Here is a 72,089-nt window from a genome sequence, read left to right as displayed (position 1 = left end):
GTTTCTTTGAGCTCTTATATGCATGATTGATTATAGCCTCGTATTTCTTCTCCGATATTTGGGTTTTGTTTGGCCAACTTGACCTATTTATTTTGCAATGGGAAGAGGTGCTTTATAGTGGGTTCGATCTTACGGTGCTTCATCCCAGTGATAGAAGGGGAACCGACACGTATGTATCGTTGCTACTAAGGATAAAACGATGGGGTCTATCTCTACATAGTTAGATCTTGTCTACATCATGTCATCGTTCTTATTGCATTACTCCGTTTTCCATGAACTTAATACACTAGATGCATGCTGGATAGCGGTCGATGTGTGGAGTAATAGTAGTAGATGCAGGCAGGAGTCGGTCTACTAATCTTGGACGTGATGCCTATATAATGATCATTGCCTGGATATCATCATGATTATTTGAAGTTCTATCAATTGCCCAACAGTAATTTGTTTACCCGCCGTTTTCAATTTTTCTCAAGAGAAGCCACTAGTGAAACCTATGGTCCCCGGGTCTCTTTCTCATATATTTGCCTTTGCGATCTACTTTTGCTTTGCATTTATTTTCAGATCTATTAAACCAAAAATACAAAAATACCTTGCTGCGTTTTATTTTATTTGCAATCTATTTATTCAATCTATTACAACTTTTTCCCGTCCGCACGCCGTCTCTGGCGCCGTTACCCAAAAGGGATTGACAACCCCTTTAACACGTCGGGTTGTGAGGTGTTGTTATTTGTTTGCAGGGGCTGTTTATGTTGTGTTGCTTGGTTCTCCTACTGGTTCGATAACCTTGGTTTCATATCTGAGGGAAATACCTACCGTCGATGTGCTGCATCATCCCTTCCTCTTTGGGGAAATACCGACGTAGCTTCAAGCGACATCAAAAGGGATTTCTGGCGCCGTTGCCGGGGAGCATCTTCAGCATATACCAGGTTCCTAATCACAAATCTCATCTCCTCGCAATTTACATTATTTTCCATTTGCCTCTCGTTTTCCTCTCCCCCACTACACAAAAATTTGCCGTTTTATTCGCCACTCTTTTTCCGTTCGCCGTTTTCTTGCTGGATCTGTTTTTGAGTGCAATCTTGTTGTGTAGTCATCATGACTCAAGAGAACACCAAGTTGTGTGATTTCTCAACTACCAACAACAATGATTTTATTGGCACTCAGATTGCTCCTCCCGCCACTAGTGCGGAGTCTTGTGATATTAATACTGCTTTGCTGAATCTTGTTATGAAAGATCAATTTTCCGGTACTCCTAATGAGGATTCTACGTCCCATCTTAATACCTTCATGGAATTATGCGATATGCAAAAGAAAAAAGATGTGGAGAATGATGTGGTGAAGATGAAATTATTCCCGTTTTCTTTGCGTGATTTTGCAAAAATTTGGTTCTCTTCTTTGCCTTGCAATAGTATCAATTCTTGGAATAAGTGCAAAGTTGCTTTTATCACTAAGTATTTTCATCCCGCAAAAATTATTTCCCTTAGAACCCTGAATTTCAAGCAACTTGAACATGAGCATGTTGCACAATCTTGGGAAAGGATGAAAATGATGCCAAGGAATTGCCCAACCCATGGGTTAAATCTTTGGATGATCATACAAATTTTTTATGCGGGGTTGAATTTTGTTTCTCGTAATCTTTTAGATTCCGCCGTGGGTGGTACTTTTATGGAAATTACTTTGGGTGAAGCCACCAAATTGCTTGATAATATCATGGCAAATTATTCGCAATGGCATACCGAAAGAGCTCCTACTAGTAAAAAAGTTAATTCGGTTGAAGAAATTTCTTCTTTGAGTGAAAAAGTTGATGCTCTTATGAAATTGGTTGCTAGTAAAAGTGCTCCTATTGATTTTAGTGATATGCCTTTGTCTACTTTGATTGAGCAAAATAGTGATGCCATAGATGTGAATTTTATCTCTCGAAATAATTTCAGTAACAATGCTTATAGAGGTAATTTTAATCCTATGCCTTTTCCTAGTAATTCCTCTAATAATTATGGTAATTCCTATGGAAATCAATCTTACAATAATAATAGGAACACCTTTGATCTTGAGAATAATATTAAAGAATTTATTAACATGCAAAAAGTTTTCAGCACTTCCATAGAAGAAAAGTTGAATAAGATTGATGATTTGTCTAGAAGTGTTCATAGAATTGCCCATGATGTGGAAAATCTCAAGATGAAAATTTTTGTGCCTAGGTTTGATGAATAAATTAAAGCTCTTTATGTTTATATGGATGAAAGTAAGAATAGAACCGCTATGCTTAGAGCTAAAAGAGAATTTTTAGAAAAAAACATTCTCTAGTGATTACTTTCGTAAAAGTGATGAAGATCTTAAAATGATTGGTGTTTCTTCTATTGATTCCTTGTTTAGCAAAGTTAAGATTCATGATAAAGGGACTAGAGAAGAGTCAACTTTAGCTAGAAGGTGTCCCGATAATTTGGAGGGTGAAAATCTCGTTGAGAAAATTGATAAAAGTGGGTTTGGAGAGGTCAAAACTTTAACTAGTGATGTGCCCACTCTTTTGGATTACAAAAACTTTAATTATGATAGTTGCTATTTGATTGATTGTATTTCTTTGTTGCAATCCATGATAAATTCACCTCATGCCTATGCACAAAATAAAGCTTTTACTAAACATATTGTTGATGCAATGATGAAAGCTTTTGAAGAAAAATTGGAATTAGAAGTATCAATTCCTAGAAAATTGCATGATGAACCTACTATCAAAGTCAAGATTAAAAATTATGAGTGTTTTGCTGCTTGTGACTTGGGTGCTAGTGTTTCCACGATTCCGCAATCTTTATGTGATGTGCTTGGTCTTACCAATATTGAATCATGTTCCTTGAATTTGCACTTGGCGGATTCTACTATTCAAAAGCCTATGGGAAGAATTAATGATGTTCTGATTCTTGCAAATAGGAACTGTCGGTGGGAACGACACCTATGGGATCACTGGGATCTCTTCTACGGTCGGCGGGCGCAGGGTTGTGCAAAGAGCGGGTCTGGCGGTCAGCACAAGAATCGTTTACCCAGGTTCGGGCCGCGAAGATGCGTAAAACCCTAGTCCTGCTTTGGTGTATATTTGAGTGTTCTTGAGGTTTGCCCTGCCTTGATTTTTCCGCTCCTCGTGAGGTAGCCTAGTGAGGCCGCTCCCGAGGGGTCTTGTGTCGTCCGCCTCGCGAGGCTTGGCCCTTCGCGAGGGTCTTGAATGCCTTGTTGATGAAGATGGGCCGTACAGGCCCGCTAGCACAGCCACGCCGTGGGACGCAGGCAGGCAAGTCTGGGGACCCCTGTTCCCAGAACGCCGACAGTAGCCCCCGGGCCCAAGGTGCGCTCGGGCTTGGCTTCGAGGCGAAGCCAAAGGTCAAGTGCGGAGCACCGCGGGCCCTGATACGTCTCCGTCGTATCTATAATTTTTGATTGTTCCATGCAAATATTATTCAACTTTCATATACTTTTGGCAACTTTTTATATTATTTTTGGGACTAACATATTGATCCAGTGCCCAGTGCCAGTTCTTGTTTGTTGCATGTTTTATGTTTCGCAGAAACCCAATATCAAACAGAGTCCAAACGGGATAAAAACGGATGGAGAATTATTTTGGAATATTTATGATTTTTGGGAAGTAAAATCAACGCGAGACGGTGACCGAGGGGGCCACGAGGCAAGGGGGCGCGCCCCGGGGGGGCAGGCGCACCCTGGACCCTCGTGGGCACCCCGTAAGGCGGTTGACGCTCTTCTTTTGCCGCAAGAAATCTAATTTTATGAGAAAAATCTGGGCGAAAGATTCAACCCAATCGGAGTTACGGATCTCCGGATATAAAAGAAACGGTGAAAGGGCAGCAGACGAGAACGCAGAAACAGAGAGAGTCAGAGAGACAGATCCAATCTCGGAAGGTCTCTCGCCCCTCCCATGCCATGGAGACCAAGGACCAGAGGGGAAACCCTTCTCCCATCTAGGGAGGAGGTCAAGGAAGAAGAAGAAGAACAAGGGAGGCTCTCTCTCCCTCGCTTCCGGTGGCGCCGGAGTGCCACCTGGGGCCATCATCATCACCGCAATCTTCACCAACAACTTCACCGCCATCATCACCAACTCTTCCCCCCTCTATGCAGCGGTGCAACCTCTCTCTTACCCGCTGTAATCTCTACTTAAACATGGTGCTCAACGCTATATATTATTTCCGAATGATGTATGGCTATAATATGATGTTTGAGTAGATCCGTTTTGTCCTATGGGTTATTTGATGATCGTGATTGGTTTGAGTTGCATGTTTTATTATTGGTGCTGTCCTATGGTGCTCTCCGTGTCACGCAAGCATGAGGGATCCCCGCTTTAGGGTGTTGCAATAGGTTCATGATTCGCTTATAGTGGGTTGCGTGAGTGACTGAAACACAAACCCGAGTAAGGGGGTTGTTGCGTATGGGATAACGAGGACTTGATGCTTTAATGCTATGGTTGGGTTTTACCTTAATGATCTTTAGTAGTTGCGGATGCTTGCTAGAGTTCCAATCATAAGTGCATATGATACAAGTAGAGAAAGTATGTTAGCTTATGCCTCTCCCTCAAATAAAACTGCAATAATGATTACCGGTCTAGTTATCGATTGCCTAGGGACAAATAACTTTCTCGTGACAAAAAGCTCTTTACTAAAACTAATTTAGTTGTGTCTTTAACTAAACAGCCCCTACTTTTTATTTGCGTGCTCTTTATTATCTTGCAACCTATCCCGAAAACACCTACAAAGTACTTCTAGTTTCATACTTGTTTCCGGTAAAGCGAATGTCAAGTGTGCGTAGAGTTGTATCGGTGGTCGATAGAACTTGAGGGAATATTTGTTCTACCTTTAGCTCCTCGTTGGGTTCGACACTCTTTCTTATCGAAAGAGGCTACAATTGATCCCCTATACTTGTGGGTTATCAAGAGGCCCCAAAGCCTGCGGCCTTGGTCGACGCGTGGCGCTTGATTGGACGTGGGCGTCTCCGCTTCCCCACGCTGTCTCGGCAACTGCTCGACTTGACAAGTCCCTGCGACATGCAAGGAAAACCATAGTTACCTGTGATCATGGGAGGCGCCGGTTGGCCTTCTTCCGCTATAAATGGGAGGGGGGCAGAGCCCCCGTCGCCCATCTCTTCCTTGTTCGCTTGCTTCTTTCCTCCTCTGCTCCTCTCCTAGCAGCAATGGCACCGATCCGAAGGTTCCCCGCTGACGAGAAAGGAAAGGCCCCCGCGATGATCCAAGGCCGCTTCCGTCGAAGAAGAGGTCGGTTCATCGTCGTGATGAAGCGGCGATGCAGGTGGTGAGGAGGCCTTGGTGCGAGCGGCCTCCTCCAGGGTATCCGCTACCCTTGTACGCCCAAGCCGTGGGCTTAGGAGGGCGGAGCGTCGACCGGTGCCACCCGTGGCGCGTCCGTGGTTGCTGTGTGATGGCGACACACGCTGTTGCCCCTGGAGTCCATGCCACGGATTCCTCGCGCGAGCTTGTGCTATGGGCGCCGATGCCCCCAAGCTCTTGGATCCGCTTCCCGCGGTTCTTCTCTGACGTGATGCCACCGAGGGGGCCCCTCGAGCTCTGGTTGCAGCATGCTGACTACGATGCTCCGGCGACCGGAGCGGAGGTCGAAGCGGTCCCCACCAGCAAGATCTTCATGACCCGTGGCTGGGCCGAGGTCGCACGGGTCTGCCATGCGAAGGGCGCCCTCGCGATCCACTTCGAGTATGACGGCGCCTCCACGCTTTTCTTCAAGGTCTTCGACGCGGAGGGCCGCCGCTTGGAGTGTTGCCCTGGAGGGGAGCGCCAGGATGACGCGCGCTCCGCTTGTGGCTACTCCAGCAGCAGTGACCCATGGGAGTCCAACGGTTCTCCTGAGCTCTACGAGACTCCGGAGACGAGCGACGACAACTACATGCCCCCGAGCTCTCGCCGGGCTCGGAGCAGGGCTGCGGCGTCCAGCCGCTGATCTGGATGGGGTTGGCGCCGGCCTCCCGCGGCCCACTGTTGATGATGGCGTCAGCCGCGAGAGGGTGTAGATAGGATTCCCCTAGTTTCTCATCTCCCGTTCCCTGCGAGGAACCAAGAAGTGCCCCGTGGGGGCGTGTAAGGGTCTGTGATGTCTTTTGTGTATATCTTCCTTATTATGAAAACCTGCGAACGCATGTCCTGTTAAGGCTCGGTCTCCCCTTTCCAACCTCGCGATAGCTTGTTGCTCTACGCTGACAGGTCCCGGTCCCCAGGCAGGCTGCAGCCGTCGCTGGTATGCCAGGTCGCGTGCCGTGGTCAAGGCCAGGAGGTGAGCGGCTCGAGGTCCAGTAAGAGCCCCTGAGGCGCGATGCTCAGGAGGTCCCCTTTAGTGCTCAAGAAGCTATGGTAAGGCAAGAAAGGATGGCGACGTGGCCGCAACAGGGTCGCGGCGAGCGTCAACCCTAGGCTCCAACAGTTAGCCAATCTGAGCGCGATACTTATCTTGGTGGTTTGGGGCCGATGCCTTGTGATGCGCCAGGCTGGTGCGCAAGATTCCGCAGCGTAGCTAGGTCGGGCCCGTACGAGTCTCCCTTCTCCCATGTTTTGCTTAGTGCTCTACGTCCTCAGGTCCCGGCCCTCGAGCGAGCTCAGCCGCCGCTGGTATGCCAGGTCGCGTGCCATGGTCAAGGCCAGGGGGTGAGGGCTGGAGAGCCAGTAAGAGCTCCTGAGTCGCGATGCTCAGGAGCCCCCCTTTTAACGCGCAAGCGGATTGCACGGGAGAAGAGGAAGTTCGCGGTGCCACCTGCTATCCTCCTCATGAGATCCCTGCGAACAAGCACAAGGAGAAGCATGGTTTGCCATTATGGTTGTTAGTCCGCCCGGTTGCTTCGCGAGGAGGCGACGGCACTGAGGGCCTGGTGAGGTGACGTGCGCGGGGCGTGCCGCGAGCCAGAGCTCGGCCGCTCAGATTTGTTCGACGTTGCTGGGACGGACCCATGCACAAGCGCCGTGCCGGCGTGAGCGACCCCCGTGGGAGGCGTGAGTCAGGCAGGTGATGGTGTAGATAGGTTAGACATGAAAGCAGCAGGCTTAAGTAAATGCATGGGAGATACATGCCACTGGGTCAGGCCCGAGCGGCTTGGGGATGATGCAGCCCGAGGGGCGCCCCCAACAGGGTAAGCTAAAGACATAAAAAGGGATACATGCCACAGGGACGGACCCACGCGGCCTGGGAATGATGCAGCCCGAGGGGCACTCCCAGCTGAATGAACTTGAAAAATGTCACCTGGTTCTATTGATGAAGGGTTGTCGGGGCAGCTGAAGGTACGCGGTGAAGGGATTGCTCCTCACGAGCCACCGGGGCCCTGAGCCTCGGGAGGCTTTGGGGGCTCAGGTGGTTCCCTGAGGACCATCTCCATCTCTGCCAGGACGGCGTGGTGCCTGGTCTCCTGAGCCGCTAGGACATGCCGCAGGTTGCACTGATAGGCTGACGATACGCTCGGCAGGCCGAAAGGCATGCGAACGTAGCTGTGTGGTGGACCCTCGCAACGGCCCACGCGCGAAGGCTAGAAAGGCTCCTGAGATGCGGCCCTGTTGGGCCCTAGGACGTCGATGCAGACGCGCAGCCCGTCATCCTCACCTGGATGTGGAGCTGCGCCTCGCGAGCGGTGGTCGCCGCACATGGCCCTTGCGTCTTGCGGTTCTTGAGTGGTCTTCGTGATGAATTCCTGAGCGGTGGGCGCTCCTCGCCCTGTGTCCTCCTGAGGGAAACGTGCTGTGAAGCACGCCTCCAAGTGGTGCCCAAGCGCCTCCCTCGTGATGTTGGCGAGGTCTGAGGCCCTCCAGAAGAGAGCCCCCGAGCCCTGCCCAAGGAGGGCGCTGGGCGCGCCTTCCTATGCGATGGAGGAAGGCGCCCTTGGAACGGGCGCTGATCCCGACGAGGTTCCAGCTGCGATGGCACCCTCCTGAGATCCGGCATGGCGCAGCTGCTTCTTCTTCTTGGGGATGGCCTCCGGAGGGTCCTCACCATTGCTGTCGGGGTCGTCGATTGCTGCAGCTTGAAAGGTACGCTCGAGGGAGCACACCGCGTCTCTTTCTTCGCATTGGACCATGACGATTCCGCCGCTTCCCGTCATCTTGAGAACGTTGTAGCCATGGTGGGTCACCACCATGAACTTGGCCAGGGCTGGATACCCAAGGATGGCGTTGTATGGCAAACAGATGTGCGCCACGTCGAAGTCGATGAGCTCCGTGCGGCAGTTCTTGCGTTCTCCGAAGGTGACAGGGAGGCGGACCTGCCCTATCGGTGTGGTGGAACCGTCGGTCACTCCTGAGAAAGGCTTGGTAGGCTGAAGCTGGTCATATGGCACTTGGAGGTTGTCGAACGTGTCGACGGACAGGACGTTGAGCCCTGCGCCACCGTCGATGAGGGTCTTGGTAACTTGCACGTTGCTGATGACTGGTGAACAAAGCATCAGGAGGGCGCCAGCGGTGGCTGTGCACTTGAGCTGATCTGCCGAGTTGAAGGTGATGGCGCACTGGGACCACCTGAGCGGGCGCGTGGCCTCAAGCTTGGGGAGGACTGCATTCACTTCTCTGGAAGCCCCCAGCCCCCTCGTCCTGATGGTGGTCGTCATTCCTTTTTGGTGGTGGCGGTAGCGGGGGAAGACCAGCGTTGCCCTGAGGACGATCCTCATGAGGCTGGTCCCTCCAGGCGCCCTCGTGAGGATGATCCTGCCAGCGGTCCTCACGAGGCCGGTCGCGCCACTCCTGGCGCGGGCCACGGTCGTCCAAGCGCCCGCCTCCACGTCCTCCTCCCCGGCCGTAGCCCCGGTCGCTGCGCTTGGGGCGTCGACCGAAGCGTCCTTCGCAAATGGCTCTGAGCTCTTGACAGTCGCCGGTGTTGTGGGTATTCAGGTTGTGGAAGGCGCAGAATGGTTGGCTGCTCTTGGATGACTCGGGTTGGTCTCTGCCTCGCTTGGTGTCCGGCTCCGTTGCGAGCACGGCTGCTCCCTTGCGCTTCATGTGCCTTGGCTTTCTTCTCCTCCGGGTCCGTAGCCGGTAGCTCGAGGAGGGAGAGGCGCCCTTCCTCAGCTCTTGCGCACTTGGTCGCCAGGTTGAACAGCTCCTGAGATGTGCGCAAGTCCTCGTGGATAGCGAGCTCTTCCTTCATCTCGACGTCGCGGACGCCATCAGAGAACGCGGAGATGATGGCCTCGTCCGTCACCTTGGGGATCTTGAGACGAATGTTGTTGAAGCACTGGATGGGTCTCCCCTGGTTGTTTCTTGACGCGGCGCAGGTCACCCGCGGCCGGCGGACGGTCGCGAGTGCCTTGGAAGTTGGCGACGAAACGGTCGCACATCTCGTCCCAGGAGGTGATCGAGCCTGGAGGCAAGTTCAGGAGCCACGAACGGGCGCCGTCTTTGAGTACCATAGGGAACCAGTTCGCCAAGAATTTCTCCTCGCCGTTGGCCGCCTCGATACTCAGCTCGTAGAGCTGCAGGAACTCTGCGGGGTCGGGGGTGCCGTTGTAGCGAGCAGGCAGATCCGGCTTGAACTTGCCCAGCCAGGCGACGCTATGCAGCTCGGGGGTGAAGGCGTGGCAGCCGGCCGTGGTCATCGGGGCCCGTCTTGGAGGTGGAGCTTGGTCTTGACGCCCATGTGCCGCCACATCAAGCGGCGCGGGGTCCTGGCGCGGCGGTGCGAGGAGCGGCGGGGCGTTCTCTTGCGGCGGAGGGACTTCTTGATAGCTTCTTTCTTCGCGCGCGGGCGCGGGATGCGGCGGGTCGCGTCGTGGGGCCGCGCACCTTGGCGCCAGGGCGCCGTCTTGGGGCAGAGGCGGTGGAGGCGCTCCGTGAGCTACGTCACCCGTAGCTGGCGGAGGGCGAGGCGGAGAGAGGGACGGCGCAGGTGAGCCCCCTGCGGCGCGGACGAGCTCGGCGATGCGGTCAAGCCAGTCCTCGTAGAGGTCGTCGACCGGTCGGTAGCGCAGGAGCTCGTGCGCTATGAGGAGCGCGGCCCGTGCATCCATGGGAGCGCGACGAACGTGGGATGAGGAGCCGGCCGGGGTCAGCGATGGAGTGGCGGTGCGGCCGTCCCGCCACATCGAGGGGTGCAGCGAGGACGCTTGCTGCTCTTTCCCTGCCGGGCCGGTGGCGGAGTTGGCGGCAGGAGACGGGGAACGACGAGGTGGCCCACCGATGGGAGCCGTCTGAGCGACGCGGGTGGCTAGGGCAGCCCGGCGCTCAGCACGAGCACGGCGAGCGTCCGCCATGGAGACGACGGAGCAACTGGACGCGAAATGACGGAAAGGAAGCTCCGGTGCACCCCTACCTGGCGCGCCAAATGTCAGATCACGAGTTCCGGCAAAACCCTCAAGGTTCGAACACTGGGGTGCGCGCGGATATTTCCTCCCTACCGATCTACGCCCTAGGTCGCTAAGATCTCGCGGACGAACTCGACGAACTCACAACACAAAGACACATGATTTATACTGGTTCGGGCCACCGTGGTGGTGTAATACCCTACTCTAGTGTGGTGGTGGTCGATTGCCTCTTGGGCTGATGATGAATTGTACAAGGGGAAGAACAGCCTCCTGAGGTTGAGGTGTTCTTGTGCTCTGCGAGCTTGTGGATGTGAGGATGGAAGGTGGAATCGATCCCCCTACTGTGGTGGCTAGTTCTACTTATATAGGCCCTGGTACTCTCCCCAAATATTGAACGGGAAGGGAGCCAACAACGGCCAATTTGAAAGGGGACAACTAGTACAGCTTATCCTGACAAAAGCGGTCTTCGCCTGCGAAAGGCTCTGGTGGTGACGCCGTCTTGGGCTCCATGGTGACCTCCGTCCTGCCATCCTGCTGGTCTTGGTCTCGTTGCATCGATGTGGAAAACTTTGCTTGATGCCTCGGTACTCCGCGCCTGCGCTTGCTTTCTTAGCACCAAAGAGGAAACAAGGACGCTGCGCGCGCTGGCGCCCGCCTGGCGCCCGCCTGATCTTGATCGTCATGGCTCACGTCACGAGAGCCTCGCGAGGTTTGCCCTGCCTTGATTTCTCTGCTCCTCGCGAGGCAGCCTAGTGAGGCCGCTCCCGAGGAGGTCTTGTGTCGTCCGCCTCGCGAGGCTTGGCCCCTCGTGAGGGTCTTGAATGCCTTGTTGAGGAAGATGGGCCGTACATGCCTGCTAGCACAGCCACGCCGTGGGCCGCAGGCAGGCAAGTCTGGGGACCCCCGTTCCCAGAACGCCGACAGTGACCCGCATGTGAGTTCCGTGGGGAGAACTGCTTCCGCCCCGTAAACGGGGGAGAAGGGTGTCTGGCCGGTGGCTCGATTTGGTGTCGTTCTGATTGACCAAAGAACTACCGGCAATTCATCAATCCAGCATCGTCCGCACCTGCGTAGCCTGTCAAAAGTCCTTGTCCGGAGGCCTTGCAACACTTCAGCATTTGCCCTCTCAGCCTGGCCGTTGCTCCGTGGATGTGCAACTGAGGCAAAACAGACCTTGCTGCCGAGGTCCTGGACGTACTGCATGAAGGCATGGCTCGTGAACTGTGTGCCGTTGTCGGTGATGACTCTATTTGGCACAACAAAACGGCAGACTAGCCCCTTGAAGAATTTGACGGCTGATTGTGCTGTCACCTTTCTCACTGCCTCCACCTCCGGCCACTTTGTGAACTTGTCGATTGCAACGTACAAGTACTCAAAGCCCCCGACAGCACGGGGAAAGGGGCCCGGTATGTCAAGCCCCCAGACCGAGAATGGCTAGGAAAGAGGGATTGTTTGGAGAGCTTGAGCTGGTTGATGAAGCTTCTTTGAATGAAACTGGCACGCTTCACACTTGGTTACTAGCGTCGTTGCATCTTGGAGGGCAGTGGGCCAGAAGAAACCTTGCCGGAATGCCTTGCCGGCAAGGGCCCTCGACCCTATGTGGGAGCCACATATGCCTCTGTGTATCTCCGCCAACAGCTCCAGTCCTTCCTCCATGGGAATGCACTTCAATTTCACACCGTTTGGTATTTTTCTGTATACAACATCGTCGACGAACTCATACATGGCAGATCGACGGGCTACTTTCTCCGCTTCTTCCTGCTCCTCAGGGAGTTCCCCTGTTTGGAGGAATTGGACGGTATGCTGTGCCCATGCCGGAGCCTGGGGCTCGACGACAAGGACCAAAGGCATTTCCTGTGCCATGGGAGCGGCTGTCTCTTCGGCTAGGGTTTGACGCCCTGCCGGAGTCTGTCGCCCCGTGGTAGGCTTGGCGTCTACGGCAACATCCTTGCCGGCGGCTCCTGGGAGCTCGGCGGGAAAGTACTTGCCGGGGCCTGATTTCCTGCGCTTGTTCTGCTCTATCGATGGTTCAACGGATGGTTGAGTTAACCGAAGCACAAAGGTACCTGGTTCCACATGTAGTTTGAGTGCAGCGCGCTTCGACACGTAATCGGTGGTGTCGTTCTCCACTCGGGGAACTTGCTCCGCTTGTATAGTCTTTGTTAAGTTGCTTGACGACGAGCTGTGAATCACCCCTGACGATGAGCTTCTTGATTCCGAGGTCTGCTGCGATCCTGAGACCGGCAAGCAACCCCTCATATTCAGCAGTGTTGTTTGTTGACATCTCCCTGGGAAAGTGCATCTGGACTACATACTTGAAGTGATCTCCAGTGGGTGCAACGAGTAGCACACCAGCACCGGCGCCTTGCAGCGAGAAAGCCCCATCAAGGTACATAATCCAGTTGTGACTTGTTTCCTTGCCGGGGAGAGTGGTCTCCTGGATCTCTTTGTCGGGTGTTGGGGTCCATTCGGCAAAGAACTCTTCCAAGACTCTACTCTGGATTGTCGAAGTACTTTCAAACTTCAAGCCAAAGCTTGACAGTTCCAAGGCCCATTCCACAATCCTCCCGGTTGCGTATGGGTTATGCAATATCCGTTGCAATGGGAGGCAGGTGACGACGGTGATTTCGTGAGCTTGGAAGTAATGACGCAGCTTCCTCAAGGCCATAAGGAGGCCGAAGAGCAATTTCTGCACGCCGGAGTACCTTGACCTAGCCCCCTACAATAGGGAGCTGACAAAGTAAACCAGGTGCTGCATCATCTTCTTCTTCTGCACCACTCCATTTGGTTCCATGGGCCCTGTCCCGCCGGTGTCAGACTCTGCCGGGGGCCTCGCCTGGCCGGCACCAAGCCCTGCCGGGGGAATCCCTGGCTCGGCATCTGCCCATCCTGCCGTTGTCGTTGCCTCTTCGTCGAACTCTCTCTACGCCACTAGCACGACACTAACCACTTGGTTTGTTGCCGCTAGATACAGCAACAACGGCTCTTGTGGTTTAGGCGCAACCAGTATTGGTGTAGAGGAGAGGTATTTCTTCAAATCCTGCAATGCTACTTCGGCCTCTAGGGTCCATTCCAACGGGCCCGCCTTCTTCAAGATTTTGAAAAAGGGAAGGGCACGCTCGGCAGACTTGGAAATGAACCTGCTCATGGCAGCAACGCAGCCAGTGAGCCGGCGCACATCTTTGATCCGCCTAGGTGCCTCAATTTGTTCAATGGCCTTGATCTTATCTGGATTCGCCTCGATCCCGCGCTTTGACACAAAGAACCCGAGAAGTTTGCCGGACGGAACACCGAAGACACACTTCTCAGGGTTCAACTTGAGGTTGATCTTGCGCAAATTTGCAAATGTCTCTTCCAAATCTTGCACGAGTGTTGCCTTGTCCTTGGTTTTGACCACTATGTCATCCATATAAGCTTCCATATTTCTATGTAGCTGGGGCTCAAAACCAATTTGGACTGCTCTTGCAAACGTTGAGCCAACACTCTTCAACCTGAAAGGCATTCGTAAAAAGCAATATGTACCACATGGGGTGATGAATGATGTCTTCTCTTCATATTCTCTCGTCATGAAGATCTGGTGGTATCCTGAGTAGGCGTCGAGGAGCGATAACAAGTCGCACCCGGCCGTGGAGTCAACAATCTGGTCAATGCGCAGCAACGGGAAAGGGTCCTTTGGACAAGCCTTATTGATATCCGTGTAATCAATACACAGCCTCCACTTCCCATTTGCCTTGCGCACCACCATTGGATTGGCCAACCACGTTGGATGGAGTACTCCCCTCACGAAGCCTGCCTCTTCTAACTTCCTGATCTCCTCCGTGATGAACTCCTGCCGCTCCAAAGCTTGCTTCCTGACCTTCTGCTTGACGGGTCGCGCATGAGGACAGACATCAAGATGGTGCTCAATCACCTCCCTGGGACACTAGTAAAAAAAGACACATCCGTGACATTTTGGGCCGAACGAATTTTTTTTCTGTCATACATATGACACTTCTATGACGATAATTGTGACAAAACCCGGTATCATCATAGATGTGGTGGGCTCCTACTTCTATGACAGAAAATGGGCTTTTCGTCCTGGGCAGGCCGGAGACGCAGCTGCATGACATTCTTTGGGCCGTCCATGACGGAAAAAATCGTGCTAGAAGCGAGGGCGAGGAAAATTTTGCGGAGTTCCCGGTTACGGTGGGAGGTCGGGGGCCGAGCGATGCGCGTTTCTCTCGTACACGTACGCGCGTGTGTGCGAGGCGTTGGCTCTAACTGAACCCGAGCGAGGCGTTGGGCTCTAACTAAACCCGAGCGATTGCACTGCAGGCTACGCGTTGCTGAACCCGAGCGATCGATCGATTGCTGTTAACTGAACCCTATCGAGCGATTCCTTCGCTACTGCTGCTAACTGAAGCCGATCGATTGGATGAAAAGTGAGCGTTGCGGGGGGGGGGGGGGGGTTGGATGAATAGTGAGCGGTGGCGTTGCCTCTGGATGAACAGGACCCCGTGGTGTGGAGGGCTGGATGAACAGTAGACAGTGGAGGGGTGCCCGTGGAGGGGTGGTTAAACAGGACCCCGTGGTGTGGAGGGCTGGATGAACAGTAGACGGTGGAGGGGTGCCCGTGGAGGGGTGGTTGAACAGGACCCCGTGGTGTGGAGGGCTGGATGAACAGTAGACGGTGGAGGGGTGCCTGTGGAGGGGTGGTTGAACAGTAGCCGGTGGAGTAGCGCGCGCTGGAGGCTGGATGAACAGGAGCCCGTGGAGGCTGGAGGAGGTCGACGGTAGCCCGTGGAGGCTGGAGGAGGTCGACGGTGGAGATGAACAGTATCCCGTGGAGTCCCGTTTTGCGGTACGCCACACATCTCCCGATGAACAGGACCCCCGTTTCGACCGTAGGAGGTCCGTTTCGTCCGTTTTGCTGTACACCACACCCCTCCCGATCAACAGGACCCCCGTTTCGACCGTAGGAGGTCCGTTTCGTCCGTTTTGCGGTACGCCACACCCCTCCCGATCAACAGGACCCCCGTTTCGACTGTAGGAGGTCCGTTTCGTCCGTTTTGCGGTACGCCACACCCCTCCCGATCAACAGGACCCCCGTTTCGACCGTAGGAGGTCCGTTTCCTCCGTTTTGCGGTACGCCACACCCCTCCCGATCAAAAGGACCCCGTTCCGAACGTAGGAGGTCCGTTTCCTCCGTTGTGCGGTACGCCAGGCCTCGTTTCCATCGCCTGTTCCGTCCAAGCCCTCCCGATGAACACGACCACGCATTCCGTTCCGACCCAGCCGGTTGGCTCCCACGCGTTCCGTTGCCTCCCGATGAACACGACGTATTCCGTTGCCTCCCCATGAACATGACGCATTCCGTTGCCTCCCCATGAACACGACGACGACGCTGTTTCTCCGTTCCGACCCAGCCATGTACACGAGCCCTGGCCGTACGTATGCACGAGTAGGCGTTCGAGACCCCGCCCGTATGTACACATACGTGGCCGTATTTTCTTTCTTGCACCCTGGCCGCTGTACCTACGTGTACATGCTACGTGCACGCCTCTACTATGACACGTACGCGCCTCTACTACGACACGTGCCCGCCTCTACATCCACCAGTATATATGTACGTACACGTCCGCGACCAGAATGACAACGCTACGTACGCTTCGACCAGGTGGGTCCCGACTGTCAGGCACTTCCTTGCCTGCGAAGATGTAGCTGCTGGGTCCCAGCAGTCAGGGGGTGAATCATTTTTTTTGCCCGGACGCACTTCCTTGCATGCGAAGATGTAGCTGGTGGGTCCCAGCAGTCAGGGGCAAACGTTTTTTTCACGAAATACGGTGGCCCATCCGGTGGGTCCCAGCTGTCAGGTGGAGGAATAATTATTTTGCACGTAATAAGGAAGCACTTCCTTGCTGCGGCCGTGGACCCAGCTGTCAGCCTCTCCACGTACAGTCCACGTCCGATGGAAGCTGTTCCTTGACCATGTTGACCACGCCGCGCCGAGAGCACCAGGGCGGTGGACGACGGCGAGGCCTGGGAAGGGGACGACGCGGTGACGGGGAAGACGCGGCAGTGGATGCCCACGCGTAGAGGAGTACGAGGGTTCACTGGTTCGCTGCGGTGTGAGGCTGCCGTCGCCGCAGAATAACAGGGGGTGTGGGTGAGTAGAGGGATGGCCTGGCCAGCGGTGGGAGTAGTAGGGGGCGGTGAGGCCTCCGCCGCATCGTAGCCGACCACGGGAGGCAGGAGCATGAGGCACGACCGGCGCTGGTTTGGGCGGCTGGAGCAAGAAGACCAGATGTTGAAGAAGCACTACGGCCGTTGGATGGACATCGTACGGTCACTGGAGCTAGAATCGTGCATATTGACTAAGTTGACAAAGCCCTCCGTCCCCGTCAACTTAGTAGGCCCACAAGTCAGCCTGCCACTATACTGGGTCCCAGCTAACAGGGGAAGTATTCATTTTTTGTGCGTAATAAGGAGGCACTTCCTTGCGTGCGAAGATATAGCTGGTGGGTCCGAGCTGTCAGCGACGGTAACGTTTTTTTTCGCGAAATACAGAGGCCCTTTCGGTGGGTCCCTGATGTCAGGTGGAGGAATCATTATTTTGTGCGTAATAAGGATGCATTTCCTAGCGTGCGACCGTGGACCCAGCTGTCGGCCTCTCCACGTACAGTCCACTTCAGATGCATGTCGGTCGTTGACCACGTTGACCAGGCCGCGCCAAGAGCACCAAGGCGGTGGACGACGGCGAGGCCTAGGAAGGGAACGACACGGAGGCAGGGAAGACTCGGCAGTTGTTTCCCACGCGGAGGGGAGTACGACTGTACGAGGGTTTACTGGTTCGTCTGCCGTCACCGGAGAATAACGGCAGGTGTGGGTGAGTAGAGGGATGGCTAGGCCAGCGATGGGAGTACGATGGGGCGGTGAGGCCTGCGCGGCAGCACAGCCGGCCGCGGGGAGGAGGGAGCAGGCAGTCCCGCCGGCGCTTGTTTGAGCGGCTGGAGCTGGAAGAGCAGAGATTGAAGAAGCACGACGGCCGTTCGATGGACATCCAACAGTCACTGCTTGTGCGTCAACCTTTTTTTAGGAAAGCCTCAAATCTGTGGAAAACAACATACATCTCATCTGCCATTATTTCTAATAATTTACAGCCCATTTGCTAATTCTTAAGGTTTTTTTTGGAGCCCATATTCTTTTTGTTAGCATTACAGCCCATATTGTGGCCACGGTTAAAAAATTATACGAAATTTTGCATATTTCGGTGCGGTCCAAACTGTTTTTAATCCCGAAATTTCGACTCACATTCAAACTGATTTTAAAAATAAATGTATATCAATATAAAATCCAACAAATTCTCCACGCATAAAAATTAATGTAATTTAAAATCTCGAAATGAAAAAAAGATATTTGAAACTAATTGCCGGTTTGATGTGTTTTAAAAATGTACAACCCATTTCTCATTACTGACAGGCCATTTTCTCGGCCAGCCGAATGAAGCTCTCCTCGTCTTGAAAGATTTGCATCCCAACAGGCCTGACAAAGCGACTTACTTGGCAAATCACAAAAAACTGGGCTGTGGCCGTGGACCCAGCTGTCGGCCTCTCCACGTACTGTACTCTTCCGATGGAAGTCGGTCGTTGACCACATTGACCACGCCGCGCCGAGAGCACCAAGGCGGTGGACGACGGCGAGGCCTAGGAAGGGAACGACGCGGAGTCGGGGAAGACGCGGCAGTGGATGCCCACGCGGAGAGGAGTACGAGGGTTCACTGGTTCGGCTGCGGCGTGAGGCTGCCGTCACCGCAGAATAACAGGGGGTGTGGGTGAGTAGAGGGATACCCTGGGCCAGCGGTGGGAGTAGTAGGGGGCGGTGAGGCCTCCGCGGCATCACAACCGGCCACGAGAGGCAGGAGCACGCGGCACGACCGGCGCTGCTTTGGGTGGCTGGAGCAAGAAGACCAGAGGTTGAAGAAGCACTTTGGCCGTTGGATGGGCATCGTACGGTCACTGGAGCTAGAATCGTTCATATTGACTAAGTTGACAAAGCCCTCCGTGCTCGTCAACTTAGTAGGCCCACAAGTCAGCCACCCACTATGGTGGGTCCCAGCTAGCAGAGGGTATTCTTTTTTGGTGCATAATAAGGAGGCACTTCCTTGCGTGCGAAGATATAGCTGGTGGGTCCGACCTGTCAGCGGGGGGAACGTTTTTTTCGCGAAATACAGAAGCCCTACCCACGTACAGTGCGTAATAAGGAGGAACTTTCCTTGCGTGCGACCATGGACCTCGTGGGTCCCAGCCATCAGGCTCTCCACGTACAGTCCTCTTCCGATGACTCTGGTATGTTGACCACGCCGCGCCGAGGGCACCGAGGCGGTGGACGACGACGAGGCCCCAAACTGGAACGACCCGGAGATGGGGAAGACGCGGCAGTGGAGTCGCAGACGGAGAGGAGTGGGAAACTTGACTGGTTCGGGTGCGGGGTGGGCCTACACTCGGCAGAGAATAACAAGAGGTGCGGAGTGGAGGGATGGCCTGGCCGTCGGCGGGGTAGCGTTTCGCTGAGGAGCGCAAAACAACGCCGCTGGACGCCGAAGGCTAGAGCAGGCGGTTCCGACAGCGCTGGGGGAAGAAAACAAGAGATTGAAGAAGAATGCCGGCCGTTGGATGTAAATCCAACGCCTTCTTAGGCTTCGACCTACTGGCCCACATGTCAGCCAGTCCATTTGTTTTTTTAGTCCATTTGGTGGGCTGGGTGAAACAATGATGTAGCATCTATGCAGCCCGTTTAAATCCCATTTGCATTTTTCTCGAAATCCGCGGACTTGCTGGGCTGGGTGAAAATATCATGTTGGGCTAGACGGAGAAATGTTATAAAAACATAAACACATGATTGCACGTCAGTAAAATCTTTGCAGGCTTATGTACGCAATCACTAGGAGTTAACTTGCCAAGTTATATATAAACAATTATTATTATTATTTTGTAAGAACTTTCAACTTACGAAATAAAATATCATTTTAATTTGATGAGTTAATAGCACGTGGGGTATTATTATTTTTTAGGCTAGACGTGGGACAATTGAGTTGGTTCTAGGGGAAAGTACTGGGAGAAAACTCAGTTTACATCGAAAAAGAAAGTGGGAGAAAATTCAGAGACCTGCTGGGTCCACCTGAGGAGGGGAATATGTTGGGAGGGAGGAGATTCAAAGCACGGCAGCCGAGTGAACTAGTTTTTTTTACAGACAAGTGAACTAGTTTACATACATAAGCAAATAGGCACTAAAAAAAGCAATCAGGTTAATGGGTTCTTAAAAGAAATATTTCGGACAAAACAGAGAATTACGACACATAGGCTAATGCATGAAACACTTAGATGATAAAGGTGCTTATAAACAGATAAAGTACAACATCTAGACCTTCCTGGCACGCTTGATCATGACGCTGCGGCTGTCCGTGTACTCGTCGGTTACGGGAAGCAGACACGCCCTCATGTCCAAGATCTGCCTGTACATGTCATAGCATGCGCATGCGTCCTTGGCCGCGTAGGTTATGTAGGCTAGATTCAGAGGTACCTCCCACGTGTTCAGGTCGTCTTCTTTCATGTTGGTGTATCAGGGGTCGACGATGGTCTCAGCGAGGTCAACCACGGAGTCCTTCTCCTGCCCGTTGCTGATGATCTTGTATTGCTTCTGGATGTCGACAAGCTTGTTGCACCAGATGGCCGAATCGTCGTGTTCTTCCTTCTCTCCACCGTAGCGAAGGTGCAGTCGGCGCTGCCTATGAAACGGGTGAATGCTCCAAAACCTGGTGCAGCCATAGGACTGAGGCGAGACAGACCTTCACCGAGTCCGTATCGTTGGTGTACATCACATTCAACTTGATGCAGCCATAGGACTGAACGGCGAACTCAAAGGGGAACTCCTTGGTGAAGTCCATATCCAGCAGGCTCACCCCTCGGATCGCCATTGGAGTATCTTCGAGTGAACGAGTGTGTAGGCGGCGGAAACAGTTCGTTTTTCAGCTCTTTGGGAACTGGATTCAACAGTAAGCTGAGTGTGTACAGGCGACAACAATTACTACCCCTCCCTCGTCCGCTGCACGCCCGACATAAGATGCACCCTCGGCCACACGTCGGTTCACGAGCGGGTCTGTATTGGTACTGTAATAACAGGAGTTAGTGGTCACTTTACTTAAATTTAATTAGCTTTAATAGAAATTTATACTTAAAACAAGCAATGCATTCGCTCGTTCTATCAGTGCCACAGGATCAACATGCACAACAATTAGAATTATTATTCTCAGGACGCTCACGATCAGCACATTTGTCGCACTTTCACAAAGATAATACTACCAAGTTTGAACTGTTTGTTATGGTTGTTGTCCTCTGCATCATCATGCCGTGTTTCCCAGCTTGCAAGATTCAGAACCAACAAATAAGATCCAAATAATAAGTACAAAAAAGATGCCTACACATCTCATTGATTCCCAGCTTGCAAGATTCAGAACCAACAAATAAGATCCAAATAATAAGTACAACAAAGATGCCTACACATCTCATTGATTCCCAGCTTGCAAGATTCAGAACCAACAAATAAGATTCAAATAATAAGTACAACAAAGATGCCTACACATCTCACTGATTCCCAGCTTGCAAGATTTAGAACCAACCCATTAGAGCCTTTTGATAAAGTGAATATCGGGATTAAATCCATCTTGGCTAGCCATGTCATACAATCGAAGAACTTGGCGAATGCTCTTGACCGTCACAACATCTGTAGTTCAGTATTCCTATTTGCACAACATAGATAATAAAGAGCATGATTACTATAATACTGGCACTAGTGCAAGTCAACCTGCAGCTCCACTCGATGATTCAATTCATGCCACTTTTTCTGCAGTTCGCCTGAAATGAAGCAAAGATTGCATCATTCAGCTACGGCTCATCTTGCAAAGGCTAATAAAATGTTGCACGAGATTACCGGCAGAATTTGACGGAGATTTTGGAAACTCCAATCACCATTTTGTGCAGTTCCACCAAAATTGAGAGATGTTGCCCATGTAACATTTTAGTTGAACTGCACAAGACACTCATTCAAAAAAAGTGTTTTGTGCAGTTCACCAAAAGGTCACAATAGCAACAAGGTGAAATGGATACCCCTATCTGCACAAAAAGATAGAAAGTAAAGAGTTGCTGGTCAATAAGAATATACGAAACATATACAAAATGAAAAGAAGCATCTTAATTATGTTCATGGCAATCATGCAAGGACAGTAGAAATGTTAAAACGTCAGCAATGCTTCATGTTACCAGAAGCATTACGATCAACAATGAGATTCCTCAAATATGGGATTACTTTAATGGTGGCATTGCTTGTTTACAAGACACAGTAAATCAACAGCAGCTAAAGAGTTGGTTTAAGGGCATGGGACCGTGGGGACACCAGGACACTCAGCAGCGTAAAGGAGAAACTTACTTATCATACTGGGGAAAACAGCAGGAGTGCCTTTTGTAACACAGTTTAATTGCATCTTATCACTGGAGGCATTAGATTAACAATAAAACTGGTTAGACATGTCCCTAAGGTAACAGTGTGATCGCTTCATTTTACATGCGCCCTTACATTAACAACAACAAAAGGTTGGTATAAGGACATGCGATAGTGGACGCATCAGCACAATGTACCTACAAGCTGGCATAAAGTGGTGATGCCGAGTTTGTTCATGCTATGTGAGGGCAGCAAACCTAATCCTGGAGACCTTGTACTATGTGAGGGCAGCAAATCTAATCCTGGAGACCTTTTACTATGTGAGGGCAGCAAATCTAATCCCGGAGACCTTTTACTATGTGAGGCCAGCAAATCTAATCCTGGAGACCTTTTACTATGTGAGGGCAGCAAATCTAATCCTGAGACCTTTTACTATGTGAGGGCAGCAAATCTAATCCTGGAGACCTTTTACTATGTGATGGCAGCAAATCTAATCCTGGACATACTCTATTGACTTGTCCACCAGCCGCCACTTTCTATCCTTTTTTCAACCAATAATAGATCTATTCCTTATCCAGTTTGTACTGCGTTTTCCCATTATTTCCCTTTTCAACCAAGAGACCGGTTGGGTATCCGGTCTCTACTACTTTCACCATATTATTTCCTCTTTGAATCAAGTCCTAGATTCATGCTACAACTTTCCCCCTTTCTTCGTTGTTTGAACAAAGCCCTAGATTCGAATGCATGAAGTAGCTTTACCTCTAATAATACTAAAAATTTAGGTGGCTTTGCAAGAGCTGATGGGAGTAGAAAAAGATGCACATGCAGACACGTGGAGAGCTGGGGCAGTAGAGCAAGGCCGCTTTCGAAGAACTTATACCTGAGGGTCGCCGGGATGTCGGCGGCGGCAGGTCAGATCTGCGGACAATACGGCAGGGAGGAAGAAGGGTCGGAGGACCTCCCGAGCCGGCGCTGTGTCGGAGAGAACGGAACAGGTAGAGGATCGGGCCCCTCCGGCAGCTGTGGGTTTCCTCGCTCGGCGGCGATGACCACGTGAACGATGCACCTTTTAGTCCTCTACACACACTGGCCGAAGGGATCCGGCTGGATCTGTGACCAGCGGTGAGCAGAGAGAAAATGTCGCTACCGCTGTCTTGTTTATATCTGGAGAGGATGAGAGAATGAAGAGAGCAACCCTAGTAAAGCAAGCGCTCAGGCCTTTGCGTCCATATATAGTGGAGTGATTATATTTTTTCTCTCCACAACAAGCGTTTCAATTTGTGTACGTGGCATTAAAGAAAAGAAACTCTCTATTTAAGGTGACTACTGTACGACTCCTACTTACTACTAGTAGTACTACAGTATTGTTCACTTGTGCTCCACGCCCCTCCATTCATTGAACAACCCCACGGGTGAATAAACATACAGTAAGTACTGTATTTATATAGAACGAACAAGCTCGAACTATTTTCGCGTAGTTAAAAGTTGAGGGCGGGGCTTTTCCCGGGCAGTACGCGCGGCAGTTTTCGGGTAGGTGGTTTGACAGAGAGGCAAGGAGGGTGAGCGAGTGGGGCTGTGCGATTTGATGGCGCGTTACTGCTGGAAAGACTTGTGATATGACCACTCACTATAGTCATGAATTACTGGCGCTCCGACCGGGGTGATGCCCCCCTTCCGTTCCGCGCTCTAATCTGGTGCATGACACGTCGACCCGGATGCTGGCTCTCCCACATGTCGGAGTAGTAAGAAGGAGCAAATAATGATGCGGTATATACTAGTACTATACCACTCCCTCCGTTCCTAAATATAAGTCTTTGGAGAGATTTCACTATGGACCACATACGGAGAAAAATGAGTGAATCTACACATAAAATGCATCTATATACATCCGTATGTGGTCCACAGTGAAATATCTACGAAGACTTATATTTAGGAACGGAGGGAGTACTACTCAGGTCGGAGGAGTGCGAACCACGGCAGCCCAGTGAACCAGCAGTGCGAACCACGGTAGCCCAGTGAACCAGCAGTAGAAAACAATGTGGTGATATGGCCATAAAAAACAATGTGCGACGATCCACACTGTAGCATGTACAGTAACACTCCTCTTTGTTTGGATCCCTGAGTTAGAGCTAGTTTGGGTTGAAATAGCCTCAAATTATTGAAACAAGAGGGGTTACTTTGAGCTAGTTTGCTCTAACCCAGCTAAAAAAACTAGCCCGGTGGAGAGGTTCTAATTGGGTTAGTTATCCTCGGGCCCACTAAAAGAGAACTAAAAAAATCTCCCCTGCCCGCACGAGATCGCTCCCCCCTCTCGCATGACTCCTCTCTATTCCCCATAGGGCCGCTCGCCCTCTCTCTCCTCCGGCCGCCCTCTCCTTCCGGCCTCCGCCGCCCTACTCCGGCCGCCCTCTCCCTCCGGCCTTCGAAGGTCGCCCCGCTCCCCCTTCACCAGTCGTTTTTCTCCCTCTGTCGTGCGCGGCGGCGGCGCATCTACCAGGGAGGTCACGAGAGGGGTGAGTTTGTTCGTTCCTTCTCTGTCTCACGGCCATATCATTGATCTTGCTTGCTCTAGCGCTAATTCTGATTTGGAAAAGTAGATCCTGATCAAACTTGGTATAGATTTGTGGTGCACGCATGGAATTGTTTGATGCTACTTGAGGAGGTAATAAATCTTTCTAGAGGCCCAAAGATTCAGGTCACCTTTCTAGGTATTTCAATTTCAGTCTAGCATTATTTCTAGAGGCCCAAAGATTCAGTTCACCTTTCTAGGTATTTCAATTTCAGGCTTGCATTATTTCTAGAGGCCCAAAGATTCAGTTCACCTTTCTAGGTATTTCAGTTTCAGGCTTGCATTATTTCTAGATGCCCAAAGATTCAGTTCACCTTTCTAGGTATTTCACTTTCAGGCTTGCATTATTTCTAGAGGCCCAAAGATTCAGTTCACCTTTCTAGGTATTTCAGTTTCAGGCTTGCATTATTTCTAGAGGTCCAAAGATTCAGTTCACCTTTCTAGGTATTTTAGTTACAGGCTTGCATTATTTCTAGAGGCCCAAAGATTAAGTTCCTAGTCGGCGGCAAGCGGCCCTGCTACCCATGCCGGTGTCAACCTCAACTCGCAAGGGCCAGCGTCGGAGGGGTTCCTGGGGCTTGGGCTCTATAGAGCCTTCCTCCAGAGCGACGATGGCGAGCTCCTCCCTCGGTGCATGAGGGGCTCTGGGCTCCCTCCCTATCGTGAATGACTTCCGTGATGAGTTAGCTCATTCTTTATTTCATGAAGTGTTTTTTTATTTTGTGAAGCTTGATTGACGACTTGTATGTTTAAGTGGGATATCTCATTTGTATGGACAAAGTAAAAATTATCATGTTTTGCATGCTTGATTTGTATAGATGGTTCGTTTATGTCAATTGTGAGCGGGAGGAGGCCACAGAAGAGCCGGCCACACCAAGAGGGTGCTTGGATCCAAGGGACTTATTTTAGTCTGACTAAAAATAGTCTCTTTAAGAGGCTAAAGTTCCAAGCACCCCTGACTAAAGAGGGGCTAAAACTAGTCTTGAGACTAAATTTTTTTAGTCAGGGGTACCCCTACTAAAATGTGGATTAGTCCTCTCTCTCCTCATTTAACTCCTCTCCTTTAACACAGGCGAGTTCTGGATTGGAGGGTTTGGAGGATAATAAATGCTCATTAACTTGATTTTAGTCTCTTTAGTATTTGGATCCAAGCATGGGTGAGGCTAGCAAGTTTTAGTCCCACTACTTTTAGTCATGGAACTAAAACGTATCCAAGCACCCTCCAAATCCGGCAGGAAATAGGGTCCAAAGTAGTCAAATGATTGAGATAGAGCATTTATTGTCAATCTAACCCTGCCATCCATACACCTCTTTGGTTTAGAGTTAGTTCAGGGTTAGAATCTAACTCTAACCTCTAACTGAGTTAGAGTTCTCCTCGTCTCGGTTCATCGCCATCATACTTTCCCCATTCCTGTGTTTTCAGTATCCTGCGAATCAAAGAGGCCCTTTTTTTGCGGGAAAAATCAAAGAGGCCCTTAGACTGGTTTCGGTCTGGTCATTTTTTATAAACGTGTTATGTCCAAAATTTAATGAACATGCTCTGGTTTCCACGAAAATAATCCGGTTTCATGTAGTAATTCATTTATTTATTCTTCTGCGGGGGGGGGGGGGGGGGGGGGTTTGCATGTAATTCGTGAGGTCTGAAATGTAAAGTACCCCGGCATATGCTCCAAGTCGTGCATGCACTACGACCCAGATGCTCTATGTCCCACATGTCGGCGAATGGGAGCACGTGGAAATAGCTTAGGAGTACATATAGGAGGATAAATGCGTGAAATAATATGTACTGTGAAGCGTAGCCGCGGTTCAAAAAGGAGACCTAAAGTGATGACAGCTATAGGTCGCACGCACCCAACTAGTGGTACTAGACATACGACTAATTTTTCCCTCAAAAAAAAGAGGCACGAGTGCTCAGTACTCCTATTTTATAAACACGAGTCCCATCTGACAACAGCGTCCGTGCTACAGCTAGCTCTCCTCCCTCGTTTCTCTCTTGTAATTCTAAACTCGGCCGACGCCCGGTGGGCGGGGTGGGTTTGCTCAACTGCGGCCCCACCTCACAGTGAAAACGTTACAACTGGAATAAAAATGCCATATACTCCCTCCGTTCACAAATATAAGCCTTTTTAGATACTATTTCAAATGGAATACAGCATACAGATGTATGTAGACATAGTTTAGAGTGTAGATTCACTCATTTTGCTCCGTATGTAGTAGTCACTTGCTGGAATCTTTAGAAAGACTTATATTTGGGAACGGAGGGAGTACTATACTAATAAAACATTAAGGCCACGAGGCGATGCAGTGCTGGTTACAGGAGGCAAGAAGAGATGCATCCATCGACGACGTCCACCTCCTCGACTCAGGGCGCCGGCCCACCGAACGACGGCTAAGTAGCAGCGGCTTTCGTGGCCAGGTCGACATGCTTCTGAACAATGGCGTCCAAAGATTCCAGCCGCTGGAAGAAGGCCAACGTCTTTCTGTCCTCGCTTGCCTTGTAGTGGCCTATGCAGACGATTTCCTCGTAGACGTGGATGTGCAGGTCGACGGTTTCTTGCATGGCGAGGCACTGCGCGGCCAGCGCGGCCTCGAGGTGCACATTCTTCGTCGCGACCTCCGGCACCTGCAGGGCCACCAGGGCTTGAAAGAGTTCGTCACCATGGAGGCCAATGAGGGTGGCAGGCAATGAGGAGCCTGAGCGCGCGGGCTGGAGCAATACGGCAAGGTCGTCCGCGCGCTTCTTGACGACGGTGAACTTGCGGCTGGAGTTGACCATCATGTCGTCCATGCGAGAGGCGAAGCCGGCGTCGGCGAGGGCTACGATGCCTGCGGTCGCCAGCACCGTCTGAAAATGCTGCGCGGTGCGGGGCCGCAGGCCGGTGCCTTGGATGATTTGGCACAGCCGACTGCCGCTCGCGTCCATCGCCTCCATAGGTGCTTGTGGCTTCTGGTCACTTGGTCTTGGATTGGAGTGAGCAGTGTTGCGCAGAGACTTGGGAGTAGATGGATTGGAGTGGTGGGGCACGTTTATTATATGAGAGTCCAAACTATGTTGCATTCACATCGTGCTGGCTCTATTCTGCTTCTCCAATTAATTCCCTCTGCATGTAATTGAGGATGCATCATTGACCGTTCAACGTCTCGGGAACCGCTACCCTCTCCCTCCTTGGCATTCAAGCACCTATGGACCCGTCGACGACGAGGTGCCTATGGTGACTTCGTAAATTTCAAGATGATAGTGTCGTGCGTGTGTGCGTTCATAGGGGTGAGTGTATGCGCGTGTATATGAGCGCTTGCGTCTGTACTGTGTTAAAAAAACGTAAATGCGTGTCAAAAAGAGACTAGTCAGTATACTCAATATTATGCACCTCGGAGAGGAAAACGATAGAACTAGTACGTATTTATTTACGGTGCAGATTCACTCATTTTGCTCCATATGTACTCCGTCTCGGTGTAGTCTAGTCACTTGTTGAAATCTCTAGAAGGGCAAATACTCTTTTCTGGTTTACAGGGATATACTAGCAAGTAGTTGTACGTACTAGTACAATAGTGGGCTCACATAGCAATTTTGTCTCATGCAAGAGCCTGGCTATATGCGTGCTCCAATGTTTGCAACTGCAACGTTCGGTTTGCGCTTGGCTCTTCGCCTCATCAAGAAGACGAACAATGATGTTACTACTACTGCTTCTACAGTGTCGAATCCACTGCTGCATGTCCGTCCACCGCGAGCGGGACAGATAGCTTGTTGTAGAAGTACTACTAAGCAAAAGCATGTCCTCGTTTGCGAGCAACCGCGTGCATGGGTGAGGGAGAAGGCGTGTAGTAAAATCAAGCTTCTCCTTGTTGTACGAGTTGACGCGACACGTCATAGCACTGGCCCCACATGCTTGCCTCTAAACTTGGCTGAAAGACCCGCAGTGTACAATATATTTGCTGCAACCTCTAACATTTACCCACCACAAATTAAAATATATGTGGTCGTATGCATCGTTCTGATGCAGAGGACGGGGAGTCCCCCCTTTTCGAAAAAAACAAATTAAAATATATATTCCTGTCTTGACCAGATGAGCGCGCAAACTACAATCACCAGGGTGTCAGGTAGGGCCAGAAGACTATTTTAATTTTTTATAAAAACTTTGAGACGGCCACATAGCATGGAGCCGACCCCAACGATATTAACCTTACAGGCACGGTAGAAGCTATCCTAGACTACTCTACACATGAAACTGCCACACGAGCGTCCGGGCTGCGCTTGGCTCTTCGCCTCTTCGGGAAGTCGAACAATGATGGAGTACTACTGCACTGGAGGAGTACTACAGTACGCTTCTGGCCATCTGACACCGATTGAACTGCTGCATGTCCACCGCGTGCGGGAGGGAGAGCGTGTAGCGAAAGCTTCTCTTAGTCTTGCCAGCCACCATGCTCATGGGCGAGGGAGGGACGCTCCTGCCTTTGCGTGTATGACAGGTGGGCCCGACAGGTGTGTGGCCAACCTGTCATACAGCCAAAGGCAGGTGCAGTTAAGTCCGCGAGGGAGAGGATAATCAAACATCTCGTTGATGTACGAGTTGACGTGACACATCAAAGCACCGCAGTCGATATATTTCAATAATTTGCGTTTACCGATGCATTAATTACAACGCATGCATGCATGCCGTGACTCTCCTTTTGATACTTGCATGTGTTGATTTAATGCACCTTGAAGTAGTATAAAATATGTGACGGTAAAGCTTTGTAATACCCCAGCCCAAGTCGAGAGATGGTTGTGCACGAGGAGGGCGAGATCATGCAGACCGAACAAGACCCGACGATGGAGCTCTCTAAGGTCTCGATGGACCTCACCGTGCTCCACTGCCCCTTGTGCCTCCGCCCCTTGACGCCTCCTGTGTATGAGGTTCGAATACACCTCGTCCATTCGGCTGATTGAGCAAGGTGCAGGTTTCTTGATTGATGTGCTGTTCGATTGATTTCTGCAGTGCAAGGGAGGGCACCTGGCCTGCGCGGACTGCCGCGTCGAGCACCCCGGGAACAAGCGGCAGTGCCAGAAGTGCGAGCGCGGCGGTGGCTTCGACGTGCGGAACATGGCGGTGGACTCCGTCCTTTCGTCGGTGAGGGTGGAGTGCCCGCACGAAGGCTGTGGGCTCTACGTCACTTACCACAAGCTCGCCGATCACCAGAGCGCGTGTCCGCTCGCGCCCTGCAAATGCCCCGTGCCCGTCAGCGGCTACGAAGGCCCGCCGCCGGCGCTCTACCACCACATCAGCACCGCGCATCCCATGCCCATGCACAGGATCCAGTACGGCAAGGTGCTCCAGCTGCAAGTGCCACTGTCGGAGCCATGGCTCTTGCTGTTCGCGGAGGAGGACCGCCGCGCGTTTTTCTTGGTCGGCGGCGTGCTCGACATCGGCGCGCCTATCGCCGCGTCGGTCGTCTGCATCAGAGCGGGAGCGTCCCCACTGCCGCACTACGTGGCCAAGCTGTGGGCGAACGGCCCGCCGGGGGAGCCCAAAGGCAAGACCGACGCCATCAAGGTGGAAATGGAGGTGACAAGCAGCAAGGATCCCGACGACGTCGACGTGCAGGAGCTGACCTTCTTGACAGTTCCGCCCAAGCTGCTGGCCGGGGCTAAGCTTGTGTCCCTCCACATTCAGATTGACAAGCTCACGTCCTAAATGTTTCTACAGTGCCTTCTGTTTATCTTAGTAATATGCTAATATAGGGATTACCTTGGTCTACTTTAGCTTAAGAAATGGTGGGTTTTGGTGGCGATGCAGCAATTACTTCGACATCAGATCAGTAATTTCCAACAATCGAACGAATATTTTGTGTCTGTTGGATATAAAGTTCCTTTGGGTAAGAAGTACTAGTCATCAAAATGGATAAAAGGAGATGTATGTAGACGTATTTTAGTTCTAGATACGTCCCTTTTATCCATTTTGATGACAAGTACTCCCTCCGTTCCACAATACATGCCTTCCATTTGTCAAAATATAGATGTATCTAGACATGTTTTAGTATATAGGTACATCCATGATAGAGCCAATCGGATGGTTGAGAACACTACAATTCGTAGCTATAGATGCGTGTGTGACTCCCAGATGCAGAGGCCGGGGGTCATCATCCTCCTTTTCGAGAAAAAACAGACGCGTGTGTGAGAGCTCGCCATGCGGCTATTCCTGTCGAACGCCCCATTAACCGTAAGATATGTATACGACGGTGCCAGTTATTGCACGTACACAGCAGTACTCCATCCTTTCCGATTTATAGGGCTTAATTCAAAAATCTCACCAACCAAGATGGTGAGTGGTGGAATATTTTTTGTAGTTTGCAAAAGCACCTAATTAATGCTCTTGTTTTTCTCAAAAAAATATGTTTATCAATGCATTAATTGTAACGCATGCATGCATAAAGTACATGCATTGGTCAATTTTCTCTTAATACTTGCATGCAATGATTTAATGCACCTTGGAATCTGAACATGTGTTGGGGAACAACCAAATTGAGCCTTATAAAATGGAAAAACTAAAATTTTGAGATAAGCCCTATAAAACCGGAAAGGAGGGAGTAGAAAAAGAAGTACTCCATCCGGGAATAGTGCCGCACTTCGAAACTAGAACCGTCAATAAATTTTGAGCTTGTGTCTCGTCACATTCCAAATTACTCCACGCTATATTGAATTGCAAACCTGTTCACACCGATCACAACCGAAACGGTTTCCCACTTAGGAGCGTATTAGTACCATGCTATATTGAATTGCAAACCTGTTCACACCGATCACAACCTAAACGGTTTCCCACTTAGGAGCGTATTAGTACTTGGTTATAAATACTAGTATGCCAAGATGACTGCACATTCCTCCTCAACTCCTCATCCACAAAAACAAACAAGTCATTCAGCATCCTTCCCTTGCGTCTGCCATGGCCAACGTGAGTTCTGGGTCGAGAGATTGCCACCAGGGAGAGGCGATCATGGAAGCGGAAGCACGAAAGATGTCCCGCCTCGCTGCGAGAGCAGCCGACATGTCCAGCCGCGCGGAAGTAGCAGCACAGAGGTCCCGCCGCGCCGCTGAAGCAGCACGGAGGTCCCGCTGCGCCGTCGATGCAGCAGACTGGTCCGGCCGCGCCGCGGAAGCAGCAGAGATGTCCCGCCGCGCCACGAATGCAGCAGAGATGTCCCGCCGCGCCGCGGCGGTCTGGGAAAATTTCTCGCGGGCAGGCGGCGACTGTTACAGGCGCATGCATGCAATCGTCCATAGCCAGATGGATCAGATCTCCGGCTGGGCGAGGTTGCAAGACGACATGAAAGCCTCGTTTGAACAGGCTACCGGCGTCATCCGGCAACTAAGGGAGGGCAATGAGAGGCTCCGGGCCGAGCGCGACCTGCTGAGGGAGAAGATAGTCCGAAGTGCAGACCAGCAGGAGGAGACCAGTGCCTTGTTGAAGAGGACCGGCGTCATCGTCAAGAAACTTATGGACGAGAATGACATGCTCCACAACGAGCGCCAAAGGCTGGTGGAGGAATCCATGGATGTTCTCAAGCAGCGTCTTGAGGACACGAAAGAGCTCATCGCCGCTCGCCGCGGAGACTAGTTCCCACGGCCTGCAGCAACACATCAAGACAGTAGAGATCAGCGAGCCAGATCCTTGTCTTCCTTCTTCTTTTGCCCTTGTCTATTTCGGGCGTAGCCGCATGTGGCTTTTTAATTATCTTTCTAATTATGTAAGACAATTAATCGTCCTTATCTTTCTGTGGAAGATCAATGTTGCAAGGCTGGAATGAAGAAAACTCTTGCTGTGGCGACCCTGGCGTTGCTGTTCTTCTAGTTGCTGCTGGGCTTCCTTCAGTTTCCTGGTTTCTTTTGATGTAATAATCGGTTTAGGGTGTGGATTGTGTCGTCAGATGTGAAATTTTGGGTTCTAGCGCGGATGTTTGGCCTTTGTTGGCCTCTTGGGATGTTGCGATTTCAATCTGGTAGCTTTTAGTCCTTCGTGTTAGGCTGGAGTTGTGCTGAACTTCTTGTGAATTGTGGTGGTTTTCAGTAATGAAAATCGGAAGGGGCAAGCCCTTCTTTGATGAAAAAAATATTAATCGTCCTTATATATTCATCAGTCTTGCTATAAGTCGCAGTAGATGCTATATAGGTCCGTCGAATCTTACATCAAGATCCGTGCTTTCAGATTTTCTTTTCTCTCTCTTAAATCTCAGTCGAGTGAGACATAGCCACGGCATTAAACAGAGGCTCGGGCGCCATTAATGGAGACCTTGGGAGAGAGGTGGACGGCAGATGGAGGTCAAAGGGCTCTCCTCCCGATAAGCACGCGTAGGGGTCTGATCGCATGCCTCTCGTACTCAAATAGCTACCCTGCATGGCGCCTCCTAGCTAATAAAAAATGGGGACGCGTGGCGGCACGTAAATGGTACTAGTAAGTAGAACGCCCACGGTTTCAATAATACTTGTGTTTCCGATTGTAACGTGACATCACTTGTACCAAAATGACTTTGTTGATTGTTAATGTGTGCGCCTTCGCAAATCGGACTGCAAATTTACCACAGCATGTTGGTGCCATGTCATGGCACCAAGACAAGTTTCATTATTTTCATGCGTTTTTTGGATTTACAGGAATTAAAAAACTAAGTTTCTCAATGTTTCCAACCCAGCCACGACGCCCAGAATTTTGAATTTCATTCCCATTTCTTGCATGGAACCTAGAAATTTACCCGAGGACACACATGTGATTTTTCAACGAACTTTGGTGCACTGGAACATGTGCTTGTATTTCAAATTTGAATTATGCACACAAAGGGGACATGTTCCCTCCCAGAACCACGAGCCTTCTTGAGAGAAGCTCCGATTTGCAGGAAGCTTATACCAAAATTTGTTCCTATTCGGCCAATTTTTTTTACCACGGCATGGTACTACCATGACATCACACCATGCCAAGTTTCATGATTTCAAAACCAAGTTTCTCAATGTTCTCGACCGAGCCACGATGCCCAGATGTTTGAATTTTATTCTCATTTTTTGCATGGGACCTACTCCCTCCTTCCATCTATATAGGGCCTAATGTGTTTTTCAAGACAGCCTTTGACTATTGACAAGATTAATAGCACATGAGATGTATACTATGAAAATTATATTATTGGAAGCTCCTTTGACATACAAATTTGAAGGTATGCTTTGTGTAAGTTGCATGTCATATATTATTGCTCTAACGTTTGGTCAAAGTTAGCCTCGAAAAACGCATTAGGACCTATATAGATGGAAGGAGGGAGTAGAAATTCACCCGAGGACACAAATGTGATTTTTCAACCAACTTTGGTGCACGGGAGCATGTGCTTGTAGTTCAAATTTGTATTATGCACATTAAATGACCAAAAACTCAATTAATGTGTAAATAAGGCCAAACGAAGCCGGAATAATTCCAAAATTTAACAGGGCACTCATGTAGTTCTATGTTGCCTTTGTAAATAAACTCAAGGGGGACAACGTATATCATTTCGCACTCAAAGGTGGCACGTTCCCTCTCAGAACCACAAGCCTTCTTGAGAGAAGCTTCGGTTTGCAAGAAGCTTATACCAAAATCTGTTCCTATTCGGCCAATTTTTTTACCACAACATGGTAGTACCATGACATGACATCCATGCCAATTTCATGATTTTCAGACGTGTTTTAGATTTACAAGAATTTTAAAACCAAGATTCTCAATGTTCTCGGCCGAGCCATGATGCCCAGATGTTTTCATTTTATTCTCATTTCTTGCATGGGACCTAGAAATTCACCCGAGGACACAAATGTGATTTTCAACCAACTTTGGTGCACGAGAGCATGTGCTTGTAGTTCAAATTTGACTTATGCACATTAAATGACCAGAAACTCAATTAACGTATAAAAAACGACAAACGAACCCAGAATAATTCCAAAATTTAACATGGCACTAATGTAGTTCTATGTTGCCTTTGTTAAGAAACTCAAGGGGGGGGGGGCAGCGTATATCGTTTCACACTCAAAGGTGGCACGTTCCCTCTTAGAACCACGAGCTTCCAAATCGGCCCAATTTTTTTACCACAACATGTTAGTGCCATGACATGACACCATGCCAAGTTTCATGATTTCCAGGCGAATTTTGGATTTACATGAATTTAAAATCAAAGTTTCTCGATGTTCTCGGCCGAGTCATGACGCCCAGATGTTTGAATTTCATTCTCATTTCTTCCATGGGACCTAGAAATTCGACCAAGGACACACATGTGATTTTTCAACCCACTTTGGTGCACCGGAGCATGTGCATGCAATTCATATTTAGATTATGCACATTAAAAGTCCAGAAACTCAATTAATGTATAAAAAGGCCAAATGAACCCGAAATAGTTCCAAAATTTAATAGGGCACTCATATAGTTCTATGTTGCCTCTGTAAATAAAATCAGGGGGGAGGCAGCGTATATCGTTTCGCACACAAAGGTGACACGTTCCCTCTCGGAACCACGAGGCTTGTTGAGAGAATCTCCGGTTTTGCAAGAGGCTTATACCAAAACTTGTCCCAATTCAGCCAAAAATTATACGTATGAAAATAGGGTTTAGATTATCCCAAACATCTCGCTACCTAGACCAATAATGTACTATGATTTGAATTCAACATAAAATGGATACAAATATTTGAATTGGAGAGCGTATGGTACATGTATTTCATAGTGAAATATGATTACTGATATATGTATGTTTTTTGTTATCAAGATAATATTTAAATTATTGTATAACTTGACAACAATCGTATTCAAATAAGGAAAATTGATTCAAATTTAGTCCATATGGTAGATGACAATATATATGTTCACATGGTGGAGTAAAATGTTCATATATGATGGAAGATCAAAATGTACGACTACATCAATTATAAACCGCAAGGTCACCTAACGATATATTCGAATTCAACATAACGTGGATTCAAAAATTGAAATTCGAGATCATGGCATCTGTAATCATATAAAAAGGGACATTACTCTTTCTTTGGTGGGAATTGATTTGTTTTTTGTTGTTGTTGAGGGAAGTGCGAATTGATTTGGTACTGTGCAGCATAATCTTGTTCTCCCGATTTTTTTACATTTTTCTTGTAGTTTTTTCAATGGCATCTATAGCAATATAGTAAAAGGGGACATGACTCTCTTGTGTCTTGTATGAATTGTTTTTTTACACGTTAAGTTTGTTCTGCCGAACAAGGAATCCGCACCTTGTTATCCCAAAATTTTCAAGCTCGAATATCTTTTGTCTCACCTGCTTTGAAACTCCCGCTTTTTCAACCCGCGCCGCGCCTTGTTATCCCAAAATTTGGACGCGCGCGAGAACTCCCTCCTCATCCGAAATCGCTCCCGCAACCCAGACACGCGAAATCCCCCTTCTACCCCTCAGCCGGAAATGAAGCTCCACGTCGCGGTGTCAAAACCGGTGGGGGTACGCAGGTAACTTACCCTACATTTCGGACAAGCGCGTCCCTAAGCTTGGCTCGCCCCTCCCCCCTCCCCCTTCGCCCCCCATTCGCACACCGAGGCCGCCAAAACCCGTGAAACCCCACGCTCCTCCGTAGGCCTCCCGACCGCCGCCCAGCCGGAGACTCTTCCCCGACTACGTCGTCCACCGCAATAGCTCGCCGTCCCTCATCCACCGCACCGGATGAGGATCCGTTGTCGATCTCGTCGTCCCGCCGGATCAGCCGCCCCGTCCTCCACCTCCAAGGAGCTGCCTCGACGTTCGCCTCGTCTATCGCGCCACCTCAATCCCCACAGCACCGTCTTGACCTGCCCCACCGGAACCGCAGCACCCTCACCAATTCCTCCGATGAAGCCGAGGCCAACTCGGCGCCACCAAGGAGGTTCTGCACTCACCGCTGCATTTTATCTTTCATTCATCTCACGGGGCTGCCGGTGCTTGATACCGAGCAGACATGGCGTGTCTCCATCGACGGCGCCGTCGCCGGCCACATCATCCGCGGCGTATCTCCCTCATGTCGTTGCTTCGTCGGTGGCGACTTCCACAACGGCACTAGCTGCAGCTGCTCCGGCTCTCGCTCGCGCTGCGGCTCTGTTCTTGCTATCGGTCGCGCTGCTGCACTGCTCCTGCTTTCGTTCGTGCTGCTGCTCTGCTCTTGCTCTCGCTTGCGCTGCTGCTGCTACACAACCTCCGGCAGCTACAGGAGTTGCTGCTTTAGCACTCGCTCGCGGTGCTACTGCACGACTTGCTCTTTGCTAGTGCGTTCCCTGCTCGAGCGTCTGCTGATTTAGATCACTGCTTCTCTGCTACTAGTGCTCGAACGCCCTAAACATCTATTGCAATGCTCTGCTACTAGTTCAATCAGTTTCGACAGTAAAATTCAGTTTCGACTGTGAAGTTCATTTTCTTCAGTTAAGTTCAGAGTGAACAGTACTTACAGCATCTGTCGGAGCGGCCGTGGCGCGGTTGATGCGTTTTACATCTAGCTCTTTTTGGTGATGTATTTTACATCATCTATTGCAGATGATATTAGGGTCCCACTTCAGATTAACGTTGTCTGTCTTGTCATGCTTCAGCCTCGTCGCCGTACACCTTAGCGGAGCTGCTCCAACGACGGAACCGTCCATCACAGTGGAGCAGTACCCTCAGCGCTGTTTCCAGAGGCCTCGGATCTTCTTCCCCGCCTCCGAAAATCACACCAGCATCATCACCATCCTCCACGTCCAACCCAATGATGCCGAGGTCCACAAGGCTATGCCAAAGAGGTTGTACACTCGTCGCATCACTTTGTTTCTCCATTCCTCTGTTCTTCCAATTCATGTGAGCCAAACAGCCAGGTTGACTGAAATCCTATGTTTCCAAATGCTCTGTTTTGCACGTGCATTCCTATCCTATTCCTGTGTTTTTCCTGTCCCTGCGTTTATAGAATCCTCCAATTCTAAGGAGCCCTGACAGATTTACTTCATTTTCAGATAGGCGTCAAAGAAAACTCTGTGTGTTATGTCCTGCTCCCTCCGTGCCGTCATCCACCCCACCTGAGGTGCACCATCGACAGAAGCGTTCACTGCAGCAGAGATCCCCCCTGCAGACTTCCTTTCGCCGCCTCAGATCATCTTCCCCGTTGCCGGCAGCCACGCCAACTGCATTACCATCATCGACTGAGCAGATGAACCTGAGGACTACACAGTTCCGGAAGAGTGGTCGCAGTCTTTCGTGTTTGCTTACGTTATACATCGGTTATTATTACCTGCTACTTTATCGTTCAATCTTGAGTTTTGAATTGCCCATGGGTCTCATATCGAGCCAGCAATGAATAGTATCTGTCTACTATCTGGTTCATCTGGGGTCTTCTATGTGGTTCATGTTGGGTGGGCAACAAACAATAGATGATCCATTGTCTATCTTTTTAAACTGAAGCTATAATCTACCTGCTATCATTAGTTTTGGATCCATCCACTCGTTTGCTACCATCAGTCTTGATTTTTTGAATGCACCCCTTAGGCCTTACAAAATCTAACTATTTTTTTATTATGCATGTCAGATATTGTACACAATCGTACTGAACATGTAGAGAAAAAGAGAAGACCATTGCGTGCGAATATAATGTCATGCAGACGCCGCTCCATGGTGGGCGAAGTGCCCCCCTCCTACATTTCCAGATTGTATTCCAGAGGAAGATAACTGTTTAGATGGAGATTCAGAAGGAGCTGACCACGCCTGTTTACCACCTGAGGTGTTTTCTCTAACCTGGCATGCTAATGTTGGTCATATCATGCATATGGCGCCTTGCATTGCTTACATTATACATCTTATATGTCATCAGCTTAGTTTAGATTTGCTTTGTGTGAATGCCACCTGTTTGGTTTCTATATCATACTCCCACCATTCTTAAATATTTGTCTTCTTAGAGATTTCAACAAGTGACTACATACGGAACAAAATGAGTGAATCTACACTCTAAAATATGTCTATATACATCCGTATGTGGTAGTCCATTTGAAATCTCTAAAAAGATAAATATTTAGGAACGGAGGGAGTATATGGGAATTATGCAATGCCATCTTCTTTAGCCAGGCATCATATGCGTGAATCATGCAATGCCATCCTGTTTAGCCAGTCAACGTATATGTGAATTGTATTGTGCCATATTTTTTTCCATAATGTATTCCATTTGTCAACAATGTTTATACATTCATCTACTCTTCCTGTGCATCAGCCATTTGAGTCGGTCATGGGAAAATCTGGTGTGAAAACAAGGTCTTCTGAGCAGTCAGTGCTACCTGTCGATGCAGATTTCTTGCTGGTTACAGATAGCTCCTCAGAGGAGGATTCAGAGAGAGATGACCAATCGTATCCCCCCGAGGTGCATGCTCTAACTTGGCTGGGTTATATTGCTCATATCATTCATATGGTGTCTTGCATTGACATGCCATCTACTTAGATTAGACATGCTTTGTGTGAATGCCTCCTATTTGCTTTCTATATCAGATATGTGAATTATGCAATGCCATGTTTTTCAGCCAGTTATCATATATGTGAATTATGCACCGCCATGGAGCCAGGCATCATATATGTGAATTATCTCATGCCATCTTTTTTTTCATTACGTATTCCATTTGTCGACAATCTGTGTATATTGAACTACTCTTGATGTGTACCAGCCATTTGAGCCGGTTATGGAAAAATCTGGAGTGAAAACAAGGTCTTCAGAGCAGGCAGTGGTACCTATTGAAGCATATATCTCGATGGTTACAGGGAGCTCCTCAGAGGAGGATTCAGAGACAGATGACCAGTCCTATATCCCACCTGAGGTGTATGCTCTAAGTTGCAATGTTTATATTTCTCATATGATGCATATGGTGTCTTGCATTGCTTAGTTTAGACATCATATGCAAAATATTGAATTCTATCTGCTTAGTTTAGAGATCATACATGCGAGTGCCAGCTGCTTAGTATATGAATCAATTATGTCAATTATATCATGCCATCTTGTATTCTTAGACAACATGTATGTGAATTATTTCATCCCAACCTATTTTAGAAAGACATCATATAGTTTTGTCATGTCATCCTGTTTAGGTACTCATCATATGTTGAATTATGCCATTATATCCTGTTAAGTTATCCATCATATATCTGAAACTGTGTCATGCTATCCTGTTTAGTTAGGCATCATATATGTGAAATTGTGTCATGCTGTCCTGTTTGGTTAGACAACATATATGTGAATTACCACATCTGTCTATCATACAATGTCTGTACGCTCAATTTCTTTTCTTGTTTATCAGCCATTTGAATTGGAGGGGTGATGGCAGTATCTAAGGGAGCAAAAACCCGTTCTTCACAAAAGACAGTGCTACCCGTCGATGCAGATAGAACCATGGTTGTACTGGCCCACAAACTAGCCCCACCACACATAATCGAGACTCTTCCAGATTGCACACTTACACCGTTGGGCAGAGAACCAGCTACAACCCATCTAACCGCAACCCCAGCGGATAGTAACCCACTTATAGTTGACAAAGCACCATGTCCACCACAGAGTATCCCCACACGAGCAGTTTGTAAAGCTACTGCAGTGCCCAAAGCACGAAGACCACCACAGCTAACCCAAACTCCACGTTTAAAGCAGAAGAGCAACTGTTCTCAGGTCAGATTCCGTAGCTATGGTCCATACTCCTTTGCTGTTGCATCACTGTATTTACTCATACCAACTACTTTCGAATTTGAAGGATCCAATAGAAACTCCAATGGCGCAACAGGTATGTTTTAAACCTATTTCTTTAACTGGATTGCTGTTCTAACTTCTTGATCTATGTTGATTTCAGTTTAAGTTGTATAAACAGTTATGTTCTCATGTGATGCACATTACAAGTGCTGCCAATGCTGTGTAGTTTCTCACACTTATATTCTGTCTATGCTACTTTGTCTTAAAAATATATGAGTTGAACTATGTCTCTATCTTGATTAGGGAACATAAACTAGAATGATATGGACAATACAGTGACCATAGTACATAGATATATGTTTGTTTCATGCTGTTATCCTGTCCACCTTACCACTGAACCGGTTTACCAAAATGAGTTTCGTATACTACAAGCTAAACCTGTGATGTGTCTGCTTGTTTCTCTTGTAGTATGCAAACAAAATATTGGAGAAGAGCAACCCACTATGCAATGGTAGAGAAAGTAATGCAGATAAGGTTCAAGATAATGAGACAACCCTGTTGGTCTCCAAGAAAGGTGATAAAAACGATCTTGTAGACAGTGAGAAAACCCCACAGTCCTGCGTTGATGTAGTGTTCGAGTTACTGGCCAGTACCGCTGGCACAAGCTCTTCGAACTCGCTGCCTGAATCACTTCGGCTTCTTCAGTCTCAGCTACAAGCTGAAAGGCATCAGTCAGCTGTGCTGCGGCAAGAAGCCGAAGGACTGAGGAAGTCCCTGCAGAATTCAGATGCGTACTTTCTTGTGCAATAGCAAGCGCTGGAGGATTTAAGCGCCAAACAAGAGAAAGTTAATAAGCTTGCTAAGCATCTTGCCAGCATTATGGGTACCCAGGATATTGTTTCTTGAACTCTTCCGAAGTGGTTTTAGTTCTAGACTTGTTTTGGTGCGGCGTTTATATGCTGCTTTGTTCCCTATATTTGCACTGGTGGCGAACTTTGATGCCCAGTGGATGTAATATGTGTAATAGCCGTGATAGCCTAGCATAAGTTGCTTGCTTATTTATTTCCTTGTTGTCTTGTTTATTTGTTTGCTTGTAGTCAGTGCAGTTCTTTTTCCGCGGTTTGCTAGTGGCTGCAATAACCTATTTTTTAAAACTAGGCCACAATAACCATGGGCTAATATTTACTATAGTGACACTGGGCCTCCTACGGGCCGTAGAAACAGTGGGCCTTCTATGGGCCGTAGAAACAGTAGGCCTTCTACGGGCCGTAGAAACAATTGGCCTTCTACGGGCCGTAGAAACAATGGGCCTTCTACGGGCCGTATCATCAATGGGCCTTATACAGGCCGTATGATCGATTGGCCAAACATGGGCCAATAACAGGCCGCATTATGGTCGTAAACGGGCTAGAGTTGGAATCGTCCGTTCATGGGCCGACCATAACGGGCCATCGTTAATAGGCCGTATTTGATGACGCTATGAAAACGGCCCAACATATTAACGGACCACAAATGGGCCGACTGTAACCACGGGCTGAATTTGGTCCACAAGCAGAAAATGACAGTAACAGGCCGTAAGTAAACGAATGCTGGAAATAAGCCCAAGAATAAATGGGCTCTGAGAAGGCCGAAAGATAACATGGGCTGGAAACGGCCCAACGGAATAACGGGTCGTTAATGCGTATAAAGTGATACACTGTTCATTACGGGCCAGTTTCACCACATGCCGTTAATGGGTGTAAAGTGATACACTGTTCATTACGGGCCAGTTTCACCACGGGCCGTTAATAGGCGAAGAGTTACATAGGGCCTCATATGGGCCGAAAGACGTCATGGGCCATACATGGGCTAGAAGTGAAAACGGGCTGGAATCATATTGGATGGCCCAGATGACGCTACTGGGCCTAATTCGGATAGGGCGTAACGGGCCTTGGGTTAGCGGGCTGTAAATGGGCTATATGCGAACAGGCCATTAACAGGCTTTCCATGGGCCGGCCCGCCACCTTTTGTCCAAGTCAAATGGGCCGGCCTTTTCACAGGAATGGGCCTCTGTTGGGCCGTGCCACGTGTCGACGTATCATAGGCACCTTCTGTCCAATGAGTGGATGACATCTGTCCCAACGATGAGCCGACACGTGTTTCCTCCAGCCAATGATGATTTTACACGTGGAAAATCCCCATTGGTTGGGGCTGTTAACGGGTTATCGGATCCAAAACCCGACCCGATAGCTTAACGGCGTTCCGTTACGGTGGATGCCACGTGTCGGTCACCCTTGACGAAAGCACTTCTGTGACGCACGATTTATCGTCATGGAAGTGCACACTTCCATGATGATAATTTTGGTAATGTCATGGAACACTTCTACAACAGCACATGTATGACTATCTTGATTCTGTCATAAAATCGTCATGGATGTACATGCATGACAAAAAACGCGACCTACTGTGACAAACACGTATCATCACGGAAGTGTATTTTTTTTGTAGTGGGAACGCCGAGGATGTTGGATGCTTGCCATGCAAACACATCAACATTCGCCCGTAGGAAGGTGACGAGTGCGCCTTCCTATTTGCTGTCAAGGGAGGAGCTTATGGTGAAAGCCCCTCCCGTGCCATCCTCCTTGACGGACACCTTCTTGGTCTCTGGTGGTGCAGCTCTGGATTTCTTGCGCTTGCCGGTGGAGCTTTCTGGCACGTCCTCGACGGGAGCACCACACTCCGAAGAGGTGCGCTTGCCGGAGCGGGTGCGAGAGGTCTTGTCGGTATTCTTTCCTCCCGGGGCTTCGGTGGCAGGAGCAAGTGCCTTAGCGGCAGTCGCTGCAATTGCCTCCTGGTAGGGTTGGTCAGCGCAGATCAGCGCATCCTTCTTGTCGGAGGGGACGGTGATGATGGTTATCGGCCCAGGCATCTTCAGCGTGTTGTAGGCATAATGTGACGCCGCCATGAACTTAGCTAGTGCCGAGCGGCCGAGGATCCCGTTGTAGGGCAAGGGGATCTCGGCTACATCAAAAACAATCCTCTTTGTCCTATAGTTCAACTCGCCTCCAAACGTCACGGGCAGCATGACCTTACCCTTCGGCTGGCTCCTTCCCGGGTTGACCCCTTGAAACATGCCTGTCTCTTTAAGGTCTCCATCAAGGATCTGCAGCCTTTTGATCACAACAGGCGAGATCAAGTTCAGACTGGCCCCACTGTCAACTAGCATTTTTGCCACCTTGAGGTTGTGTATTGTTGGTGAAACCAACAATGGCAAGCACCCGACTGCAGTTGTGCGATTAGGGTGGTCCTCGGCGTAAAAAATGATAGGCATGCAAGACCACTTCAGTGGCTTTTGAGCATCGAGCGATGGTTCCGCTGCTGTGATCTCACGCGCCCACTGCTTGATCTGGCGGTGAGAAGCGTGCAACGAGGCCCCACCATCGATGCACATGGCCTCCGTAGCTTTCTGGAACTCTTGCTCGCCGGACTCGTCGCCCTCGTCATGACCGTCGTCTTCCTGCTTCTTGTCGTGGCCCCGAGCGGGCCTCTCTTGCTAGTTATCCTTGCCGCGGCGACCCCCTTTGCCGCCATGCTTCTTGCGGGATCCCTCAGCACCATCCTGACCCTTCTCCTTTTCCCGCCTCTCATACTCAGCTTTTTGCTTCTCGGCAAGCATCTCAACTTGCCGGCAGTTCTGGAGGTCATGGCCCTTGGTGCGGTGGATCTTGCAGTACTGCTTGTCGGAGCCTCCTGGCTTGTCGGCAGCCGCCAAGGCCCGGCAAGCGGCGCACCCGACAATTTCCTTGCCGGGGTCATCTGCCTTGGCCTTCTTGGCAGCGCCGGTGTCCTCGGATCCCTCGACGGCAAGCACGGTCTTGCCCTTGCGCTTCCTGTTGTGGCGCCGGCCCTTCTTCGTCGGGGTGGCTGTGCCTTCGTCTGTGGAGTCGGTTTCCGCACCGGCGTCCTTGCCGGGGTACTTCCTCCCCTCTTTAGCTCGAGCGCACCTATCGGCCAGAACATAAAGTTCGGCCACATCTTTGACCTTGTTCATCGCCAGCTCTTCACGCATCTTGCGGTTGCGCACATTCTGGTGGAATGCGCTGATCACGGCGGCAGGATGAACATTAGGGATGTTGTACTGCACCCGGCTGAATCTCTGTATGTACTTGCGCAGGGTTTCACCTTCTTTCTGGGGGATGATATGCAAATCACTTGCCTGGCCATGAGCTTGGTGGCCCCCCGTAAAGGTGCCGACAAACTCATGGCACAAATCCGACCAAGAAGAAATAGAATCCACTGGCAAGTGCACCAACCATGACATGACATTGGGTTTAAGTGCCAACGGGAAGTAACTGGCAAGCACCTTGTCATCGCGAGCCCCAGCAGCTTGCATGGCGATGATGTAGATGCTGAGGAACTCCGATTGATGGGTCTTGCCGTTGTACTTCTCGCCGACGTCGGGCTTGAACATGAGGTGGGAGGGACACTGGAACTGTCGCAGCTCACGGGTAAAGGCTGGGCAACCCACCTCATAAGGTAGGCCGCCAGGGCCTCCTGGTGTTGGGTGGTCCATAGGGAGCCCCGCCCGCCTATCTGACTGGTGGCGTGCATCGCGCCGGCGCTCGATGGTGGTTCGAGCGTCTTCATGGGCTCGCTCCCGAAGAACTTGGCGCTGATCGCGGTCGGTCCGTGGGTCGGACGATGCTATGGAAATGTTATCACAAGCGTCATCACGACGGATCGACACCCGCGGTGGCTGGCATGGAGGAGGAGAGTGCACCCCGGTCCTTCCACCGCTGGCATGCGGTAGTTCGACGGAGCGCCGGCCTGAGGGCCCTGCTGGTCGTGGCTCATCTTTGTTGGCGACGCCGACGATGCTCCGGATGGTGGCTCTCCATTCGTCGAGTTTTTCCGTAGCAAGAGGAAAGTCGAGGAGCAACTGTGCGCGCGCCAAAGCTTCTGCTGGCATGGGTGGCGGCGAAAGATGTGTGGACCGTGACGCGCTACGACTTCTAACCACGTTAGAAGGAGCTCTATCACGGCCTGGTGGCTGTGCGCCATTCTCGCCAGCGTCTCGGCGTGCATGCTGGCCTTCTACGTCCCGCGAATGAAGCGCATGACTCTTCCCACGGCAGCGCCCAGGGTCACCAGCGTGGTGACGCTGCTCGTCGCGCACAACCTGGGAGGAGTGCGTCGTGGGCGCCAGCGTAGGCGTCTTGGAAGTCGCCGCACCGCCCGTAGGTGGCACGACACCGCCCCTGGAGGGCCCCGCGCCGCCTGCGGGGGGGGGGGGGGGGCTCCGTCCTTGGATTTGGCGGCGTGCGGCCCGTCGTCTCGCGCACGAATGACGCCGCTCACCAGGCTTTGACTGCCAGAGTGATGCGGGTGTTCGCGGGCCACGCCTCGGCTCCCGTCCATGACCACCCCACCACTCGCCCGCACTGGTACGGGCCGTTCGACTCCTAATGAAGCGATCGCCGTGACCGTCTTCTTCTTGGGAGCCATGGCAATGAGGAACTGCTAAACTAACTGCCAGACCGGATTTTCACAACTGCGCCCCCTACCTGGCGTGCCAAAGATGTCGGTGGGAACGACACCTATGGGATCACTGGGATCCCTTCTACGGTCGGCGGGCACGGGGTTGTGCAAAGAGCGGGTCTAGCAGTCAGCACAAGGATCGTTTACCCAGGTTCGGGCCGCGAAGATGCGTAAAACCCTAGTCCTGCTTTGGTGTATATTTGAGTGTTCTTGAGTTCTTGAACTAGCCACGGTGCGCGCGTAGTCCAAAAGATCCGAAGCCTTCTCCTGGATGCCTCGGGCCTCCTTTTATAGACAAAAGGGGTTGCCACAATGGCACACATGAGGTGGAAAGGTGTACAGTGCGCAAGCTTATCGCCTGTCATTACGGGACAAGGCGCATTAAATGCGCTCCTTAGGTGTGCCGTTGCTTTATCGAGGATGGCAACGAGGCCCGTCCCGTCCGTCGCCGCCCCGCCTTGCTCCGACATGCGTCCAGGCCAACGATGCATGCAGCACCATGTAGGCTGGCAGGCTGCTGAGATGGCGTGGTGGTAGGGTCTTCACGAAGATCTGTATGCCACCACGCAGGTGCTTGCTGAGTTGGCCTGGAAGCTGCACGTCGCCACACAGGTGCCTACCCAGCTAGTTGGGTTGGTAGCTGGATGGGAACGGCGGTGGAGTCTTGGCAGACGTGGGCCTGGCTGCGGCCCCGCAGGTGTCCTCGGCAAGGGTCTTGCTCGGGCCCCGGCAAGTGGTCTTGCCATGGCGCCGTGGTCGTCCCCGGCAAGGGTCTTGCCGGGGTCTCGTGGATTTCCTCGACAAGGATCTTGCCGTGGATCGTCGTCTTCTGGTCCTTATCTGATCTTGAGTGTTTATGATCTTGACAAAGATCTGCATGCCACCACGGAGGTGCCTCCCGAGCCTTGGTTCCAGTGTGGTTGTTGGCGGTGTTGGAACCCTTGGGCTCAAGGGTGGCGCGCCCTGCTGGCATTGGGAAGTGCCCCGGCAAGGCTCGTGCCAGGGCTACGGAGGCCACCCCGGCAAGGGTCTCGCCGGGGGAGTCCACTTCACCCTCTTGTTCTTTGTGTTTCTTGGTCTTGGCGTTGCCTTGCCCGTCTCGTGCCTTCCTTTGCCCTACTTAGTGTGGCTGCGGGCGCGGCTCTGACTGCCCGTGCACAAGTAGAGGGGTATAAAAAAGGCCCCTACTTTTGTACACCGACAGGAACTATGTGCCCATAGATTTTATTGTTCTTGATATTGATTGCAATCCGTCTTGTCCAATTATTCTTGGTAGACCATTTTTACGCACTATTAGTGCCGTGATTGATATGAAATAAGGCAATATTAAGTTCCAATTTACTTTGAGGAAGGGTATGGAACACTTTTCTAGAACAAGAATTAAGCCACCATATGAATCAATCATGAGGGCATCTTATGGATCTCGAACCAAAGATGACAAAACTTAGATCCTTGCTTTATGCCTAGCTAAGGACGTAAAACTATAGCGCTTGTTGGGAGGCAACCCAATGAATAAAATTTATTTTTGCTTTCTATTCTTGAGTGTTTGCACAATTATGCTACTGTAATGATTGTGTTTTTTGTGTTTTAATTAGTGTTTGTGCCAAGTAGAACCGATAGGATCTTCTTGAGTGATAGTTGTTTGATTTTGCTGAAAAACAGAAACTTTTGCGCTCACGTAAACAATTCTTCTTTTTTTAATAGAGCATGATAAAATGCCAATTCTTTTTGCAGAAGATTAATATATAAATTACCCAGGTCGTCCTAGTTTTTTAGAAAAGTTGGAATATAGTAGATATAATGCAAAAACAAAATATGAATTGGTTTGGTACAATTCTTATAGTAGTGATTTGCTTTCTTTTACTAACGTATCTCATGAAGGTTTTGTTGAGTTTTGTGTGATTGAATTTTTCAAGTTTTGGGTTATCTTACGATGGATGAAGGAAGGATAGAAGAGCCTAAGCTTTGGGATGCCCCGGCATCCCAAGCTATTATCCAAAATGAGCAACCAACTAAGCTTGGGGATGCCCCCAAGTGGCATCCCCTCTTTCTTCTAACGGCCATCGGTATTTTACTCGAAGCTATATTTTTATTCGTCACATACTATGTGTTTTGCTTGGAGCGTCTTGTATGATATGAGTCTTCGCTTGTTTTATTTTGTGTTTTAAGTCTTGATCCCTTGCTGGACACACCTATTTGAGAGAACCAAAATTATGTCATGACTTGCTAGAATTGCTCTCTATGCTTCACTTATATTTTGTATGAGCTATGGACTTGCTCTAGTGCTTCACTTATATCTTTTTGAGCACGATGAGCTATAGTATTTTTGAAGAAATGCTCTCTTGCTTCACTTAGATTTATTTGTGAGTTAGTAAAATTTTCAAGAAATTCTCTCTTGCTTCACTTAAATTATATTGGGAGAAAGAAAAAAAATTATGCTCATGATCTTCACTTATATCTGTTTGAGCTTATGAAAAGAAACACATGAAAATTAGTCCCAAACTGATAGATATCCAAGAAGGATATAATAAAAACTTTCATGAAGATCATGGGACAAAATAAACTTGATTCTTAGTAATAGTTTTGAGATATGATGATGTGATATGTGAGTTGTGTTGATGAGTAATTATGTTTTAGTAAGAATATTGGTGTTAAGGTTTGTGATTCCCTATGCAAGCACGGAAGTCAAAAGTCATGCAATGAAATTATATCCTACTTGTGGTGCATTATTCGGTGTTAATTATGCTTAACGCTTGATTATGAGATTATTCGTTTCTTGGTTGGTCGCTTCTCTATCTTTTTGCTAGCCTTCATTTCGCACTAAGTATGATCTCTACTTGTGCATCCAAAATCCTTTAAACCAGTATTGCCACATGAGTCCACTATATCTACCTATATGCAAATATGCATGTGCCATCTCTAATTTTCAAAATAAACTTCTCTTTTGTGTGTTTGTTTCGCTCGCGAAGCGGTGAGGGTGGCTAATACTTTCCATGCTGGATGTGTTATTCTCACGATGAGTGTTTATTCACTTGTCATTGCACGAGAGTAAGGCAAAGGTTTTAGGGATGCCCAGTTCCGAAATGAAAAAATGAATTTACTTTATGTTGTCAAATAATAAATTCCTTGGAAAGTGTTGGTATGGAGGGCAACCGTGGATACGACTAGCCATGGAAACTGCAAGTATGGTGGAAAAAGGAATAAACTTTATTTTCTGTTTGGGAACCGCCTATGATATATCTAGCATGGAAAGTGTTGGGAACTCTGAGTCATTTTCATTGGTGGGATGGATACACCCCCCAAAATGTTTTTATCTCTAATTTTTCGCTTTGAGCTCTGGCACCTCTACAAATCCCTACTTCCTCTGCGAAGGGCCTTTCTTTTACTTTATGCAATTTTTATTTTGAATTTGAGTCTCCATCTTCTCTTATGAAAGCACCAACTAGGAGGCAATATGATCGTACTTGAGTATTGGGTGTAGCTAATATGCGAGTGTGTTTCATGAATGGATCAATGGTTGAGCATGATGGGCTAGGGATAACTTATTTTAGCGTTGATATTTTGAAAGACATGGTTGCTTGTTGATACGCTTGAGTATTTAAATTATCATGTCAAAACTAGACTATTGCTTTGAATCATATAAAAGTCCAAATGTCCATGCTATAAAGAAAAGAATATGATATGACATGTTAGGCAGCATTCCACATCAATTATTCTGTTTTTATCGCTTACCTACTCGAGGACGAGTAGGAGTTAAGCGTGGGGATGCTAATACGTCTCCAACGTATCTATAATTTTTTATTGTTCCATGCTGTTATATTATCAATCTTGGATGTTTTATAATCATTTATAGTCATTTTATATCATTTCTTTGTATAACCTATTGACATAGTGCCAAGTGCCAGTTGCTGTTTTCTGCATGTTTTTTACATCGCAGTAAATCAATATCAGACGGAGTCCAAATGCAACAAAACTTCAGGGAGAATTTTTTGGACCATAAGGAACATAATGGGCCCTGGTTGCGCCTGGGGGTGCCCCGAGGAGAGCACAACCCACCAGGGCGCGCCAGGAGGCCCAGGCGCGCCCTGGTGGGTTGTGCCCACCTCGGGTGCCCCCGGGACTGCCTCTTTGCTCTATAAATACCCCAATATTCCCAAAACCCTAGGAGAGTCGACGAAATATTGATCCAGCCGCCGCAGAGTCCAGAACCACCAGATCCAATCTAGACACCATCTCAGATCGGGTTCACCACCTCCATTGGTGCCTCTCCGATGATGCGTGAGTAGTTCTTTGCAGACCTTAGGGTCCGTAGTTAGTAGCTAGATGGCTTCGTCTCTCTCGCTGAATTCTCAATACAATGGTCTCTTGGAGATCCATATGATGTAACTCTTTTGCAGTGTGTTTGTTGGGATCTGATGAACTTTCAATTTATGATCAGTTGTTTCTTTTTTTAATCCATAAAAGTTATTTGAATTTCTTTGATCTCTTATATGCATGATTGCTTATAGCCTCGTATTTCTTCTCCGATATTTGGGTTTTGTTTGGCCAACTTGATCTATTTATCTTGCAATGGGAAGAGGTGCTTTGTAGTGGGTTCGATCTTAAAGTGCTTGATCCCAGTGACATAAGGGGAACCGACACGTATGTATCATTGCTACTAAGGATAAAATGATGGGTCTATCTCTACATAGATAGATCTTGTCTACATCATGTCATTGTTCTTATTGCATTACTCTGTTTTCCATGAACTTAATACACTAGATGCATGCTGGATAGCGGTCGATGTGTGGGGTAATAGTATAGTAGATGCAGGCAGGAGTCGGTCTACTAATCTTGGACGTGATGCCTATATAATGATCATTGCCTGGATATCGTCATGATTATTTGAAGTTCTATCAATTGCCCAACAGTAATTTGTTTACCCACCGTTTGCTATTTTTCTCGAGAGAAACCACTAGTGAAACCTACGGCCCCCGGTCTCTTTCTCATATATTTGCCTTTGCGATCTACTTTTCCTTTGCATTTATTTTCAGATCTATTAAACCAAAAATACAAAAAATACCTTGTTGCGTTTTATTTTATTTGCGAGCTATTTACTCAACCTATTACAACGTTTTCCCGTCCGCACGCCGTCTCTGGCGCCGTTACCCGAAAGGGATTGACAACCCCTTTGACACATCGGGTTGTGTGGTGTTTTTATTTGTGTGCATGGGCTGTTTACGTTGTGTTGCTTGATTCTCCTACTGGTTCGATAACCTTGGTTTCATATCTGAGGGAAATACCTACCGCCGCTGTGCTGCATCATCCCTTCCTCTTTGGGGAAATACCGACGTAGCTTCAAGCGACATCAATAGCCGCGAACGGATTCACTCAACCCCTCGACCAAGCCGGAGTTATTGCAGGCACATTGACTCGCCATCAGTTTCAAGCAGTGAGCAGCACCATAACTAGCCTCGTAGGCATGACCCGATGCGCGGTGGTGTCAATGCTTAGACTTTGGTGGATCAGGGCAGGGCGCGTCGGGAGGCGGAGCTCGTGGCTCAGCTAGCGGCTCAACAACAATATCTGGTTTATCCATCAGCGTCTGTGGAGGCAGGAGTAACCTCTAGAACACTGGAGGCAGCAGCAACAATAATCTCCGTGTTTAGTGCCGGCTCTACGCAATGAGTGTTTGCCTAAAGATTTCAAGGGCCCTCATAAGGTGCCTAATTACACAGCAGATCAGCCCCCAGAGGCTTGGATTGAGAGCTATGAGATGGCTATGGAGATGTTGGATGTTAATGATGCTGCTTGTGCTAAGTATTTCACCATGATGTTGGATGGGCCGGCTCGTACTTGGTTGAAAGGGCTGCCTGCTAACTCCATTAGGTCATGGGCGGAGTTGAAAACGTGTTTTATCCAAAAAATTAAAGACACATGCAAGCAGCCTATGTCAATTCTGGATTTAGACTCTTGCGTCCAAGGTGAGGGCGAGTCAACAACCAATTGGGTACGCCGGATCTCAGCCGTTAGACACTCATCGGACAGTATCAATGCCGGTTCAGCAGTCCTGATGTTGGAGAAGAATTGCCGTTTCCTTCCCCTTAAGCAGAAACTGGGGCGACTTAAACGCCACTACAATGACATGGGGGAGCTCATGGCGGCTCTCATCAAATATGCCGATTCTGATAGTACTAAAGACCCCGAGTCTGATGAGGAGAAGACTGGTAAGGGGAAGAAGAGCGGCAATGCAAAGGGGCAGCATCACAATACGGCGGGTCAAAGTGGTAAAAGTAAGCGCAAAGCTGATGCAATTTAGATTTTGTGGCTAACACCAATAGCAGAATAACAATCAGCGTCGCAAGGGAAAGCCGCCCCGGCTTGGAGGGCCAAAATTTAACATTGAGGCGATGATGAATCAGCCTTGTCCAAGGCATGGTATGCAAGAGAAGCCGGCCAATCATCTGTGGAAGGATTGCTTCATCATGAGGGAGTATAGGAATTCCAATTTTTCCAGAACAATCATGGCCCGAATGGCGGCTCAGGCCCCGGCTCTCACGGGTCTGGCTTTGGTGGTGGCGGCTCAAACTTTGGTTTCCAGGGCCAAGGCAATCAAGGTGGTTTTAATCAACAGTTTTGTCAAGGGAGTCAGCAGCAGCAGTATGGTTATCACAGTAATCCGAAGTAGTTGAATAGTGGACAGTATCATGTGTTCACCACGAGTTTATGCAAACGAGACCAGAAGATTCATAAAAGGGCGGTGAACGCAATTGAGCCGGTGATTCCCCATTACTTGCGATGGTCTGAACATCCTATTCTTTGGAGCCGTGAGGATCACCCGCCCCGGGTTGACAATCCGGGTCAGTTGGCTTTGCTAGTTGCACCTCAGGTTGGAGGGTACAAGTTTACTAAGGTGCTCATGGGTGGAGGCAGCAACATCAATATCCTTTATTATGATACTTTCTGTCGTATGAATTTGACTGATAAGGATCTTAAGTCATCTAACACTATTTTCCATGGCGTGGTGCCTGGTAAGTCGGCATACCCGGTGGGTAAGATAGCTTTGGAAGTAAGTTTTGGTGATGAGCACGATTACAGAGCTGAGACATTGACTTTTGAAGTGGTCAAGATCAAGAGCCCTTATCACGCTTTATTTTGGCGGCCGGCTTATGCTAAGTTTATGGCGAGGCCTTGTTATGTTTATCTGCAGCTTAAGATGCCAGGTCATAAGGGTACCCTCATAGTGCATGGAAACATGAAGATAGCCTTGGAGTGTGAAGAAGGTGATGCCGCTTATGCTGAGTCTGTTTGTGCAACCGAGGAGTTGAAGTTTTACAAGGACAATGTTGACCCAGTAGATATGACACCTTTGAAAAAGCCAACCACAGAGCATGACCCCTTGCTGAAGTTTAAGTCGGCAGATGACACTAAGTTGGTTGATTTTGTTCCTGGCGACTCATCCAAGCAATTCAGTATCAGTGCGAATATGGATCCGAAATAGGAAAACGCGCTCATCGAGTTCATCCGTGAGAACCGTGACATATTTGCATGGAAACCTTCTGACATGCCAGGTGTACCGAGGGAACTCGCTGAGCACACTCTCGATATTGATCCAAAGTTTAAGCCGGTCAAACAATTCCTTCGTCGCTTCAATGAGGAGAGGCGCAAGGCCATTGGTGAGGAATTGGCCCGGCTCTTAGCGGCTGGGTTTATTGTGGAAGTTTTCATCCTGAGTGGTTGGCTAACCCGGTGCTGGTACTTAAGAAGAACGGTACTTGGCGTATGTGTGTAGATTACACAGACTTAAACAAGGCCTGTCCGGCTGATCCTTTTGCTCTTCCCTGTATTGATCAGATTATTGATGCTACTGCGGGTTGTGAGCATTTGAGTTTTTTGGATGCTTACTCTGGTTATCATCAGATCAAGATGGCAGTTAAGGACCAGGAGAAGACAGCTTTCATCACTCCCTTTGGAGCCTTCTGCTATGTATCTATGACTTTTGGGCTCAAGAGTGCTCAGGCGACTTATCAACGATGTGTTCAGAATTGCCTGCATAACCAGATTGGGCGCAATGTTCATGCTTATGTGGATAATATTGTGGTGAAATCGAGGAAGAAAGAGACTCTGATAGATGATTTAAAAGAGATGTTTGACAATCTCCAGTATACAAGATGATGCTTAACCCGGCCAAGTGTGTCTTTGGTGTACTAGCAAGCAAGCTCTTGGGTTTTTTGGTTTCTGAACGGGGCATTGAAGCTAACCCAGAGAAAATCAAGGCTATCACTTCCTTGTCTAAACCGGTGTGTATTAATGATGTCTAGTGTTTGGCGGGTCGTATTGCAGCCTTAAGCCGGTTCATAAGCCGGTTGGGTGAATAAGCCATGCCTCTGTACCAGATGATGAAGAAAACAAACCACTTTGTCTGGAGTAATGCTGCTGATCAGGCGTTTGAAGCCTTGAAGAAACAGTTAGTTGAGCCACCGATCCTTGCTGCTCCTATTGATAAGGAGCCCTTGTTGTTATATGTGGCTGCTAAGAGCCGAGCTGTCAGTGTGGCAATTGCTGTGGAAAGGAAGGAATCAGGCAAGCAGTATCTGGTTCAGCGGCCGGTTTATTATGTCAGTGAGGTACTCATTGAATCCAAGCAGAGATATCCACATTGGCAAAAACTGGTATATGGAGTGTTCATGGCTAGTCGTAAGCTGAAGCAGTATTTCTTTGGTCATCCCATCACTGTGGTCAGTTCTGCTCCCTTGGGGGATATTATTCAAAACAGAGAAGCCACTGGTCGGGTAGCCAAATGGGCCATTGAGCTTGGACCCCATGGTTAGAAGTATGCGCCTCAGACAGCTATCAAATCTCAAGCACTTGTGGATTTTATCAATGATTGGACTGAGCTGCAGATGCCTGAGGAGAAGCCGGATAGCACGTATTGGACTATGCACTTTGATGGATCCAAATAGTTGGAAGGCTCGGGGGCTAGAGTTATTTTGACTTCCCCATGAGGTGACAAATTTTGTTATGTTTTAAGGTTGATGTTCCCTTGTACTAACAATGCAACTGAGTATGAGTCCTTGCTCCATGGTCTTCGGATGGCTAAGGAGATGAAATCTAAGTCGGGTAAGGTGTTTTGGCGACTCAGATTTGGTGGCTCAGCAAGTTTCAGGCACTTGGGATTCAAAAGACCCACTCATGGCGGCTTACCACCGAGAGGTCGATGCTATTGCTGGTCATTTCAAAGGTTATCAAGTGGACATGTTGATCGCAGGAAAAATGAGGAGGCTGATGCTTTGAGCCGGCTAGGGTCCCATCATAAGCCAGTACCACCTAATGTTTTCCTTGATATTTTGCATAACGCTTCAGTCAAATTGCCTACGGAGGAAGATCTTGCTATTCCTGACCCGGAGGCGCAGCTGGTGGCGGCTCTTCATGCTATTCCTGATTGGACAATTCCATATTTGGCTTATATGACCCGGGGCGAGTTACCTGAGGATGAAACTTTGGCTAGGCAGATAACTCGACGGTCTAAGTCAATGACTATTGTCAATGGAGAGTTGCATCACTGCAGTGTTACAGGGGTGTTTCCATGTTGTGTTTCTCCTGAGAAAGGTTGTGAGATTCTGTGACAGATTCATGAAGGAGATTGTGGTCATCATGCCGGCTCTAAGTCTCTCGTAGGCAAGGCTTTCCGTCATGGGTTTTATTGGCTGACAGCTCATGCTGATGCCGAGGATTTGGTCAGTAAGTGTGATGGTTGTCAGAAATTTTCAAGACGAGCTCATGTGCCGGCTCAAGAATTGAGGATGATTCCAATTATTTGGCCATTTGCAGTCTGGGGCTGCATATGGTTGGACCTTTCAAAAGGTCCAAGGATAAAAAGACCCACCCTTTGGTGGCTGTTGACAAATTTACGAAGTGGGTTGAGGCAGAGCTGTTCAGTAAGTGTGACGTGGCGACAACGGCTCAATTAATCAAAAAGGTGATTTTCTGTTTTGGCTATCCTCACAGCATTACAACGGATAATGCCACTAATCTGTCCAAGGGTGCTATGAAAGAATTCTGTCAACGAGAGCATATTCATCTGGATGTATCATCAGTGGCTCACCCCCAGTCCAATGGCCAAGCTGAGAGAGCCAATCAAGAAATTTTGAGAGGCATCAAGCCCCGGCTTATGGTCCCTTTGCAGAGGATGCCAGTTTGTTGGGTGGAGGAATTGCCCTTAGTGCTATGGAGTATCAATACTACCCCCAACAGATCTACGGGTTACACGCCTTTCTTCATGGTTTACGGAGCAGAGGCGGTTCTTCCTAGTGACATCCGTCATGACTCGCCCCGTGTGGCGGCTTATGTTGAAGTTGATAATGAAAGAGCGCGTCAAGATGAGCTTGACTTGTTGGATGAGGAGCGTGACCATGCGGCGGCTTGTTCAGCGATTTATCAGCAAGATCCGCGTTGTAATCATAGCTGCCGGGTTAAAACCAGGACTTTTCAAGAAGGAGATTTGGTGCTCCGGCTCATCCAGGATCAAACTGATATGAACAAACTATCCCCACCTTGGGAAGGGCCCTTTGTGGTCAGCAAAAGTCTGAATAACGGGTCATACTACCATATCGATGTTCGAGACCACAAGGACTCACGCACGTCAGAGGAGGAAACCCAACAGCCGTGGAATATTGCTCATCTTCGGCCTTATTGCACCTGAGCCACCGGCTCTTGTGATGTACATATCTCTACCAATGTATATATTTATGACTAGTATAATAAAGTCGGCATCCCTAATAATTCAGGGCCTCGGTCGTTTCATTTCTGAGAATATGAGTCTTTATTGTTACTTCATACGATCACTTGGGGGCTTCCTGCTTACTGAGCATATCTATGACTACCCTCTTTGTCGGTGTACAAAATTAGGGGCACACCTTTGTACCCCTTTACTTGTGCGCGGGCAGTCGGAACCACGCGCCACATCCACACTAAGCAGGGCAGGGGAGGGGAGCCTGAGAGAAGCCGAAGCCCAAGACAACCACGACAATGCCAGGACCAGGAGCACTAAGAGCAAAGGGGCGAGGTGGACTCCCCCGGCAAGATCCTTGCCAAGGAGGCCTCCGCGGCCCCGGCAAGTGCCTTGCCGGGGCAACTTGCCCAGCACCCATAGAGCGAGCCACCCTTGAGCCCAGGGGTTCCAAGTGTCACCAACAGCTGTGTTGGAACCCAGGCTCGAGAGGCACCTCTGTAAGTGACATGCAGATCTTCGTCGAGATCATAAGTGCATGAGATCAGATGAGGACTAGAAGATGGCGACCCTCGGCGAGATCCTTGCCGAGGACACCCACAAGACCCCCGGCAAGATCCTTGTCGGGGACGACTGCGCGCCACGGCAAGACCCTTGCCGGGCCCCCCGACGAGGCCCTTGCCGAGGACGCCAGCAGGGTCACTGCCAGACCCGCACCAGCCAAGTCTCCGCCGCTGCTCGCATGCAGCTGCCAGCCCTACCAGCAGGGCTGGCACCTGCGTGGCAACATGCTGCTTCCAGGCCAAATCGGCAAGCAGATCTTCGTGAAGACCCTACCACCGCGCCACCTCAGCTACCTACCTGCCTACATGGCACCGCACACATCGCTGGCCTGGGCGCGTGTCGAAGCGAGGAGGAGCGGCGACGGACGGGACGAGCCTCGCTCCCGTCCCCGATAAAGCTAGGGGACACCTCAGCGGTGCATTAAATGCGTCTTGTCCTGTAATACGTGCGATAAGCTCGCAGTACTGTATACCTTTCCACCTCCTGTGTGCCACTGTGGAAGCCCCTTTCGACTATAAAAGGAGGCCCATGGCATACTGGAGAGGGATTCGGCTCTTTTGGACCACGCAGCCACCATAGCTAGTTCGGGAGCTCAAGAACTCTCTGAAATACAACCACCAAAGCAGGACTAGGGTATTACGCATCCTCGCGGCCCGAACCTGGGTAAACGATCCTTGTGTTGACTGCTAATCCTGCTCTTCTCACAACCCTGCGCCCCGGCAACCGTAGTAGGGATTCTTGTGATCCCATAGGTGTCATTTCTCACCGACATCTTTGGCGTGCCTGGTAGGGGGCGCAATTGTGAGAATCTGGTCTAGTAGTTGGCCTAGCAGTTTTGCATCACCATGGCTTCTAAAGAAGAAGACGGCCAGGAGAAAATGGCGGCGCCTGCGTGCTTGAAGGACGCCACTGCGGCAACAGAAAAGCTAAGTCATTCAGAGCCTTGAGTTATTTCTTTTTATACATAAGGTTATCGTCCTCGGAGATCTTGCCAATGTATGAAAAACCTGCACGCAAAGGGGCCCTCCCACAATTGGCAACGCCTTTGTTCTGTTTCGAGTCCGCTCAACAGCTCGAGCGGCCGCGTCGAGAGTGGCAGGGTAGCCTTCCGCACTTGGTAACGCTCTCGATTCTGACTCGAGTCAAGCTCGACTGTTCAGGCGGCTGCGTTAAGGGCGGTAAGGTGGTTCGCCCGGCAGCAAGCACACCTAGCAGGCCAATGGGGATCCGTCCTCAAGACGCTGCCCTGGGTTTACGCGCCGACAAGCCTACCCAGTTACGTAGGGTGGACATACAAAGGAAAATTGAACAGGAAAATAACGTGCATAATGTCAAAAGTACTGCAGAAGTTATATTACATCACTTGTTGCCGCAGTTCTAACTAAAGATAAAAATCATCTTGGTTGTGAACTTGCAACAATGAAAAGAAACAGGGTGCCTAATCCCGGCGCTGGCCCTCCACCCTCAGAATTCCGCCAACACCGCTGATGAAGGGCTTGATGCGCTCCCTGAGTGGCGCGAGGTCAGTATCCTCCGGCAAGCTCTCCAGCGCGGCGTCGAAGTCGAGGTCGGGGTACCAGTACACCACCTTGGTGAGAACCTTGGTCATGGCGCCCTGGCAAAGCTTCCGGGCCTCGTCGGCCAGCGAGGCCACCCGGTTGGCGTGAAGCCGCTCGAAAGCACCGACGGCCTTCTCGAAGAACAGGGTCAGGCTGCAGTTGGCGCTCACACTCTGCTCCGGGGCGTACCTCACGTCCGGCATCCCCATGGCGGCCATCTGCGCGGCGGCCTGGTTGGCAACGGTGGCGAGGCGATCGAGCCAGTGGTTCTCGCCCTCCACATGCTCCTTGAAGTTAAGGGCCTCGTTCTTCCGCAGCTGCTTCTCGGTCTCCAGGTTTTTGGTCAGGGTCCCTTCCAGCGCCCTGGCCTCCGACAGCATCTTCTCGAGACCCTCCAGCTTCAGCTTGAGGTCTTTGATGGAGTTGTTGGCCTCGGAGAGCTCCCCGGCCCTGCTGACGGCCGCGCCCTGTGCCTCCGTCAAGGCTTTGTTGTGCGTGTCCTTCTCCTGGGACAGCTTCAGGGCCTGCTCCTTCAGCTCGTCCCACTCCACTTCCAGCTCCTTCACCTCGCCAGCGTGAACCAGAGCCTGGGCATCGAGTGTCTCTTTGTGCGTCTGCTCCAGCTCTTGGGTCCGCTGCGCGGCAAGCTTCTCCACCTCCTTGTCCTTGGCGCGGAGTTTGGCGTCGAGGTCCGCCTCGCGCTTGGCGAGGTCCTCCTCCTCGGAGTTCAGCGTGGCCTGGTGCTAGGTCCGGGCGGCCTCGGCTGCCGCGGCCAAGCCCTCCGCCGTCTCCAGGGCCTTCTCGATGTCGGCCAGCTTCATGGTGAGCTCCACGCTGCGCTTGGCCAGCTCGCCCTGGGCGGTCTTCAGCTCTTCGCTAGCTTGGCGGAACCAAGCCTGCGCCTCGGCGATGCGCACCTTGAGGTCCGCCTCCGCTTGGTCCACCATTGCCATCCTAGACTTGTCCTTGTCCAGGCGGGCGCGGTGGAGCGCTTGGAGCCTCCGAAAGTTGGCACCCATGGCCTGGAGGAGCCGCTCCTCCTGGGAGCCATCGCCAGCTGCGCTCGGCTCGTCGATGACTTCGAGCCCGGCGGTGGCAAGCACTTCATCGTCAAACACCTCTCCCTCGACGGGCGTCCTGGTGCTCGATGCACCTGGAAGGTGGACGAACAAGTCGTCACTCACCCTCAGGTACTTGCCGGAGCCAGAGGCGGCGGAGGAGGAAGGCTGGTCATCGACCACCTCCTCCTCCTCGGCTGCCTTGCCGGTCTCCCCGGCAGGTCCCTTGCCGGCCTCCTCGGCAGTGGCCTTGCCGGGCTCCTCGGCAGGCCCCTTGGCGGCGTCCTCAGTAGCGCCCTTGGCGGCCTCCTCGGCGGTGATCTCCTCGGCCTCCACCGCGGCGGCCTTGGCGATGTCCTCGATGATGGCGTCCACGTCCCCTGGGTCCGCCAAGGAGGGATCTGGGCACCAAAGGAGGGAGTGAAGCAAGGCAAAGACCAAGGGTCAGAAAGAAAAAGGAACAGGGACGAAAGGCGAACATCTTACCAGTGCCAGGCTGGGAAGCAGAAGCACCTTCCCCGCCAACGTTTGGCGCCGAGGCGAAGCCACCGGCGCCCGAGTTCTCCTCCTCCTCCTCCATATGCGTGGGCTCAGTGCTCGGCGCCCTTGCCGGGGACGCCCCTCCGGGCGGCGTGGTCGATGGGGGCAGCGTGTTGGGAGTAGCCCTCTGTGGCTCCTCCTGCCACTGCTCTCCTCCTGTGCACCCGGCGAGGTCAGTACCAAAGCATCGTACCCCCGACACATGTCAACGAGGGGAGAGTGATGAACTTACGCTGGGGGCTGGGCCGGGGGCTGCTGTCCGGGCTGCTCAGCACCACCAATGGTGCCCTCAAAGTACCCGCCGGGGGCTGGCCGCCCGCCGAGGCCTTGGCCCTCTTCACCCTCTGGGCCAGCGTCTCCGCGTCCCTGCGAAGGCAGAAACAAATCAACACAAGTGGCACAGATTGAGGAGACGGAGATGACAGAGAGGAACAGGATACTCACTCGTCGTCCACCTCCTCCTCTGTTGCCTTCCTCTTTCTTCTGGGGCTGAGTGACCCGAAGTCGAAGGTGACCCCCGCATCGGCGTCTGCCGGAGGAGGGGAGGAGGGCAAAATCTGGGCGCGCTTGGACGAAGAGGAGGCAGGTGCTTTCTTCTTCGCCACAGCAGCCCTCACCACCTTCTTCGCCGCCGCAGCCCTCGTCTGATGTGCGGACTCCTCCGGAGACTTTGGCTGCCGTGCGGCCTTGACGGGCCGTACCGGCTCGCCAGAAGTGGCCCGCCGTAGGACTCGCCCTCTCCCCGTGGCCGGGGGATCAACAGCCCCGGCCTCCTCCGACGACGACTCGTCGGCCGCATCCTCAACAAGAGGAGCCTCGGTGCCGGCGCTGCTGGCCTCCCCAGCGGCCTCCACCCACCGGGTGAGCTCCTCCTCCTCCGCGGCCATCGCGGCCCTGTCCTCCATGCCACCGGTGCTGCGGCCTCCTCGGCAAGCTTCGCCTCCATCCCCCTAGCGGCGATGTAGTCTAGCTCCGCCTGGGTGGTGTCCTGGACAAGCCGCGGCTCGGCGGTGACGTACCCCTCATGCAAGGTGTCGAAGAACTCCTGCACCTTAATCTCCTCTGGCTTAACCCAGCTCGGATCAAGGCCATGCGCGTTGAAGTCCGGCATCATGGCAATGATCTCAGTCCGGCGCGAGTTGTTGCTTAGCGGGACCACTCCTGCTGGCAACTTGAACAAGGGCCCCTTGGTGACCTTGCCGGCCTTCGCGGCGGCCCTTACGGCCTTTCCGGTCCGCTCGACCTCGCCGTCACGGTTCACGTCGAGCTGGAAGAGCCGCTGGCAGAAATGAGCGTGCCCCATCACTGTGAAGTTGTGGTCGAGGCCGGGGCGAAGCCTCATGATGTCGGCGGCGTTCGTGAAGAGCCAGGCCGGCCTCCCCTTGTTGTGCAGTGGAGCGATCCGACGGCGGATGAAATCCGCCCCAATCATCTCGAGGGTGAGCCTGGCCTCAGTAAGCCGAAGGATCCTGGTGGTGGCGATCGTGAGCTTCTGTCGTTGGCGTCGACGTCGCTCCTGCGGACCGGCGGCGCTTGACGAACCTTACAAAACGCCGGCGGGTCCTTCTCCTCGATCCAGCACCACCGGCCCCGCCATTCTTCCCACATCTCCTTCATGGCGCTCTCCGGGTATGCCCCCTTGGACCGTGGGATCCAGGTGATGCAGCCAAAGTTGGCGCCCCCGGTTGGATCCGAGGAGAGAAGTAGTGGCGGAGGAGCGCCGTGTTGGGGCACACCCCGGCGAAGCCCTCGCAGAGGTGCGCGAAAAGAGCCATGCACGCCACGGCGTTTGGAGTAAAATCCAAAAGGTGGAAGCCGTAGGTGTGCATGACGTCGCTGAAGAAATCAGAGAAGGGGGGAGAGAGCCCGCATGAAAAGTAGTCGACGAAGAAAGGGTACTGATTTGGAGCGGCCTCGGCGCAATTGGCGGGGATGACGCGCGTGGCTGGATGCCCCGTCTTCTCTCCCCCCATCTTGACCCCCCACAAGGGTTTGAAGGCCTCCCAGAGCTCGAACACGTCGACCGTCGAGGGGAAGCAGGCGAGCTGCGTCCGCTGCGCCGCCAGCGCACTCTCCGGCGGCTCCGTCGCTCCGGCGTCCTTGGCCTTGCCCTTGGTGGATTTGGGCTCCATGGCGACTAGGGGAGCAAGAGGCAGAAGACGACGGGGACACGACAGCGGCGAGCAATAGTGAAGCTTAGGAGGAAGGAGAAGGGGGAGGCGGCTCTGAGATTGGAAGAAGGCGCGGAAAGGGTAAAGTGAGCAGCGCGCCCGCGGTTATTCCTTTTTACGGGGAAGGCGCGGGCCGCCTCCTTTCCCATTAACTGCGACGTGACGCATGCGTGTGGAAACCGCATCACGCATGACCCCCACGTCACACACGACCCTCCACGTCACACGCGGGTCGTGGGGAAGCGCAACGGATGGGCAGTTACTGCGGTAAAATCCGCCCTGCCTGCCCGTGCACCGTTCTGAGCCTGGCCCAACAACGTGTCGCGCTTATGTGTGGCCCAGGCCCGGGGGCTCCTGTCGGTGTACAAAAGTAGGGGCACACCTTTGTACCCCTTTACTTGTACGCGGGCAGTCGGAGCCACACGCCACAACCACACTAAGCAGGGCAGGGGAGGGGAGCCGGAGAGAAGCCGAAGCCCAAGACAACCACGACAACGCCAGGACCAGGAGCACCGAGAGCAAAGGGGCGAGGCGAACTCCCCCGGCAAGATCCTTGCCGGGGCGGCCTCCGTAGCCCCGGCAAGAGCCTTGCAGGGGCAGCTTGCCCAGCACCCATAGAGCGAGCCACCCTTGAGCCCAGGGGTTCCAAGTGTCACCAAGAGCTGTGTTGGAAGCCAAGCTTGGGAGGCACCTCTGTAAGTGACATGCAGATCTTCGTCGAGATCATAAGTGCATGAGATCAGAAGAGGACTAGAAGATGGCGACCCTCGGCGAGATCCTTGCCGAGGAAACCCACAATACCCCCGGCAAGATCCTTGCCGGGGACGACTGCGCGCCACGGCAAGACCCTTGCCGGGCCCCCCGGCGAGGCCGTTGCCGAGGACGCCAGTAGGGTCACTGCCAGACCCGCACCAGCCAAGTCTCCGCCGCCGCTCGCATGCAGCTGCCAGCCCAACCAGCAGGGCTGATACCTGCGTGGGAACATGCTGCTTCCAGGCCAGATCGGCAAGCACCTGCGTGGCGGCATGCAGATCTTCGTGAAGACCCTACCACCGCGCCACCTCAGCTGCCTGCCTGCCTACATGGCGCCGCACGCATCGCTGGCCACGGCGTGTGTCGAAGTGAGGAGGAGCGGCGACGGACGGGACGAGCCTCGCTCCCGTCCCCGATAAAGCTAGGGGACACCTCAGCGGTGCATTAAATGCGTCTTGTCCTGTAATACGTGCGATAAGCTCGCAATACTATATACCTTTCCACCTCCTATGTGCCACTGTTGCAGCCCCTTTTGACTATAAAAGGAGGCCCATGGCATACTGGAGAGGGATTCGGCTCTTTTGGACCACGCAGCCACCATAGCTAGTTCGAGAGCTCAAGAACTCTCTGAAATACAGCCACCAAAGCAGGACTAGGGTATTACGCATCCTCGCGGCCCGAACCTGGGTAAACGATCCTTATGTTGACTGCTAATCCTGCTCTTCTCACAACTCTGTGCCCCGGCAACCGTAGTAGGGATTCTTGTGATCCCATAGGTGTCGTTTCTCACCGACACTCCTGATCCAGCTTGTACGCCATGATTACAAAATACTAAGGGGCTTCCTGCTCATTGAACATAGCTATGACTACCCTACAGATCCGGCTTATATGGCTAGAATGAACTAATTACTTGGGGGCTCCTTGTTAATGAACAGAGCTTTGTTGTCCCTTGTAATAGGCTTGGACGCCAGATGTATTCACCAAAAAATCCGGGTTATCCTGCCTTTGTTTGCCTGCCACACCGACCAGGTAATCCTGGAATGACTCATCGTACTCTTGTCATCAATCTTATAAACACCGTGAATTTGTCAAAGTTAAAACGGTGATTGGTCATGTGAGATCTGGCTTACGGGTTTGAATTAAGGTTTAACTTAGCGGCCCTTGAATAACGCTTGACATTGAGGCTTGGCAGCCTATGAATGCGTGAACATTTTTTGAGGTTCATCTTTTGTGCCATATTGATATATGGTTGAAAACTGATTAGGGCCACGTTGCCTTATGGTTCATATGTAAATATATCCGGAGTTTTGTTAACCTAGCCTGGTTTTGGACTTTAAGTCGCCAGTATGTGATGATTATGTGCTTGGAGTGCCGCGCTCAAGTTTCTGGGATGTTACCCCTTGCTGCATATGGCGTTGTAAGCCGGCAGTATGAATAAATTGAATAGGGCGTTGTGCTCTCAATCTTTGGGCTATTACCCTTACTGCACGCTGCGTGGTAAGCCGACAATATGAACAAATATCAGAGGTATGATATTTATTTTATTCTGATTATATGAGGTTTTGATAAACCCGCCCTAGTCATGGACTATTCAGTCACCAGTGGATTTTATATGGGGCATTATGACCAGCCCTGGGGTAAACCGCCAGGGCACCTGTCATCTGCTTATGTGTAGGAAAAAATGATAAAGTATGGTCTGCGTAATTGATGGTATGATAAGCATAAGTGGCGGATCTTCGAATGACGGATCAGTAGTGTTATGCAAATAAAACGTGCATGATGGCATGGCAGAACATTGTTTTTAACTAGCCTATTACAAGGCATCTGACGGCCCAAAAGGATAAGTGTTTTTGAGACATAGCATCCAAATGCTATGACTAGTAAACCGGCTCATGAATTAAGACTTCTAGTCTTGGCGGGTCGAAGCCTCCGGGTCATCCTGCGCTTCTTCTTCTTCTTCTTCTTCTTCTCCTTGGTTACCCATCGGTTGGAAGTCAAGCGTAGCCCAGTTGATACCGGTCAAAGCTCTAAACACAACCTCGTCATTCATAAGACTTGATGGATCAATGTTAGAAGCGAAGGTATGCTTACGAGTCAGCGGGATGAGATCCACCTCCTGATGAATCGGCGCCTTTACCTTCTTGTTCTCAGCATCATAAGCCGCCTGATATTGGGATAGATCTGTGTCTTCAGCCAGCTTGCATTCTAATGGACGCATTTCCCTTGCTATATTTGCAAAATCATCAATGCTGAAGGGAGACCAGTCTTGTTTTACACTAGGGCAGCCATTGGCCAAATCTTCTGGACCAAGATCTGCTTGCCATGCCTTGGCCCGGCTTAGGGCAGTCATGGCGCCGGCTCTGGCGGCTGATCGCTTTAAATCCTCAATTCTTTGGGGTAGCACCGATAGCTTCTCCAGTGTTTCCTTGATGAGGGAGGGCGGATGTTTCTTATGAGTAGCAGCAGAGATTCTCCGTTGAGCACCAGTATATAGCTGCTCTACCAGAGTATAGACAACCTTAAGCTTGATGCACATGTTTGAACCCAGCTTGGCACTTCGGGAGCCTGCATCAGTAAAATTGTTGGTAAATCGGCAGATGATTATGATATATTGTTGGTGCAAAGGAGAGTATTTTTGGCAACTTACCGAAGATGGCCTACGTCATGTTGTTGATTTGATGCTTTAAACCGGACAACTCGTCAGTTACCGGTTTAAGGGCTGCTTCGGCATCCTCATCTCTTTTCAATAGAGCTACCTTCTCGATCTCCCAGTCGGTTTTATCAGTACCGAAGTTTTGTTTCAACTGCTCAATGTTTTCCAATGCAGTCTTCAGTTCTGATTTGGCTTTTGAAGTCTCAGATTGTTGGGTTTCAATGTTGGCCCTCAGATCATTGACTTGGGATTCCTTCATGCTTAATTCATCCTGCAATATGAACAATATAGGAAGCATAATGATCATATTATTTGAAGTCCCAAGCATGGTTTTGATCTTGGTATATTTATGGCTATTTAAAAGTCTACAGTATATTTCACTCTATCATATTCGGTAGACTTGGGTTGATAGAGGTGTATTTATATGAAAAGGATTGTGTTGGATTACCTCAAAACGTTCCTTCAAAAGGCTGACCAGGCCGGCTTCGAAGTCACGGCTGGTGTGAAGGCGATTCAAATAACCAGAGTGAATCTCTTGAGCACTAAATTGAGCATAGCCTTCCAAGTCCACTTTCCATTTGCCCTTGTCAACAGCAGAGAACTCCTCTTTGGTGCTGTGTTTGGATAGGGCAATGGGGTTTCCTGGGGCTTTGTAAGCCGTCCCAATAATCATTATGTCCTCAGTTTCCTGAGCCGACTGAGCGGGACTGGGCGGCTTATCATTTTCCGGGTCAATTTCCATGGTGTTGTTGGTGACAGGGTGTTCCTGTGGAGGAAGGTCATCCATAGCAGCTTCTGAAACTTGATGCGAACTCTTGGATGTGGCATGTTTCTCCAGTTCAACGGTCTTGGCCTCTTTAGCCGGTTTATCAATTTTCTGTTTCTTGCTGGGCTTTGCCATAGCGCTGAAAGGGAAGTACAAGACAAAGTTAATATGACAATTAACTGCATGATTCAAAGTGGATAGTCTTAACATTCTTACCCATGCACGGTCTTGAAAACTGGGATTTGAGTTCCCGTTGAGTCGCCGGAGGAGGAGTGAGATGTTCCCTGATAATTTGACTCGGAAGGGTTAAGAGGTTGACGAAAAACACCCGCCTTGGGATAAGCTAAGTCAAAAATTTGCGAAACCTCGGCACGGCGTTTTCGAGGAACTGGTGTGTTGGGTAAGCCGGAGGATAAAACCCCACCATCGCTATTCCGGGTCGTGCAACGAGCTTCATGCTGCTGTTTCTTCAAAATAAAGTTGGGATCCAAGTAAGCTAAAGGGTGAGAAAATCTTACTTTCCGGCTTGCTTGTCGAGTTTTCTCTGTTGGCAGAGGTTCTGAGCCGGAGGAAAGAGTAATTACCTCTTCATCATCTGCACGGCTGGCCTCCGCATCATCCTGATAACGGTCATTGTCAATAAGATATACAAAAAATGAGCCAAGGGAATCAAGTTCTACCTCCGACTCGTCATCATTATCATTATCATTATCATCCAAGTTGAATAACTCGGCGGGATTGGTCTTCTTCTTAGCAGGCTTTTTGATAACTTTGTTCTTTGTTCGGGTCTTCTTGGCCGGCTTATCCTGCAGCTTCTTAGTCCAAAAAGGTGAATCGGCCTGCAAAAAATAAAATGGGTATGAGAAGGCAATCTAAGTGAAGGTATGATTCAATTACGAAATTGGTTAAAAGCTTACAGCTGGCAGTTTATTAAGAACGCAGAAAGGATTCGATCCGACTTTACTGCAGTCTTCCAAGCTCTCATTTAATAGAGATTTGGTCATATTATTGATGTATTAGTCAGTCAATTCAATCTGATAGTGGCGTTGAGGATCTTTTAACTCACCGGTGTACTCACACATTAAGCCGGAACGGCGGCTTAAAGGCAAGACTCTCCACGCGACCCAGCATCAAACCATATCAATTCCAGTCAAGCCGTTGGCCATCTAGGCCTGGATCTTTGAAAAGACTAGCATATATTTCTTCCGTTCTGCTGTACTGATGCGATCTCAAAGAGGATGCCTGATGCTAAGCCGGCTGGTGCGATAACCCGGCAGAGGATTTTCCCCTTCTGGAGAAGTGTCTTTGCAATAAAACCAGGTTTGGTTCCAGTCTTTGGGATGACTGGGCAGAGTGGCGGCTAGGAAAGTGGCTTCTTTTCGTCTCTGTATAGAAATGCCGCCTAACTCTAGAGTGGGCCCGTCTGTGAATTCATTCTGCCGATTCAAATACTAAAATTCCCTGAATAGTTCTACGGTGGGCTCCTGTTGAAGGTACACCTCACAGAATACTTGGAAGTTGTAGATGTTTGAAACGGAATTTGGTCCAATGTCTTGTGGATGGAGTTTAAAAAATGCAGTACATCATGGAAGAATTTTGAGACGGGAGGGCTGAAGCCCCGGAGCATATGATCAGTGAAGACAATTACTTCACCATCCTTGGGCTCAGGAGGAGTTTTAGTGCCCGGGACCCTCCAATGGATGACATCTTTCTTGGCCAGGACGCCTGTTTGAACATATTCATTCAAATCTTCTTCGGTGACCCGGGAAACGACCCAGTTACAGGCGGTGACAGTCTTGCCCATTTTGACGATGAAAGCCTAAAGAAAAGGAATATTACCAGTTTAAAATTATGCTGTTAAATCGGATCATTGATTCAAAAGTAAAGTGTTATAAGCAGTCACCGTGTTAAGCCGGAAGATGAGTACTGAAGTACGCGGATATTCATTTGGCGGTTTAAAACAGGGATTAATGGTGCTAAATTCGGCTGGAGTTAAAGGATCAAATACATCGTGCAGAGCCAAATTATGAGGATGAGTAAGCAAGCATAGTTAAACCGGAGGACATCACCGGGTTATACAAGTTATGAAGAATATGATGGCAGCTTAATGGGGCCTAATGTTATATGGCAGGTCACGGTTTGTGGTATAAGCCGCCATGGCAGTTATGATATTTCAAATCCATCAGTAAATTTTTTGGTAAGTGATGGACAAACAAGTCTTGCAGATTGATTTCATAATTTTGGATCTAGCACAGTTTGGAAAAAAAATAAATTCTAAACCTAACAGTTGCGACAGTGGAGGAACTTGTTTGCTTGAGGGTTTTGTGTATAAGAAAGACGACTCCTATGATTGAGAAGAAGCGTTAAAACTACTTCCGCACTATTTCTATGGTGGTTTCTAATCAAACTGGGGATGCTATGGAGGAACAATGAAGAATGGCGAAGAACACCGACGAACAAAGCAAACCCTAATGCAGATCTGAGGTATAAAGAGGTGAGTACTTGCAGACGCTGATGGACAGCGGTGGCGCGCCGGCGTTCTCTGGTCTAGTCAGGCTGATGCTACGGCCTGAGTTGATCCAGTGGACGGAGGTCGACGGCGGCGGAGCTCGAGCACATGCATGGCGTTGCGAAGAAGAAGACGAAGACGAGGAGGCAAGGGGGGGGGTATGAAAAGGACTCCCGTCCCTATCTATAAGGCATGCGCGGGAATCGAGGAGGCTGAAATCATCATGTGGCTATGTGGACGCCTCGATTTTCGAGATGTTCATTAAAAGATAAGGATCTGTTAAGATATCCTGGGCCCCGCGCGAAACTAATGCGAAATGACGTCATGGCGGGTTAAAGTGGTTCTGACAACTGACGTCATGGCGGGTTAGAGCGAGTTTACGAAACAGACGATGCAAGATTTTTGACAAGTCAAATATTGAAGATTGATGTGAACAAGTTCAAATCAACCTGGGGCCTAATGTTGGGGATATAACCATTAGGTATAACCCGTCCAGGAGGGCCCGGGTCATACCACTCACGGCTTATACAATGAAGATGGCAGATCATGGCAAGCCTATTGACGGCCCCAGACCCAGTGGCGGCTTGAGGCCCAAGAGGATGAACCGCCATGAGTATAACTTGTATTGTAAGGCAAGCTTAGTTAGTCACCGAGCCGGACACATTGTGTATGAGCCTGTAAGCCGGCCGGCATCAACCTGTGTATATAAAGGGGTGAACCGGCGGTGGGTTAGGGCAAGAGATACCAAGTCGAGAACTAGGTCAAGCGTATTCGCTCCCTAGTAATCAAAACACAAGCAATACAACCCCAAACTGGAGTAAGCATTTACCTCCACCGCGAGGGGCCGAAATAGTATAAACTCTCTGTGTCCTTTGTCCCGATTAACCCCTTCAAGCTAACCTAGTTGCGATGGCTCCACACCTAAGTCCTTTTGCTAGGACATCTGCTGTGTTAAGTCCACGACACCTACTGAGATATCTTTGCAAATGGCTGACAAATAACCTGCCATACCTATAGGTATCTGTGAAGATGTGCCCTTTGTTGTTGCTAATGTTACTATTTTGACAGACTTTGTTATACTTGAGATGCCCGAGGACGATGATAACCACAAGTATAAGGGATCGCAACAGTTTTCGAGGGTAGAGTATTCAACCCAAATTTATAGATTCGACACAAGGGGAGCCAAAGAATATTTGAAGGTATTATCAGCTGAGTTGTCAATTCAACCACACCTGGAGATTAATTATCTGCAGCAAGTAATCAGTAGCAAAGTAATATGATAGTTTTGATAATAGTGACAGCAACAATGGTAACGGTAACAGTGATAGCAGTAATTTTGTAGCAAGTGTAACAGTGGTGATAGCAGTAGTAACTTAGCATAAACAATATAGGATAAATTCGTAGGCATTGGATCGGTGACTTGTTGGATGATATTCATCATGAGACAGCTATAACCTAGGGCGATACGGCACTAGCTCCAGTTCATCGATATAATGTAGGCATGTATTCCGTAAATAGTCATATATGCTTATGGAAAGAACTTGCATGACATCTTTTTTCCTACCCTCCCGTGGGAGCGGGGTCCATATTGTAAACTAAGGGATATTAAGGCCTCCTTTTAATAGAGAACCGAAACAAAGCATTAATACATAGTGAATACATGAACTCCTCAAACTACGGTCATCACCGGGAGTGGGCCCGGTTTTTGTCACTCCGGGGTTGCTGGATCATAACACATAGTAGGTGACTATAACTTGCAAGATCGGATCTAAAACATGGATATAATGATGAATTCATAAACGGTTTAGATCTGAGTTCATGGCACCCGGGCCCAAAGTGACAAGCATTAAGCATAACAAAGTCATAGGAACATCAATCTAAGAACATAATGGATACTAGGGATCAAGCCCTAACAAAACTAACTCGATTACATGTTGAATCTCATCCAACCCCTCACCGACCAGCGAGCCTACGAAGGAATTACTCACTCCCAGTGGGGAGCATCATGGAATTGGCGATGGAGAAGGGTTGATGATGACGAAGAACGAAGATCCCCCTCTCCGAAGCCCCAAACGGACTCCAAATCTGGCCTCCTGATGAAGAACAGGAGGTAACGGCGGCTCCGTCTCGTGGAACGTGATAATTCTTTCTCCCTGATTTTTTTTCTGGAAATATGTGATTTTAAAGTGTCAGAATCAGGGTCTGCGGGGCCAACAGATGGGGACAACCCACCTGGGCGCGCTAGGAGAGGGGGGGGCGCCCTGGTGGGTTGTGCCCACCCAGGGGCCCCTCTCCGGTAGGTCTTGGCTCCAGAAATTCTCTTTTATTCCATAAAAATTCCTCGCAAAGTTTCGTTTCATTCCGAGAACTTTTATTTCTGCACAAAAACAACACCATGGTAGTTCTGCTGAAAACAGCGTCAGTCCGGGGTTAGGTTCATTCCAATCATGCAAATTAGAGTCCAAAACAAGAGGAAAAGTAGATATGTTGGAGACGTATCAACTCCCCTAAGCTTAAACCTTTGCTTGTCCTCAAGCAATTCAGTTGACAAACTGAAAGTGAGAAAGAAAAACTTTTACGAACTCTTTTGCTCTTGTTTCATAAATAGGCTTAAACAGCACCCAGGTTTTCAGCCAACATTATAAGTAACCATGTCAACAATAACACTTAAAGATTATATTAACTCGTATCAATGACATAATCAGCTAGCGAGCAATAATAAGATATCTCAAACAGCAACACGTTGTCAAAACAACCATGATATAATATGACAATAGTGGTATCTCGCTAGCCCTTCCTGAGACCGCAAAACATAAATGCAGAGCACCTCCAAAGTTCAAGTAGCGACTAAACATTGTAATTCATGGTAGAAAAGATCCAGTGATGATGCACCCAACATTAGCTACACACAATACATAAATCATGACATATGTGCTCTCTTAGTTTCTGGCGCTTGTTTTAGAAGGTGATGACACATCATAAAAGTAAACAAAAAGTTCTTTCGCAGAGGGAAGTAATGATTTGCAGAGGTGCCACAGCTCAGGTTTTAAAACAGAGATAAATGATATTTTGAGACATGCACCCTTCTTATTCACTTCTCGACCATCAGTTATCAACATCTTCCATGCTAAGCACGCTAGTGGCGGTTCCCAGGTGATAAAAGTAAAGGTTTTGACTCCATTGGGAGTTTTTGTTTGATTATTTAAGAGATGAACTCATTTTCATGTTTGCAGTTTGGGACTGGGCATCCCTATTACCGCCCAGTTTCTCGTGCGATTGCGAGTGAATAAACACTCGATCTAAGAATAACC

The sequence above is a fragment of the Aegilops tauschii genome, chromosome 3 (genome assembly GCF_002575655.3).
Source record: "Aegilops tauschii subsp. strangulata cultivar AL8/78 chromosome 3, Aet v6.0, whole genome shotgun sequence".
Taxonomy (NCBI): Eukaryota; Viridiplantae; Streptophyta; class Magnoliopsida; order Poales; family Poaceae; genus Aegilops; species Aegilops tauschii.
The sequence above is the reverse complement of the archived record's forward strand: the minus strand, read 5'-3'. Positions refer to the sequence as shown.